The sequence below is a fragment of the Coregonus lavaretus genome (assembly GCF_964263955.1).
Source record: "Coregonus lavaretus genome assembly, chromosome: 7".
In the NCBI taxonomy this organism is placed as follows: Eukaryota; Metazoa; Chordata; class Actinopteri; order Salmoniformes; family Salmonidae; genus Coregonus; species Coregonus lavaretus.
In genome coordinates, this window is record NC_139994.1 from 9,935,178 (window position 1) to 9,999,035 (window position 63,858).

General features: G+C 43.2%; 1 protein-coding gene and 1 pseudogene across 2 annotated transcripts; one reads left to right on the plus strand and one right to left on the minus strand.

The window, feature by feature from the left end:
• The first annotated feature begins 12,121 nt into the window (after window positions 1–12,121).
• LOC311133012 (BET1 homolog) lies at window positions 12,122–13,890 on the plus strand. Its single transcript, XM_084166432.1, has 4 exons — window positions 12,122–12,271; window positions 12,658–12,764; window positions 12,886–12,942; window positions 13,192–13,890. Exons 1-4 carry the CDS (start codon window positions 12,253–12,255, stop codon window positions 13,345–13,347), a joined length of 339 nt encoding a protein of 112 aa, XP_084022558.1. The 5' UTR covers window positions 12,122–12,252; the 3' UTR covers window positions 13,348–13,890.
• A 15,560-nt stretch (window positions 13,891–29,450) lies between these two features.
• On the minus strand, window positions 29,451–55,031 carry LOC311131881 (putative acyl-CoA dehydrogenase 6; annotated as a pseudogene). Its single transcript has 4 exons — window positions 54,880–55,031; window positions 42,108–42,231; window positions 41,437–41,566; window positions 29,451–29,582 (listed from the first exon to the last, which is right to left on the minus strand). The product of its transcript is annotated as a putative acyl-CoA dehydrogenase 6 (transcript).
• Window positions 55,032–63,858: the final 8,827 nt, after the last annotated feature.

Below are 63,858 nucleotides of genomic sequence, written 5' to 3' on the forward strand. Positions count from 1 at the left end.
GTGCACTATAAAGGGAATAGAGTGCCATTTGGGACACAGACCAGGTCGTCCTGACCCCAGACAGACACTGTATATCTGCTTGAGTGTGATCCTCAACAACATGATTGCCACAGTGCAGAATCACTGAATCAGTCTGGCTAATAAATGTGTGAAAGTGTTCTGATACTGTGCCCAGAGTCACAGACATGATCAGCACAGATGTTAGATAGAAAACAGTGTATAATGTCCGCCGGAGTGGAAACGGCTACAGCCGTGGAAACGGAGGGGGGGGGGGGAGAAGGGGGGAGAGAGGGAGAGGGTGGGAGACAGAGAGGGAGAGAGAGAGAGAGAGAGAGAGAGAGAGAGAGAGAGAGAGAGAGGGGGGGGGGGGGGAGAGAGGGGAGAGAGAGATTGAGAGAGAGATAGAGAGAGGGGGAGAAAGAGAGAGGGGGTAGAGAGAGAGAGAGTGAGAGAGAGAGAGAGAGAGAGGGGGGGGAGAGAGAGGGGAGAGAGAGATTGAGAGAGAGATAGAGAGAGGGGGAGAAAGAGAGAGGGGGTAGAGAGAGAGAGAGAGTGAGAGAGAGGGGGGGGGGGAGAGGGGAGAGAGAGATTGAGAGAGAGATAGAGAGAGGGGGAGAAAGAGAGAGGGGGTAGAGAGAGAGAGAGTGAGAGAGAGAGAGAGAGAGAGAGAGAGAGAGAGAGAGAGAGAGAGAGAGAGAGAGAGAGAGAGAGAGAGAGAGGATGCCCTAATTGTGATTGTCAGTACCAGGCTTTGGATTATTTTCCTGTGTTTCAGATATCAAATTGAAACAGATGAGTTGTTCAGGGCAGGCATACAGCAAAGTAAAATAGAGGACAGCCTCTATAACAACCCTGCAATAATTAAATGATCTCAGCATGTCTACCCACTGACTTTTCATCTTGCCATACCAATAGATAGAGTCTGTGTTTGTTGGAATATTTAATATGAGTTTTCTTTCATTCAGTCATTGACGCAAGGCACTGTTTCCAAGGCAAAGTACATCTAATAGACCATCTATGATATTTCTCAGAATCTGTATTAGAAACAACACTGATACAACACCGCTACATGATGTGAATAATCCTCATCTAATGTTCTTCTGTTTAGAGTTTGTCCAGGACACCAAGAACATACAATATTTACTGAACGCTCAGCCTGTTGGCTGATTAATCTAAACAAATATCAAGCAAATTTCTGATGAGTATCATGAGTGGTCATAAACGCTCCTCGGCTTATACAGTAGGTAGTTCAGTTGTTGTTGCTGTACATGTATAAAGGTTCAGATCAAAGCAGGGACGGACTGGGACCAGAAATCATCCCGGGCATTTCTAACACACCAGCCCATTTCTTTCCCCGGAGCCCCCAAACCGGTCCATATTTTTCCTTGAGGCCCCCATTGTTAGCCAGATAATGATAATTCTGCATAAAACCCTCTAAGAAAGGCCCTCTGGCCCCAATATGGACCAGTCCACCTGCCTGAACTGCCCTATGGCCAGTCCGTTTTTGGACCCAGGTTCGAGATCTGAACAGGTCCCTCATGAAAAGAGATCACAATGGAATCCCCTCACCTGTACAAACAAAGGATGAATCAAAACAGATTCATGGATAGTCTCATGGGTTCTGTATGTCAGAAGAGTATACAGATATATCTGATCGAACGGCTGGGTGATGTCGTCAATCAGTGAAACACTACATACTGAATTATACGATCATAATCAGATAATGTAATTTATAATACCATAGATACTATGTCATACATCATAATCAAATGAACACCTAGATTGATCTGAATCATCTTTTAGGAGCCACTGCATCATTTCTCAGAGGGACTTAATGATCAATACTCTCAATTCCATAGCAAACAGTGCCATGGCCTCTGACCGACGAGCTTAAAGAAGGTTTGAGAAGTCTCAGGTCAACGCTTAATTTAATTGACTGCAACATTTCTATTGACACATCCTAAAAAATACATCAATGAATGTGGCGGAAACAGACACAGTTCTGTTGGGCCATTTTGAGATGGGAAGGTTTGCTTGCCATTTGAGTGAGACTCTAGGGGAGTGCAGCAGTCACACAGAGGAATCATGATATGTGTATGTCTGCTGAAGCCTTGCCCAAAACTTAGAGAACTTATTTCAGCTTGAGTAATGACTCCTCTAATTAGGACTGACTGGGTTCCCTGAAGATATTCATGACCACAGAAAGAGAGGCTTTTAGATTGAAGATGTAGGGAGGTTTTCGGGCAGTCTCTCAGTCAATTCAAACGATTTCCCAGACGGACAGACACTAACAGCAATTATCATCCAGTTTGCAGATCCAAATGAATCTGCTAACATCAAGCTAACACTGTTGAATGGTGCAACCTGTTCCATTTATCCCTTTTTAACACAACAAAACAAAAACAATGTTGAAATGAAATCCTAAGAATCTCCCCAGGTAGAGAACAAGAAGTATTGTAAGCACCCACTCAGAGACATAAATCTCCCCAGGTAATGAACAGCAAGTATTGCTAGCACCCACTCAGAGACATAAATCTCCCCAGGTAGAGAACAGGGAGTATTGCTAGCACCCACTCAGAGACATAAATCTCCCCAGGTAGAGAACAGGGAGTATTGCTAGCACCCACTCAGAGACATAAATCTCCCCAGGTAGAGAACAGGGAGTATTGCTAGCACCCACTCAGAGACATAAATCTCCCCAGGTAGAGAACAGGGAGTATTGCTAGCACCCACTCAGAGACATAAATCTCCCCAGGTAGAGAACAGGGAGTATTGCTAGCACCCACTCAGAGACATAAATCTCCCCCGACCAGCTGAATTCTATTTTTTTTAATGACTAATTTGCAGTCAAATGGATTTTTAGCATTGCTGAGGGGCTGGGGGAATTCTTAAAAAATGGTTCAGTAGAATACCTTCCTTTTCCCCCCTCTTCCTCTGGCATACTTTATTTTAATCTCTTCTCGCTGTTCTCTGACTCATTCATGAGAGATCCCTCCATTCCAAAGATAAATTAGCCTAATCAGGATGAACCAGATAATAAACTGTAACATCCTGAGCAGCTAGAGAAAACGGAGATGGCTAAAGTATTTCAATTTTTAACATATTGTAATATTCTTCTTTTTTGCATGTAGCCTACTAAATATATGCAAGCGTTTACAAAAATAGGCAAGCATCTACTGGTGGTAGGGAACCTATTGACACAGCTAAGGACATGAAACAAACACAAATCAACATAAGTCCCAGAAGATATATTTCAGACTTTTTAAAAAGCTTCTATAATCTCCCCCTTAGGGAATAGTTCTCCTATCGCTCTGATCCCTATAGCTAAAAGATGTATGACCACCAGTCAAATCAATTCACCCGAAGTGAGAGAAGAGACGCTGCGGAGATTAACAGTGTCCTCTATCCTGACAGCTTTTAGAGGCCAAGAGTTGAAAAGGGCTTTGTAAAATGCTTCTGATGGGGCTAATCTTATCAGATCCATAAAGATAATGAGAACACACACAGCTAAATCAATGGGCAGATTTCTTTTGTTGTTGAATTTATAGTGAAATAGATACGTTTTAATTGATAGGTCTGTCGTTTGAGTCATGTAGGTTCTCTAAACCTCGTTACCAGCACTTCTCATCTCCTCTGTCAGCTCCTGGCCCTAATTAGAACCATCAGGATGTCAAGGTGAGTTTGGGGTCTCACACTACTGTCTGTATCTCATTATAATAACTTCCCCCACAATCTCCCTGATCACTGCCTCATGTTGGCTACATCCACAACCTCCACATCTCCAACTGTGATTGGCATTCGTAGGCTTAGGCAACCACCACATCTGCAACAGTGTTTGGCATTCGTAGGCTTAGGCAACCTCCACATCTGCAACAGTCATCAACCTATTGAACATTATTTTCATCTTTTTTTGCATAATTGAGGGTTTCCATGAGATTCATTCCATGGTGCTGAAAAGAAAGCTCTGCTATTGGGGCAGCTTTATGTAGGCCCTAACAGTTTGTAGGCACCGCTTGTCACCGTTATAGTGCAATTAATGTATTGTTTAGTGTTGTGTTGTGTTGTGGCATTGCTGGCATGCAATCCAAAACATTTTGGGGAGTTTGCCACCAAGATTTACATACTAAAATTGCCACTGTACTCTTCACAAGAGAGCATAAGTCTAGTGGAAGCAACTTTTATATCACTAATACACTACCTCAATACTCTGAATAGAAGGCCTAATACGAGGAAAGATAACTATGTCTTCTTCATCAGTCCTAATGTATACTGAGTATACAAACATTGGGAACACCTGCTCTTTCCATTACATAGACTGACCAGGTGAAAGCTATGATCCCTTATTGATGTCACTTGTTAAATCTACTTCAATCAGTGTAGATGAAAGGGGAGGAGACAGGTTAAAGACAGATTTTTAAGCTTTTTACCTTTATTTAACTAGGCAAGTCAGTTAAGAACAAATTCTTATTTACAATGACAGCCTACACCGGCCAACGCTGGGCCAATTGTGCGCCACCCTATGGGACACCCAATCATGGCCGGTTGTGATACAGCCTGGAATCGAACCAGGGGGTCTGTAGTGACGCCTCAAGCACTGAGATGCAGTGCCTTAGACCGCTGCGCCACTCGGGAGCCCAAGAATTGAGGCTGTTCTGAGGGCAAAAGTGGGTGGTGCAACTCAAAATTAGGAAGGTGTTTCTAATGTTTTGTACACTCACTGTACATATGGCCTAGTGAGTGCCATCTCTCCCTTTAAGGTTACCTCCATGACATGCTCTCTCCAAATCTTGTCATCCCTTACTAATGAAAGGGGGAGCCCCATAGTTGGATAGCGGAACTCAAAATATTGCATGAATCAAGAGACAATTATAGGAGGAAATTAGATGTAAAACCACTCTGACTCTGAATCTGGTCAATTACTTCCTCATCAGTCATCAAGCCTTACACCACAATTACAGATGATATTGCTGCGTCATCACGCCTAACACCACAGTTGCATATCATATTGCTGCATCATCACACCTAACACCACTGTTACAGATCATATTGCTGGGTCATCACGCCTTACACCACAGTTACAGATCATATTGCTGCATCATCACACCTAACACCACTGTTACACATCATATTGCTGCGTCGTCACACCTAACACCACAGTTACAGATCATATTGCTGCATCATCACGCCTTACACCACAGTTACAGATCATATTGCTGCGTCATCACCCCTTACACCACAGTTACAGATCATATTGCTGGGTCATCACCCCTTACACCACAGTTACAGATCATATTGCTGGGTCATCACGCCTTACACCACAGTTACAGATCATATTGCTGGGTCATCACGCCTTACACCACAGTTACAGATCATATTGCTGCATCATCACCCCTTACACCACAGTTACAGATCATATTGCTGGGTCATCACCCCTTACACCACAGTTACAGATCATATTGCTGCATCATCACGCCTTACACCACAGTTACAGATCATATTGCTGCATCATCATCCCTTACACCACAGTTACAGATCATATTGCTGCGTCATCACCCCTTACACCACAGTTACAGATCATATTGCTGGGTCATCACCCCTTACACCACAGTTACAGATCATATTGCTGGGTCATCACGCCTTACACCACAGTTACAGATCATATTGCTGCGTCATCACCCCTTACACCACAGTTACAGATCATATTGCTGGGTCATCACCCCTTACACCACAGTTACAGATCATATTGCTGGGTCATCACCCCTTACACCACAGTTACAGATCATATTTCTGGGTCATCACCTCTTACACCACAGTTACAGATCATATTGCTGGGTCATCACCCCTTACACCACAGTTACAGATCATATTGCTGTGTCATCACCCCTTACACCACAGTTACAGATCATATTGCTGGGTCATCACCCCTCACACCACAGTTACAGATCATATTGCTGTGTCATCACCCCTTACACCACAGTTACAGATCATATTGCTGCATCATCACCCCTTACACCACAGTTACAGATCATATTGCTGGGTCATCATCCCTTACACCACAGTTACAGATCATATTGCTGCGTCATCACCCCTTACACCACAGTTACAGATCATATTGCTGCATCATCACCCCTTACACCACAGTTACAGATCATATTGCTGGGTCATCACCCCTTACACCACAGTTACAGATCATATTGCTGGGTCATCACCCCTTACACCACAGTTACAGATCATATTGCTGCATCATCACCCCTTACACCACAGTTACAGATCATATTGCTGGGTCATCACCCCTTACACCACAGTTACAGATCATATTGCTGCATCATCACCCCTTACACCACAGTTACAGATCATATTGCTTGGTCATCATCCCTTACACCACAGTTACAGATCATATTGGAAGAAAAATGGAAGAAAACTAAATTCCCTGCCGACCTGGCATCTTTTCACTCCCTCCTCTCTACATTTTCTTCATCTGTTTCTGCTGCTAAGGCCACCTTCTACCACTCTAAATTCCAAGCATCTGCCTCTAACCCTAGGAAGCTCTTTGCCACATTTTCCTCCCTCCTGAATCCTCCCCCCCCCCTCCCCCCCTCCTCTCTCTCTGTGGATGACTTCGTCAACCACTTTGAAAAGAAGGTTGACGACATCCGATCCTTGTTTGTTAAGCCTAATGACACTGCTGGTCCTGCTCACACTGCCCTACCCTATGCTTTGACTTCTTTCTCCCCTCTCTCTCCAGATAAGATCCTGCGACTTGTGACTGCAGGCCGCCCAACAACCTGCCCGCTTGACCCCATCCCCTCCTCCCTTCTCCAGACCATCTCCGGTGACCTTCTCCCCTACCTCACCTCGCTGATCAACTCATCCTTGACCGCTGGCCATGTCCCTTCCGTCTTCAAGAGAGCGAGAGTTACTCCCCTTCTCAAAAAACCAACACTCGACCCCACTGATGTCAACAACTACAGACCAGTATCCCTTCTTTCTTTTCTTTCCAAAACTATTGAGCGTGCCGTCTTTAGCCAACTCTCTTGCTATCTCTCTCAGAATGACCTTCTTGATCCAAACCAATCAGGTTTCAGGACTGGTCATTCAACTGAGACTGCTCTTCTCTGTGTCACAGAGACTCTCCGCACTGCTAAAGCTAACTCTCTCTCCTCTGCTCTTGTCCTTCTAGATCTGTCTGCTGCCTTTGATACTGTGAACCATCAGATCCTCCTCTCCACCCTCTCCGAAATGGGCATCTCCGGCGCGGCTCACTCCTGGATTGCGTCCTACCTGACCGGTCGCTCCTACCAAGTGGCGTGGCGGGAAGCTGTCTCCGCACCACGTGCTCTCACCACTGGTGTCCCCCAGGGATCGGTTTTGGGCCCTCTCCTTTTCTCCCTATACACCAAGTCACTTGGCTCTGTCATATCCTCACATGGCCTTTCCTATCATTGCTACGCTGACGATACACAACTAATCTTCTCCTTTCCCCCTTCTGATCACCAGGTGGCGAATCGCATCTCTGCATGTCTGGCAGACATATCAGTATGGATGACGGATCACCACCTCAAGCTGAACCCTGGCAAGACGGAGCTGCTCTTCCTCCCCGGGAAGGACTGCCCGTTCCATGATCTCGCCATCACGGTAGACAACTCCGCTGTGTCCTCCTCCCAGAGTGCGAAGAGCCTAGGCGTGACCCTGGACAACACCCTGTCGTTCTCCGCCAACATCAAGGCGGTGACCCGCTCCTGCAGGTTCATGCTCTACAACATTCGGAGAGTGCGACCCTGCCTTACACAGGAAGCGGCGCAGGTCCTGGTCCAGGCACTTGTCATCTCCCGTCTGGACTACTGCAACTCGCTGTTGGCTGGGCTCCCTGCCTGTGCCATTAAACCCCTACAACTCATCCAGAATGCCGCAGCCCGTCTGGTGTTCAACCTTCCCAAGTTCTCTCACGTCACCCCCCTCCTCCGCACACTCCACTGGCTTCCAATTGAAGCTCGCATCCGCTACAAGACCATGGTGCTTGCCTTTGGAGCAGTGAGGGGAACGGCACCCCTGTACCTTCAGGCTCTGATCAGTCCCTACACCCAAACGAGGACATTGCGTTCATCCACCTCTGGCCTGCTGGCTCCCCTTCCTCTGCGGAAGCACAGCTCCCCCTCAGCCCAGTCAAAACTGTTCGCTGCTCTGGCACCCCAATGGTGGAACAAGCTCCCTCACGACGCCAGGACAGCGGAGTCACTCACCACCTTCCGGAGACATTTGAAACCCCACCTCTTTAAGGAATACCTGGGATAGGCTAAAGTATTCCTTCTAACCCCCCCCCCAAATTGTAAAGTGGTTATCCCACTGGCTATAGGGTGAACGCACCAATTTGTGAGTCGCTCTGGCTAAGAGCGTCTGCTAAATGACGTTAATGTGCCCTTGAGCAAGGCACTTAACCCTAATTGCTCCTGTAAGTCGCTCTGGTTAAGAGCGTCTGCTAAATGACTAAAATGTAAATGTAATATTGCTGCGTCATCACCCCTTACACCACAGTTACAGATCATATTGCTGCGTCATCACCCCTTACACCACAGTTACAGATCATATTGCTGGGTCATCACCCCTTACACCACAGTTACAGATCATATTGCTGTGTCATCACCCCTTACACCACAGTTACAGATCATATTGCTGGGTCATCACCCCTTACACCACAGTTACAGATCATATTGCTGCATCATCACCCCTTACACCACAGTTACAGATCATATTGCTGCATCATCACCCCTTACACCACAGTTACAGATCATATTGCTGTGTCATCACCCCTTACACCACAGTTACAGATCATATTGCTGGGTCATCACCCCTTACACCACAGTTACAGATCATATTGCTGCATCATCACCCCTTACACCACAGTTACAGATCATATTGCTGGGTCATCACCCCTTACACCACAGTTACAGATCATATTGCTGGGTCATCACCCCTTACACCACAGTTACATATCATATTGCTGGGTCATCACCCCTTACACCACAGTTACAGATCATATTGCTGTGTCATCACCCCTTACACCACAGTTACAGATCATATTGCTGTGTCATCACCCCTTACACCACAGTTACAGATCATATTTCTGTGTCATCTAACACGAGAGGAATAACATAAAATACACAAGAATGGAGCTACAGTACACTGAGGGCGTACCAGGACCAGATCAACGTGCAGAGGTACGAGGTACTTGAGGTAGATACGGTGCTGTGAAAGAGTATTTGCCCCCTTTCTAATTTTCTCTACCTTTGCATATTTTTTATATACTGAATGTTAGCAGATCTTCAACCAAAACATAATATTAGATAAAGGAAACTGAGGGAACAAATAACACAACAATTACATACTTATTTCATTTGTATGCGTAGATGGCTTGACAGAAATGGTAGCAGAAGGTGATTGTTGAACTTTTGTTGCACACATATCCAGATGATGCTGCATACTATTTTGCGCTGACACTATCGGTATGATCAAGGCGTTACGACTCATTCACACCTACAGTGTTTAGCGCTAAATGGTACGCAGCATCATCTCGATATGTGTGCAACAAAAGTTCAACAATCACCTTCTGCTACCATTTCTGTCAAGTCGTCTATGCATACAGTTTGACGCATATGTTAGATAAATCCAACATATGCACCACACAGAACGCACTGCAACTGCCTCTGCAACGCAATGCTGCAAGGCAAACGCAGTGTTCCATCGGAAATGAATGTACTTCTGGTGTACCAAAATGCAATGATGATGTTGGTGTGATCGAGGCGAACAGTAACAGATCATATTGCTGCCCCAAAGAATTAGGAATTAGAAGAATACTAAAATTGATATTAACCTTCTTATGAATAAAGGTCAGCCATTTTGGTCAGGGAGTTGGTCAACCATGGTTTGCCAGTGCTGTGATAAAATATTGGATAAATAAATGAATTTGAAGAATTGTCACGGATTCAGCCGAGGCTGCTCCTCCTCCTTGCTCGGGCAGGCTTCGGCGTTCGTCGTCCCCGGAGTACTAGCTACTGCCGATCGATGTTTCGGTGTTTGTCTTGTTTAGTCTTTATTGTGTACACCTGTTTCCCATTATGTTGTAATGTATTCCCTATATTAACCCCTGTCTCTCATTGGTTATTGTGTGTGATTGTTCTTTGTCATTCCGGCAGTTGCTTTGGTGTACAGGTAATTGTGTTTTCCTCCCTGTTTGGAGGTTTGTTGTTTTTGTACTCTATTTACTGTGTTCAGTAAAAGTACATTGCCAGCCGCTCTGTGTCCTGCGTTTGACTTCGCTGACCGCATACACGTCGCGTGACAATAATTTATCTGCAATGTATGTTTGTTGGCTAACTAGCTAACCAGTTTTAGAGGAATGATTCCATTTTAAATGTTTTATTAACTGCCAATATGCTAACATTCCATTCAAACAATGCAGTCAATCCACAGATTATATTCACCATGCTTGCACAGATTATCAGTTCTTTTTGGGGTTTTGTAGACACCTAAAATAAAGCTGACTGTAGATTTTACATTTATTCTCTAATGTATCCATTTGCTTAGTCATGACATCCCTGTGACTATTAATTGAGGAGGGCAATTCATTTGCATTACTTATCATTGCTCTCTGACGCGTTGATTAAGTAAACATTTAATTTAAACCTCTGTGATGTAACTTTAACATTTGCCAAAGATTGTGAGCTTGAGTCGGTAAAAAATGGCGGAATAAAGGGAGAAGGTTTGTTAAAGAAGAATGGTAGGAAATGTAAGCAGAGTGAGCTGAAGACAGGAGGAGAAATGGAAGTGAATGAGGGTGAAGTATCTGAGGTGGTAGGTGTGGTGAAGTGCTCGGAGCCAGAGGCTTGCACAGAGGGTCAGGATAAAGATGAGTCTGTGACCGTAGGAGTGAAGTTTTTGTAAAAAGTGGACCCTTGCCTTTTGGCTGATCCATTTGTGGTTTCAGGATGGGTGAAAAAAGCGTTGGGTATAGTGGAATCGGTGTGGGTAACCAGAAGTGGTCTAGTGATAATTGTTTGTGTTTCTGTTGGTCAGAGGGAGTAGGCGCTCAGAGTTAAACAAATGGGGGAAAGAATGGTGAATTGTTTCGCTCTCAAGAAAAGGGCGCCATTGAAAGGAGTGATTACTGGGGTAGCAGTAAATGTAAAAGTTGACCAACTGAAGGGGAAGATTCCCAGTGTTTGTGATGCTCATCGTTTGGTGCGACGAAAACAGGGTGGCGAGAGTGGGGAAACAGAAGAGTCATTGTCTGTTCTTTTGAGTTTTGAAGTTGAGTCTGCCTGACAAAGTGAAGTTAGGATATATAAGTTATCCTGTACGAGCTTATGTGCCGAATACATTACGATGTTACAGGTGTCAAACTTATGGGCATGTGGCAGCAGTGTGTAGGAGGGAGGTTCCAAGCTGTGAGAAGTGTGCAGAAGGGCATGAGACAAAGGAATGTGTAGCATTGGGGAAAGTAGTTGTATGTGTTAATTGTAGGGGTGCCCATGGGGCTGGGGATCAGAAATGTCCCGTGCGAGAGAGGCAGGTTGAGGTTTCCAGGGTAAGAGTAGTGAAGAAGTTGTTATATGCTGAGGCAGTGAAGAATGTAGAGGAAGATGGGTCAAGGGGGAGGAGTGGTGAGAGTAGTAGGTATGTACCAGTACAGAGGGATAGGCCAACAAGTAATACGTGTTTTAGTAAGATTGGATTTATAGCAATGGTTATTAATTGAACTGCAGGGATGGAACGTAAGTCAAAGAAAATTGAGGTTGTGGTGGCAGCTGCAGAGAGGTATTTGGGTGTGCGAGACTGTCGGAATGTTAATTGGTGATGTCCCATCATTTCAGGTTGAGGGCATGAGGTAGGCATTAATATATTTAAATAGTGGAGCAGGGTGGTGTTAATTATTAATAATATTTTTGAATTTGTGAGTGTAGTGTTAGATGGTAGGGTATTTCTTTATTTTATTTTTCAAGCAAAATATAAGGGAGTTGTACTCCAGTGTAGTAGATGGCGGTAATGCAACAAATTGGATGCCAACCGCCGTTAAATCTCATCGAAGAAGAATAAGTAACATTGGCCTTATCGGCTTCCGTACGATGTCGTGGCGTTTCTTATCTTGCTGAATTAGTGTTAGCTTCCCAGCTACCAACAAAAATAGCTACTGCTGCTCGGATAAAAATCATTAGCTATCACCTTAAAGTTAGGATATTTTTTATAGAATAAATCAAAATGAGACGCGCAGGTTTGGGTAAGATTCTGTTTTATTCCATCGTTTTAAATGGAGAACGCTCATTCAGACTAGTTAGCAGGCTGGCTAGCTCACGTATGTATAAAGAACGGGCTAGCTAGCTACCACACTTACTGACCAACTTGTTTTGTTAATTGTCATCAGGATAGTTTTATAGCTAACTAGTGAACTGTCATTTACCTACCTACCTAGCTAGCTAACTAGCTACAGTTCTTGCGTAAGCGTGTGAACGTACTTACTTAGTTAACACAGTTACCGACACTGATGCTACCTGACTGGCCTTCATAGGTAGCTAGCTGTTTCTCGTTTATTTATTTAGCTAAAGTTAGATAGCTAATCGTTTTCTACCCAGTCAGCACAATGGTTTTGTACATCATGTCAAACAGGCGAAGGAGTACCTGGAAATTATGTGGCCAGCGGGTACAGCGCGTATGAAGAGGAAAATGAGCACTTACAAGAGGGTCTGAGAGCCAAAGTCAGCGCCTTGAAACATGTAAGTATGTCAATGTGTGTAGGGCTCCATGAAATTATATAATATGGGGTTCAGAGGTCTGGCTATTATCTCATATTGTTATCAAGTCCTCTGATTAACCTATTTCATGTTTGTCCTACAGCTGTCAATAGATATTGGAACCGAAGTGAAGTACCAGAACAAAATGTTGGATGATATGGTAAGGAAGTGACAGTCATGATTGTCTGTCTACTCTACATAAGTACACAACAGCTCAAGAAACATTCACACACATCTCACTTTATCTATACCCTCTTCTACCAGATTACACACATGTAAAATAAGATGAGTTGGCAGCTATAACATTTCACGATATCGCACAACAGATTGGCTATTTCACAGAGCAGTTCATATCAGGACGGCAAAACATGTCACTGGATTTATTGGTTTGTTATTTTCCTCCTAACAGGACTCAGACTTTGACTCAACGGGCGGTTTGCTGGGGGCCACCATAGGGAGAGTGAAGCGGCTTTCCAGGGGAAGCCAGACTAAGCTCCTGTGCTACATGCTGCTCTTCTGCCTCTTCGTCTTCACCCTCCTCTACTGGTTTATCAAACTGAGGTGATACGTTACAGGAGGCCCCGGCTTTTCCCTCCATGCCTCTCGTGTCTCCTTTCCCTGTCGGTGCCGTAAGTCCGCCTCTGGATCAGAAGACCATGACGATGATCATAATGACAAGGAGACTGTTAGAATGTGCTTAGTGGTTGAGAAGACGACTCCCCCCAAATCATCAATGACAATGTACAATAGGGGGTAATAATGTATGGCTGTCATTCATTTTAGACAGCCCTGATGGAATGAGTAGACACCGCCATAAGTTTACGATTGCAACGATTGTCCATTTAACGATGATGCATATTATAGGTACATTTGTAACGGAGTGATCTATTTCATAAAATATCTGGTAAGGCTAAGCAGTAACATACAGTGGGTATAGAAAGTCACCACCCCATTTCAAAATGTTCACCTTTTGTTGCCTTACAGCCTGAAATGAAAACACATAAAATCAGACTTTTCCCAGGTTTTATATACACACAGTAACCCACAATATCCAAGTGAATTAAAAAAAAAAAAAGAACTCTGAAAATTAATACAAATTAAAACAGTAAAATACCCTATTTGGATAAGTGAACACCCCCTGAGTTAATACTTGGTGGAACCACCTTTTGCTTGAATTACAGCCATGAGTCTCTTTGAATACGTCTCTACTAACTTTGCACACCTAGACTGTGCAATATTTGCCCATTGTTCCTTGCAGAATTGTTCAAGCTCAGTCAAATTGCATGGTGACCGCTCATGGACTGCACTCTTCAAGTCATTCCACAGATTCTCGATGGGATTTAGGTCGGGGCTCTGACTAGGCCACTCAAGGACATTCACCTTCTTGTCCTTCAGCCACTGTACGGTTGCTTATGCAGTGTGCTTTGGGTCATTGTCATGTTGAAACGTGAACCATCTTCCCATTTTCAACTTCCTGACAGAGGGCTGCAGGTTCTCCTCAAGCATCTGTCGGTATTTTGCACTGTCCATTTTCCTTTCTATCCTGACAAGTGCTCCAGTCCCTGCTGAAAAGAAACACCCACAGAACAGGATGCTGCCACCGCTGTGCTTTACAGTAGGCATGGTGTTCTTTGGGTGGAAAGATGTATTGGGTTTTCGACAGACATATCGTTTTGCGTTCAGGCCAAAAAGTTCCATTTTGGTTTCATCTGACCACAGCACCTTTTGCCACTTGGCCTCGGAATCTACAATGTGCTTTTTGGCAAAGCTCAAACGAGACTTGATGTGGCTTTTTTTGAGGAGTGGTTTTTTTCTTGCCACCCTCCCGTAGAGGCCAGATTTGTGGAGCGCTTGTGATATTGTGGTCACATGCACACATTGACCAGTCTTTGCCATAAAGGCCTGAAGCGGCTTCAAAGTCGCCATTGGCTTCTTGGTAGCCTCTCTGATCAGTCTCCTCCTTGCACGGTCATCCAGTTTGGAGGGACGGCCTGATCTATGCAGGGTCTGGGTGGTGCCATACGCCTTCCACTTCTTAATAATGGTCTTAACTGTGCTCCGAGGGATAGACAAAGCCTTTGAAATCTTTTTATATCCATCCCCTGACTTGTGCCTTTCCACAACTTTATCTCGTAGATCTTTTGAAAGTACCATTCCGCCCATAGTGGATTCTTTGCTTTGAATTGCACTACTAAGCAGTGGAGTCCTCTATGAACAACTGCTTTTATTCTGAACTAATCAAAGTCGCTACAATTGATCACAGATGGAAGCCAATTAGCTTGATTTGTGATCTGGAAGGTGGTTGGTTATACCTCAGCAAGTTTGCAATTGCAATTCTAAGGGGGGGGGGTTCAATTATCCAAACAGGGTATTTTTACTGTTTTACTTTTCATTAATTTTCTTATCTTTTTTCACTTGGATATTGTGGGTTACTGTGTGTAAGTAAATAAAGCCAGGAAAAAGTCTGATTTTATGTGTTTTCATTTCAGGCTGTAAGGCAACAAAAGGTGAACATTTTGAAAGGGGGTGGTGACTTTCTATACCCACTGGATGTGCAAATGTGACTAAGCTCTCTAGGCTGAGTCACTGAGGAGCTCTCCAGTGCATGACTCATAATGTTATTAGTATGCAAGTGTGATAGTTAGATATCATGCTCTTGAAGAGATGGCTTGATCCAATGGGAGACTGACATTTCATCAATACAGTATCCAACTATAGAGTTCCACTATAAACAAACATGTAAATGTTTTTGTTTTGAGGAATAAATTAGAAGGGTACACTCACTTCAAACCGTTTCCTATCCTGTCTACAGCGACCGTTCATCTCCACCATGGCACACTGTTCTCCCGTGAACATCTTTAATGTAAATGTATTTTATATGTAAATAAACAAGATGTATGTTTTGAATTTGACCCCTCCCCAGAGTAAGATTAATTTCCCCACATTCATTTTGTAGAAGTCAACATATTCAGGCTCAGTTGAGGTACACAGTCTTTAGTTTCTTTTATACAAATAACGGTTCATACTATTCATTGCATTCCTGAGACTATCTACAAAAATTTGACACAATTTGTACTGACAAAAGTTTATCTTAACATTGATTACAAATCCCATCCACTTCACATTGAAAAGAACACACAATAATTATAAATTCACACCTACTGTAGGACGGCTGTTTTCAATTGTTGTACGGCAATGAATGGAACCAAAGTTATACTGAAGAATCTTATGGATGGAAATCTTATGCATGTTTCCCCAGGATGGAAACATGGAGGCTCTACTTGAAAAAAATAAAAAAACATTTATTGCTGGCCCACTAGAGTAGTACATGCATTATCATACGGTAAATACAAAACAGTCCAATAGCCATGATGAGTGGTTAAATGGATTTACTTTGAGTTTATGAATTGCCCTTCAGGCGCACAATTGGCCCAGCATCGTCCAGGGTAGGGGAGGGGAATGGCCGGCAGGGATGTAGCTCAGTTGGTAGAGCATGGCGTTTGCAACGCCAGGGTTGTGGGTTCGATTCCCACGGGGGGCCAGTATGAAAAATAAAATAATGTATGCACTCACTAACTGTAAGTCGCTCTGGATAAGAGCATCTGCTAAATGACTAAAATGTAAATGTAAAAATGTGATGCGTTCTTTGATTTCCAAGGCTGCATTAAATTCCAGAAAATTGTTCCGTTCCTTCTGACCTCGTTCACTCCCCTTCACGGACTTGACAGGACTGGATAGGTGGAAGCAATACGGCGGAAACTAAGTAGAGGTATCGCTTCCACCTATCCAGTCATTATACATAAGGAAAGGGAACAATGAGGGGATTTGATGAATCTGTCCAAGGTAGGTGTGTTTTGCACCGGGTGAAAGTTGATTGCATTCGTTTTGGAACCGGGCTGCCTCCCGGTCAAAAGTTACGTAATTAGCACGTGGAGTAATGAGTAGGATTCTATGTTTATCACATGCAAAAGTGATTGCTTTTGATAAAAACACTATCTGCCTTCCCAATGACAACTAGTTTGAAAATTCTAACATATATTTAATGGAAAAGAGATGTATGTTTCTGGACAGTGTACCATGCTGCCTTGTTGACAACATGACAGAGCGGGTCAGATTACTTTTCAATTTGAGAAGAGCGCTCCTCCCTCACCACTTTTGCCCGTTTACATCACAGGCCATAGACTGGTACCCCACGGCTCAGCATAATCGAATCCGCCTAACGTTCTGGACTGACGTACAGCACAAGGGCAAGAGACACTGGAACTGTGACATCACTTCTTGGGTAGGGCCTTGGGTAGGGTGTCCATGTACTTTCAGATGATTGACAGCATTACGTCATCAGCGCCTCCTCCAACGGACAGTAACCTGGCGTCTCCGAGAATAAAAAAGAAAACAAAAGCGCTAATCAACAAATTAACACTGGGATCATTCAATGACAGTTAATACCTCGGCCACATTCTTAAAAAACATGGAAACCACGTATTATTTTCGTCCATGAAGTACGACAATGGAGACTCTTTTCTGATTAGATGCCTAAATGATTTAAATTTCATTTCCTGAGCAAAATTACCAATCTGACCCAGAATGTTCATGGAATTAACTAGTATCGAAAGTCAACATCACTGTTGTGTAACTGTATTGACTAAAATGGTTGCTCAACTTGTTTACCCCAAACATGAACTTCCTCCGTACACTATCTATCTGCATATTGCATATGAACAGTGTTTGTACATAGAAAGGTTTTGTGGAAGCGATGAAACAGAGATCTTTTCAACTGACTCAGACAGTGACAGTGACCCTTTTCCTTGACCCCCAGATGCCTATCATGGGTATGTCTCAAAAGGCACACTATTACCTAGTGCACTACTTTTTACCAGGGCCTATAGGGCTCTGGTCAAAAGTAGTGCACTATATAGGAATTAGGGTGCGTTCCACAGCTAAGGTGAGGCGACGCAACAACCAATGGTTGCGTGCCACGTAATCGACTGTCATCTACTGACAAATTGCAATAACATAGATGTGGTTAGCTGATACTTAAAATACCTATCTAGGCCTTAGCAATGTCTAAGCTCTGGAACGCGGTCCATATCTCATTGCCTTGATTTGCCACATCAGAGTACAGTAGTAACAACGTTAGTGAGAGGTAAACAGACCTGTACTGCATCATCTGACCAATGAAAGAACAGCATTCGGCAGTGGATCCCAAAAAAACGTTTGGAATTTGCTAACACTTAATTTGCATATCAGCTAATAAACTACTTATAGTTTATACATGTAGGACTTGTTTACACATCCATGAACAAATTATATAATATCAATAATATGAAGTTCATGAATGGTTAGCAAACTACACACTTAGTAATGGCTTATTACAGGTTGATAGGCCTATGGGTCCTGGTCAAAAGTAGTGCACTACATAGGGAATGGGGTGCCATTTGGGACGCAGCATTACCTTATCTTGAGCAGACCCACCTGTGGAGCGATGCAGCAGCTCGATCTCTGTCTCCAGCTCAGCCAGTCTGAAGTGAACTGACTGGTGGTAGAGAACAGGCATCTTGAAGATCTTCCTCTGTCTGGTGAACTGAATGGTCTCCTGGATGATGTTGTCCATCATGGTTAGAACTGAAGGGGAAATTAACAGCAATATAGAGGCATTTTTTTGTTTACAAGCAATCGTCACGTTCGTGGGGATTACGGTTGCATCACGGCCTGGTACGGGAATTGCTCCGTCCACGACTGCAAGGCCCTCCAGTGGGTGGTGAAGACGGCCCAGTATATCACTGGGACCATGCTCCCACCCATCTAGGATATTTTCTCGAAACAGTGCCTGAAGAAGGCCCGCAGCATCATCTATGCTGCAATAGTCTATGTGCCGGGGGGCTAGGGTCAGTCTGTTATATCTGGTGTTATTCTCCTGTCTTATCCGGTGTCCTGTGTGAATTTAAGTATGCTCCCTCTAATTCTCTCTCTCTCCCTCCCATCCCAGAGGACCTGAGCCCTAGGACCATGCCTCAGGACTACCTGGCCTGATGACTCCTTGCTGTCCCCAGTCCACCTGGTCGTGCTGCTGCTCCAGTTCCCACTCTTCTGTCCGCGGCTATGGAACCTTGACCTGTTCACCGGACGTGCTACCTTGTCCCAGACCTGCTGTTTTCAACTCTCTTTCTCTACCGCACCTGCTATTTCAACCTCTAAATGCCCAGCTATGAAAAGCCAAGTGACATTTACTCCTGATGTACTGACCAGTTGCAACATCTACAACCACTGTGATTATTATTTGACCCTGCTGGTCATCTATGAACGTTTGAACATCTTGGAGAAAAATCTGCCCTTAATGGCCATGTACTGTTATAATCTCCACCTGGCACAGCCAGAAGGGGACTGGCCACCCCTCAGAGCCTGGTTCCTCTCTAGGTTTCTTTCTAGGTTCCTGCCTTTCCTAGCCACCATGCTTCTACATCTGCATTGCTTGCTGTTTGGGGTTTTAGGCTGGGTTTCTGTATAGCACTTTGTGACATCTGATGATGTAAAAATATTATAAATCAAATTTGATTGATTGATTGATGAAGGACCCCACACACCCCAGCCACGAGCTGTTCTCTCTCTTACTGTGGGGCAGATGTTATCAGAGCATGAGGTCTGATACCAACAGGCTCATGTAACAGTGTTGCTTCCGTCCCTCTCCTCACCCCTACCTGGGCTCGAACCAGGGACCCTCTGCACAATCGACAACAGTCACCCTCGAAGCACCGTTACCCGTCGCTCCACAAAAGCCGGCGGCCCTTGCAGAGCAAGGGAAACAACTACTTCAAGGTCTCAGAGCAAGTGACGTCACCAATTGAAATGCTACTAGCGCGCACCGCTAACTAGCTAGCCATTTCACACCGGTTACACTCAGAGACAGTTTCTATCTACACTGAACAAAAATATAAACACAACAAGTGTTGGTCCCATGTTTCATGAGCTGAAATAAAAAATCCCGGAAATGTTCCATATGCACAAAAAGCTTATTTCTCTCACATTTTGTGCACAAATTTGCTTACATCCCTGTTTGTGAGCATTTCTCCTTTGCCAAAATAATCCATCCACCTGACAGATGTGGCATATCAAGAAGCTGATTAAACAGCATGATCATTACACAGGTGCACCTTGTGCTGGGGACAATAAAAGGCCACTCTAAAATGTGCAGTTTTGTCACACAACACAATGCCAAAGATGGCTCAAGTTTTGAAGGAGTGTGCAATTGGCATGCTGACTGCAGGAATGTCCACCAGAGCTGTTGCCAGATAATTGAATGTTCATTTATCTACCATAAACTGCCTCCAACTTCATTTTAGAGAATTTGGCAGTACATCCAACTGGCCTCACAACCACAGACCACGTGTAACCATGCCAGTCCAGGACCTCCACATCTAGCTTCTTCACCTGTGGGATCATCTGAGACCAGCCACCCGGACAGCTGATGAAACTGTGGGTTTGCACAACCAAAGAGTTTATGCACAAACTGTCAGAAACCGTCTCAGGGAAGCTAATCTGCGTGCTCGTCGTCCTTACCATGGTTTTGACCTGACTGCAGTTCGGCGTCGTAACCGTCTTCAGTGGGCAAATGCTCACCTTCGATGGCGACTGGCACGCTGAAGAAGTGTTGTCTTCGCGGATGAATCCCGGTTTCAACTGTACCAGGCAGATGGCAGACAGCGTGTATGGCGTCGTTTGGGCGAGCGGTTTGCTGATGTCAATGTTGTGAACAGAGTGCCCCATGGTGGCGGTGCGGCTATGTTATGGGCAGGCATAAGATACGGACAATGAATACAATTGCATTTTAGCTATGGCAATTTGAATGCACAGAGATACTGTGACAAGATCCTGAGGCCCATTGTCGTGCCATTCATCCACCGCCATAACCTCATGTTTCAGCATGATAATGCACGGCCCCATGTCGCAAGGATCTGTACACAATTCCAGGGAGCTGAAAATGTCCCAGTTCTTCCATGGGAACCTGGTTACCAATATTTACCGGGATTTACCGACCAAAATCACTGCGAGAAACCGGTAAATTATAATACATTATTTATATGAACAGCATCGCGTGAAATGGAACTGTTAAATTATACGCAATGTCTAAATCTGGTTTATCAATGGCCTCTGCATGATGAATCCTCAACGCTCAGGGTGGGGACAGACAGCCCATCTCAGTATAGAGCGCAGTTCACAATGGCTATCATCTCATCATGGTAACTTTTTTTCTTGTGACAGGTAGACCTACATTTGCTGCAGCATAGTCTATGCTACAGTAATATAAAGACAGAATGCGCGTCTAATGTACCCATCTCCATCTGGCTTTCGGGGGTCACCTTTTTTTATTTGTAAATATTTATTTTTTAATTGCAGCCTATCACTCGAAAATCGTTGCTTTAAATCAGTGCGCTCTCTCGCAGTCTTTCCCTCTCTCCATCAACTCCATTAAAATTGCATCCAAAATAGATAATCTTCTTCTAGATTGATATATAGCCCTATATATATATGTCCTAGACTACACCTTCCAGGTAATACATTCAATGCAGTATTAGCCTTATATTTAGCTAATTAATGATGGGTTATGCATAATAAGCTTCTAACTTTTTGCTGCTGTCTCTAGCGCAATACGCACGCACCTGTGCTCCGCTGGCCTCTCCTTAAAAAACGTTCCTTAGCTCTTGGACTAGAATAGCTTGATGGACATTATTTGTTTTTGTATTTGTTATACCACTAGACTATTCGAAGAGGGACCCAAGCTCTTTTTTGCTGAATGTTAGATACAGCAGCCAATAGAACTTAGTTTGAAAGAAGAGCGAACGCGCGATGGCGGTAGGCGATAGGAGTTATTTATTCAGACCCATAACTATTCAATCTTCGTGAAGAGAAGCGAAAGCCTTCTGCATCTAATTATAGTCCTATATTATTCAAGGATGTCATTAGAATGATGAAGATAAGGACAACCAAAACGTTTTAATTGAACTGTTGAAGGCGAGGAAGGAATGAAGCAACAATAGAGAAAGAGGAGGTAGGCTAATAACATTAGGGGGAATATTATGAAACGTACAGTATATATGCATCAGCCTACTAATTATACAAATAGGCCCTATTATATTTCAAAATTAAAATCAAATTCGCTAGCTTATACTTCATCTTAAGTTCCATGCTTTTTCATGGTCTGAATGATGTGCTTAATTCCAGTCCATATAATAAAGTATAATACAATACAGTTCAGTAATACACTTCACGCTCAAAAAGGTTAGCCTACTGGAGCTAGTTTTATTTATTTACCCAAGAGAGCATATAGCTAGCTCCATCCATGGGCCTTTGTGTTTTTCTGTCGTGTGTAATGTGCAGTAGCCTAAATCATTTAGCCTATCCTATTGGATAATGGCACAATCATTTGGGCTTTTTTTTGGCTTGGGCTCATTAAATGTCTTTAATGTAGGGCTCATATATTTTTTATAATTTATGGCTTCAAATCCAGATATATGCTTATTTATATGCTTTATAATGCTTTTGAATTACACTTCCGGTTTTGGCGGGATATACCGGGTTACCTTGGAGAAAAGTGATTTATTCTCGGGCTGGAACATTTGTAAAATACCGGGAAAATATTCAAGCCGATTGTATACTCACCAGACATGTCACACATTGAGCATGTTTGGGATGCTCTGGATTGACGTGTACGACAGCGTGTTCCAGTTCCCGCCAATATCCAGCTACTTCGCACAGCCAATGAAGAGGAGTGGGACAACATTCCACAGGCCACAATCAACAGCCTGATCAGCTATATACGAAAGAGATGTGTCACGCTGCATGATGCAAATGGTGGTCACACCAGATACTGACTGGTTTTATAATCCACGCCCCTACTATTTTTTTTAAAGGTATCTGTGACCAACACATGCATATCTGTATTCCAAGTCAAGTGAAATCAGTAGATTAGGGCCTAATTTATTTATTTCAATTGACTGATTTCCTTATATGAACTGTAACTCAGTAAAATCTTTGAAATTGTTGCATGTTGTTTATATTTTTGTTCAGTATACAAGCCATCAGACTGCTGAACATTTGAACTGGACTGACCACCTGCACTGATTCTCCGCACCTTAGCACACATGCACTCAATCACTCACTCACACACACACACACCCACACACACCCACACATCACAACTGCTGCTACCAGAATTGATAAATAATTGCTAAATACTGAACAATTTAAACACTCGCCCCCCAATCCCCCCTTCCAGTATTATACTTATGCTAAAATGTTTATTCTATTCTACTGACATTTACATTATGTTTGTAGTCTTCTCTTTTATTATTTCTTATTGTTGTTGCATTGTCGAGAAGGAACCTGCAAGTAAGCATTTTGTTGAATGGTGTATACCATGTGTATCCCGTATATAAGAGTAATACAATTTGAAACTTGATGTGTGCATCCCCGCACCAAAAAGCTCTGTAGCAGGATAGCTAACGCTAAAGTCAGGACCTTGACAAACTTAACAGTGAGTGAATGATGACCATGAAAACACGCAAGACTGAAGGCTATAGCTATGTTCAACAAGTATATTATTCTGGCTTTATCTAGCTCTATTTGTGATATTTGACATTTTTTTGTTTTTTAAAGAACTAATTAACCTGATTTTATAGACATGAGATGATGACTTGGAATGAAATAATAAAGTCATCAAATAAAACAAATGTAATATACGCAACAACTGAAATATTTTATTAAAGTAAAGTCGTGAATAAATTATGGGCAGTCACTACCATCATGGGACTTTTATTAATTGTTTTATTCTGTGTTGTTACAGCATTCAACCCACATAATGCATAGTCCATTTAATGTTTAAAGAAATTATCGAAATCGAAAACCGTGATAATTTTTCTATAATCAAAGCGAAACCGAACCGACTTCAAAAAGCACTAATTGCTCAGCATTAGCTTGCTAGGTAATCAATCCTCTGATGCAGTGGTTCTCAAACCTCTTCTCGCGGACCCCCAGCCGTTCCAAACCTCTTCTCGCGGACCCCCAGCCGTTCCAAACCTCTTCTCGCGGACCCCCAGCCGTTCCAAACCTCTTCTCGCGGACCCCCAGCCGTTCCAAACCTCTTCTCGCGGACCCCCAGCCGTTCCAAACCTCTTCTCGCGGACCCCCAGCCGTTCCAAACCTCTTCTCGCGGACCCCCAGCCGTTCCAAACCTCTTCTCGCGGACCCCCAGCCGTTCCATGTATTTGATCAATTCCGGAGTTAGCACACCTGACTCAACTTGTCAACTAATCATCAAGCCCTTGATTAGATTCATCAGGTGAGCTACAGTAGTTCAGGGCTAAATCAAAATTGTGAAAAGTCCGGGGGTCCCCGAGGACAGGTTTGGACTGTCTGGGGGTCCCCGAGGACAGGTTTGGACTGTCTGGGGGTCCCCGAGGACAGGTTTGGACTGTCTGGGGGTCCCCGAGGACAGGTTTGGACTGTCTGGGGGTCCCCGAGGACAGGTTTGGACTGTCTGGGGGTCCCCGAGGACAGGTTTGGACTGTCTGGGGGTCCCCGAGGACAGGTTTGGACTGTCTGGGGGTCCCCGAGGACAGGTTTGGACTGTCTGGGGGTCCCCGAGGACAGGTTTGGACTGTCTGGGGGTCCCCGAGGACAGGTTTGGACTGTCCGGGGGTCCCCGAGGACAGGTTTGAGAACCACTGCTCTGATGACATCTGTGATGATTACGTGTATGATTACATGTTTGTTAACTTGCATGAGCTGCATTTGAAGTTGCATGTGATTGTATCCACTCCTAGCTAAACAAAGAGCTTTCTGATTCCAAACTGAGCGCACAACTTTTCATGATGCGGCCGGGAAACGGGTCTATATAGATATGTTGTTTGTCATTTGTATTACAGAGGGTGGAGTGGGCAGAGGCTGTGATTGAGTTGCTGTGTGAGGAAGTTCATGTCCTATTTATGCCCCTCAATGTGTGTCACTAGTTTAACTTGGAAGTGGGTGGATGATACAAATCAATGAGCATATACAGATATAACTGTGTGTCTATATGTGTGTGTGTTTGTGTGTCTATATGGGTGTATGTTTGTGTGTCTATATGTGTGTGTGTTTGTGTGTCTGTGTGTGTGTGTGTCTATAGGTGTGTGTTTTGTGTGACATTCTCTTTTTTTGTCAATGAATAAAAGGATAACAAGCTAGTCAGACTGACCACATCCCACTCTCTCTGAGACACCCTCGGAGAGCAGGGTCACGGAAAGGATCTGCCATTCAACGCAACCCAGGAGCAACTAGGGTTAAGTGCCTTGTTCAAGGGCACAGCGGCATACTTTTCACCTTGTCGGCTCGGGGATTCGAACCTTTCGGTTACTGGCCCAACGCTCAAACAATTTTTTGGAATCTATAGTGCCTCACACCACTTGACTTTTTCAAAAAAAAATCCACATTACAGCCTGAATTTAAAATGGATTAAATTGCGTTTTTTTTTGTCACTGGTCTACACACAATACCCGATAATGTCAAAGTGGAATTATGTTTTTCAAAATGTTGACAAATTAATTTAAAATGAAAAGCTGAAATTTCTTGAGTCAATAAGTATTCAACTCCTTCAGGAGTAAACATTTGCTTAACAAGTAACACATAATCAGTTGCATGGACTCTTTCTGTGTGCAATAATAGTGTTTAACATGATTTTTTGAATGACTACCTCATCTCTGTACCCCACACATACAATTAACTGTAAGGTCCCTCAGTCGAGCAGTGAATTTCAAACACCGATTCAACCACAAAGACCAGGAAGATTTTCCAATGCCTCGCAAAGAAGGGCACCTATTGGCAGATGGGTAAAAATAAACATACATTGAATATCCCTTTGAGCATGGTGAAGTTATTAATTACTCTTTGGATGGTGTATCAATACACCCTGTCACTACAAACATACAGAATTCCTTCCTAATTCAGTTGCCAGAGAGGAAGGAAACCACTCAGGGATTTCACCATGAAGTCAATGGGGACTTTAAAACAGTTACATTTTAATGGCTGTGATAGGAGAAAACTGAGGATGGATCAACAACATTGTAGTTACTCCACAATACTAACCTAATTGACAGAGGGTAAAAGAAGGAAGCCTGTACAGAATACAAATATTCCAAAACATACATCCTGTTTGCAACAAGGCACTAAAGTAATACTGCAAAAAATGTGGCAAAGGATTTAACTTTTTGTCCTGAATACGAAGTCTTATGTTTGGGGCAAATCCAATACAACACATTATTGAATACCACTCTCCATATTTTCTAGCATAGTGGTGGCTGCATCCTGTTATGGGTATGCTTGTAATCGTTAAGGACTGGGGAGTTTATCAGGATTAAAAAAAAATGGAATGGAGCTAAGCACAGGCAAAATTCTAGAGGAAAACCCAATTCAGTCTGCTTTCCACCAGACACTGGGAGATTAATTTATCTTTTAGCAAGACAATAATCTAAAACACAAAGCCAAATCTACACTAGACTTGCTTACCAAGAAGACATTGAATGTTCCTGAGTGGCCGAGTTACAGTTTTGACCTAAATCTGCTTGAAAATCTATGGCAATACCTGAAAATGGTTGTCTAGCAATGATCAACAACCAATTTGACAAAGCTTGAAAAATTCTGAAAATAATAATTGGCCAATGTTGCACAATCCTGGTGAGGAATGCTCTTAGAGACTTACCCAGAAAGACTCACAGCTGTAATTGCTGCCTAAGGTAGCAATTGACTCAGGGGTGTGAATACTCATGTAAATGAGATATTTCTGTATTTCATTTTCAATAAATTTGCTACAAATTCTAAAAACATGTTTTCACTTTGTCATTATGAGGTACTGTGTGTAGATGGGTGAGGAAAACATGTATTTAATCAATTTTGAATTCAGGCTATAACACAACAAAATGTGGAATAAGAGAAGGGGTATGAATACTTTCTGAAGGCACTGTATTCACTGATCTAGGGCCGGTTTCCCAGACACAGATAATAAACCTAGTCCTGGACTAAAAGCATTCTAAATGGAGATTCTCCATTGAACATGGTTTTTAGTCGAGGACTAGACCTAATATATGTCTGAGAAAACGGCCCTTATAGTTTACTCTTAACTTGACATTTAAGTGCAATTAACTAGAAAATCATGCATTGATGTGAATTGAAGATTAGCACAAATTCACCCCCAGAATTTCAAATTTGGCCCTCATGAGCCCCATTTTGTTTTCTGAATTAGGCCCAAGAACGGGAGATGAAGCTATCGACTATTGGAGAGTTTGCTTAGACAAAGGATGTTTTCACACACAGTTCTGAGCTACAGTGGGGGAAAAAAGTATTTAGTCAGCCACCAATTGTGCAAGTTCTCCCACTTAAAAAGATGAGAGAGGCCTGTAATTTTCATCATAGGTACACGTCAACTATGACAGACAAATTGAGATGTTTTTTCTCCAGAAAATCACATTGTAGGATTTTCTATGAATTTATTTGCAAATTATGGTGGAAAATAAGTATTTGGTCACCTACAAACAAGCAAGATTTCTGGCTCTCACAGACCTGTAACTTCTTCTTTAAGAGGCTCCTCTGTCCTCCACTCGTTACCTGTAATAATGGCACCTGTTTGAACTTGTTATCAGTATAAAATACACCTGTCCACAACTTCAAACAGTCACACTCCAAACTCCACTATGGCCAAGACCAAAGAGCTGTCAAAGGACACCAGAAACAAAATTGTAGACCTGCACCAGGCTGGGAAGACTGAATCTGCAATAGGTAAGCAGCTTGGTTTGAAGAAATCAACTGTGGGAGCAATTATTAGGAAATGGAAGACATACAAGACCACTGATAATCTCCCTCGATCTGGGGCTCCACGCAAGATCTCACCCCGTGGGGTCAAAATGATCACAAGAACGGTGAGCAAAAATCCCAGAACCACACGGGGGGACCTAGTGAATGACCTGCAGAGAGCTGGGACCAAAGTAACAAAGCCTACCATCAGTAACACACTACGCCGCCAGGGACTCAAATCCTGCAGTGCCAGACGTGTCCCCCTGCTTAAGCCAGTACATGTCCAGGCCTGTCTGAAGTTTGCTAGAGTGCATTTGGATGATCCAGAAGAGGATTGGGAGAATGTCATATGGTCAGATGAAACCAAAATAGAACTTTTTGGTAAAAACTCAACTTGTCGTGTTTGGAGGACAAAGAATGCTGAGTTGCATCCAAAGAACACCATACCTACTGTGAAGCATGGGGGTGGAAACATCATGCTTTGGGGCTGTTTTTCTGCAAAGGGACCAGGACGACTGATCCGTGTAAAGGAAAGAATGAATGGGGCCATGTATTGTGAGATTTTGAGTGAAAATCTCCTTCCATCAGCAAGGGCATTGAAGATGAAACGTGGCTGGGTCTTTCAGCATGACAATGATCCCAAACACACCGCCGGGGCAACGAAGGAGTGGCTTCGTAAGAATCATTTCAAGGTCCTGGAGTGGCCTAGCCAATCTCCAGATCTCAACCCCATAGAAAATCTTTGGAGGGAGTTTAAAGTCCGTGTTGCCCAGCGACAGCCCCAAAACATCACTGCTCTAGAGGAGATCTGCATGGAGGAATGGGCCAAAATACCAGCAACAGTGTGTGAAAACCTTGTGAAGACTTACAGAAAACGTTTGACCTGTGTCATTGCCAACAAAGGGTATATAACAAAGTATTGAGAAACTTTTGTTATTGACCAAATACTTATTTTCCACCATCATTTGCAAATAAATTCATTAAAAATCCTACAATGTGATTTTCTGGATTTTTTTTCCTCATTTTGTCTGTCATAGTTGACGTGTACCTATGATGAAAATTACAGGCCTCTCTCATCTTTTTAAGTGGGAGAACTTGCACAATTGGTGGCTGACTAAATACTTTTTTCCCCCACTGTATAGTTCGAATCAGAGTTTGATTATTTGTTACATTGTATTTTGTTCATTTGGTCCGGTTGGTTTCACATTGCAAAATGTCAAACAAACTAAAATGCCTTAACAAAATCACGTAGTACCAGTCATTTGTCTATTGGAGAAAATGCTCACGTTAAATCCATCTATGATTATCAAGAAGCATAACTTGCGTGTCCCAAATTTCATATTACTTTCTTCCAACAACATGCGGGAGGAAACAGCGCAATAGCCGCTCTAACTGCGACATGAGTAGGCTATATTCAGCAGCCTATATAGCCGGTATAGCCCCCCGTCTCCCTAGCATCGGGAGTCTGTATTGGTTGGATTCCCTGACCAGCGAATACACAGACTCCCGATGTTGTGTCCCAAAGCGACTGTCTCCCCTAATCTGTGTCGGATGCGCTCATAAATGCACTGCTACTCACAGAATGTTTAAGTGATTTCAAGTTATGGTACTGTGTGCATTTCATCAAATGCTCACAGTCAAACAACAAATAATACAGGTTATTTTCCTGTGTTTGGTCCGGACTGTGTTCTCACCTGCAGTACGGTACGGATGGAATCGGACCGAGACCACCCTTTTTGAGCGAACCACGCTGCGTTGTTTAGTGTGCTCCCGAGTGTGGATAGAGTTTTCACACCAGTCCAAATGAACCGAACTAAGGGGGAAAGCCCCCAGAGTATATGTCAGTGTGTCTCACTAGGAGAGTTCATAGGCAGACAGATCACTGGTGTTGGCCAGGAGACACATCCAGTCAGCCTGGGTGCCGTTGGTGGTCCACATCTTACCACCGTTTACCACATACTCATCCCCTTTATGCACCGCGTTCATCTGGAGGAGAGAGAGAACGAGAGACAGAGAGGGCGAGAGAGAGAGTAAGAGCGAGAGAGACAGAGAAACAGTGCGAGAGAGAGAGCGAGAGTGAGAGCGAGAGAGAGACAGAGAGCGAGGGCAAGGGGGAGAGAGAGAGAGAGAGAGAGAGAGAGAGAGAGAGAGAGCAACAGAGAGAGAGAGCAACAGAGAGTGAGAGAGTGTAGTGTCTAAACAGTTTATGACTTTGCTGACATTTGCAAAAGGTGTGTTAGAGGAAGTTGACTCAGCTTACGGAAGCATCTGGAAAGCATTACTATAGGGGCCCCCTAAAACAGAGGAAGTATGTTATGTGGTGTCCTGGGATTGGTTTATGGGGAAACCACCCATATCATGTTACAGGATATAAATACCATGGTTGAAACAAAGGACGGGGAGGAACAACATATTAGAGATTGGGTCAGTTGTTCTCCAGATGTCTGCAGGAGTCTGTAAATTGACGCTGAAATCTTTGATGTAATACAACTATTATAATCAAGGACAGTGTCAGCGGATTTCTTGTCATCACAGCATCTCAGCATCGTTATCTCGACACTACATTAATGGCGACGAGGAATTTGGGCCGTGTTGCGTCTTTTCTCAGCGTTCCATTCATGGGCGCCGAGCTGACTCCCGCTCAAGAGGCATGCAAATACGGTGAGCTTTCTCACATACTTTGGGTGCTGGTCAGTTCGTGTGCTTGTGTGTGTGTGCGTTGAAAGACTGCACCGTCAAAGGACTTATGTGTACGCTTTGCTGTTATTTGCTGTGTGATGAGAATCCGTTCTAAATTTCTAAATTTGTTTGCGTTGAAAGCAACGCAAACAGGGGGGAGTGTATATAGGAATTGATAACACTTGGCACAGGGATATTTGGCTTGAATAGAATGAAGGAATAAGGCCAGGAACTAAGGAAAATGTATACTAATTAGGACGTCGTTGATCTATGAAAGCCCTCAAACGAGGCGATCATTAGGATGGGCCGAAAATCCTGAAAACTCACTAGGTTGATTTTTAAGGTCAGTTCTGGGGACTGGAATTTGTGGTAGATACATTCGGTTGCAAGTTACCCCTCGACTTATAGTTGACGAGGTATATGTTCGATGTAACCTCTCATTGTATATCTGCAAACTCGAGGTAGCATGAATTTAGGAACAATGAAAAATAAGGAAAGACGGTAGCATGCTTTAGAGGACCGTAGGAACGGATACATTCCTCTTAAATTGTGTGTGTGTGTGAGAAAAGAGAGCCTGTGCGTGTGTGAAAAAAAAGGGGAGGTCTCTGCTGTGTGTCGACTAAGGCTATGACAACAGGGGTTTTAGTTTTTTGTAAGGAAATATGTTAGTTAAGGTTAAAATCTTATGAGTCTCTATAAAAAGAGAACATTTAATAATTGTTAACTATATATGAGCCACTGGGAGGACGATTATTTGTAATGGATAAGAAAATAACTATAAATCTGTAGATTAGGATAAGTAAAGATAAGTAACTTCGAAGTAGGATTTGTTGTCTATGTTTTGTGTTGGTTTGTGAGTTCTGTTAAGTGTTACTGTTAGTCTGTGTTGGGGAAATAATGGAGGAACAGCTGGTCTGTCTACTCTGTTGTTTAGCTTGGAGAGAGCTGCTTGGGAGTGTCACGGTTTCGGCCGAGGCTGCTCCTCCTCCTGGTTCGGGCAGGCTTCGGCGGTCGTCGTCCCCGGAGTACTAGCTGCCACCGATCTATGTTTCATGTTCGTTTGGTTTTGTCTTGATGTTGTACACCTGTGTCTAGTTAGTCCTCGTTAGTGTCCTATTTAGTTCTCGTTGTGTGTGTCTGTGTTTGTGTGTGATTGCGCTTCTGTTTCGTGTTGGAGCTACTATTTCCCTCCAGTGTTTTGGAGAGGTTATTTTGCACATGTTTGTGCGCCGTTTGTTTTGTCGCCTGTGTGCGCCGTGTATTCGCCTTCGGGCTTATTGTGCTTTTGTCTTTTATGAATATTGCACTAAAGCCTTTGGACTGAGCCTCTGCGTCCTGCGCCTGATTCATACACCACACCCACCTTCAGCACCCCTTGACAGAGAGCTCTTCTCACTCTGAAATCGCACTGGTGAATGAACTACGCATGTGTGGGATTTTATGAGTTTAGAGTTACGTAGAGCAAATATGCCACTCCCCTGCCTGCACTGAGCTGCTGTGACATGCAGACAGAGAAGGAGGGGGAGACTTACACACAAATAAAGTATTCTGTTTGTTAAATCGGTTGTTGCGTAACGATGAAACTATTTGATTGAGATCTATTGAATTTATAAATGAGAGATATGGTGACGGATTAAAAATAAAAATAATTAAATAAATAAATAAAATAAAATGTTATTGAGCTATTTATGATATTCCTGAGTTAAGCTGTTTGCTTATTTCTTAGCGCGAGTGTGAACATAGGTATTTCTAAAAGGGTATTGCATGGTTGAAATAACCCAGTGAGTGCATAAAATACTACATTCTTGTCTGTTCCTTTGTTCTTCTGTGATATGAGAGACGAGAAGGAGGAGACAGAGAGAGAGAGAAGGTGCTGACGAGTACGTCACGCGACAGTGTGTGCTGCAACGGATCCAGTCCAATCAAGGCCAGTACTGTTATGTTCACAAAACTTACCTTCCCATAGAGGATATTGTGTGTGCCTAGCATATTTCATGTTGTGACAATTTGACAGGGACTTGGCAACAGACTGATCAATTGATGTAATTAAGAATTGCACATTGGAGTTTTTTGTGAATGAGTTGGTTCGATTAGATTTGAGTTGGAAATCCAGCACTGACATTATTCTGTAAAATTAAGGTAATTGGGTGCTTATTAAGTAATTGGTTTGTGAGTGCTGTAGTGTTGCTGAATTACAGGTCTTTCTTTTTTGGATTGCTCTGAAGTTGACTACTTTCCTTTACTTTTCCTGATCGGATGTGGTAAGATTGCCACTAATCAATAATTTGGTAAAATAAAATAAAATTTAATAAAATTTAATAAATTAATTGATTAATTGATTAATTGATTAATTGATTAATTGTTTAATTAATTTGGACAAGAAAAAAAAGGAGGGAAACATAAGCTACATAGTCTAAAGTATTTTTGGTTTACAAATTAATTGGTTTAAAATAATAATAATAATAAAATAATTCACAATAAAGGAATATAAAAGAGTTGTTACAATGGGGAAAAAGGACATCAAAACTATGAAAGTAATTACTCCTGTTGATGTAGTAGAAAATAGTAATCCTCTAGTTAATGGTATTGCAAGGTTATCTGGAAAATGGAATAAACGTTGGCCTGACATTGAACAACCATGGCCAGTGGAAGGGACTCTTAACCCAGACGTCATCAACATAATGAAAGTGCTTGTATAATAGAGAGAGCAAAAGCAGAAACGACCATAAAGATGAATCCAAAATTCCAAAAGTAAGAAGAAAACGAGATGTCTGGAAACTAAGGGTGGAGTGAGGTTCAGGAGGATGGAACTTGGAAGATGATGATGATGATGATCAGAGTGATTCAGAAGAGATCATGGGTGGATATGACCCTGTGATCAGTTGGAGGTTGGCAAGAGAGGAAAGAAGGGGTGATGGAAGTTGGAAGAAGAAGTTGTCATGAACCCTGCATCCTGAGTCGGTTCCTGCCTGTGTTGCCATTTTTCTGCTCGGAATCTCCAGTTTCCTGAGGGTTCGTGAACGCTCCCGGCCTGGTTGCCGGGCGACGTTGCTAGGCGGGAGATCTCCCGATTAACCGCACCTGCATCTCATCAGCGGTCTGCACACCTGGTCCTGATCATCACCCTTCTTAAGCCCTGACCTGACATCCATTCCCTGCCGGATCGTTAGCCATGAACAGTATGTTTGTCAGTGTATCAGCCTTGGAGTTTCTAGCATTAGTTTTGTTGTTTTGCACCTTGTTGGCTTGCCGTGTACTTACCTCCGTTTTGTTTCTATCTGCAGTCAATCTCCCGGAACCTTCACCCAACCCCTGCCTGGTTGTCGGGTGCTGCCGAGCCATTCTTGGATCTACCACTGCACCTCCACCAACTCATCTCCGCCGTCCGCTCTGTCCCCTGGATTATTCTACATCGTTTTTTGAATCTGTTAAATAAATACTCACCTTCGTTTCAACTCACCTTGTCCTGGTCTGCTTCTGGGTTCTGGCTTAGTAAACCGTGACAGAAGTAAGAGATTCGATCTCTGATGAAAGTGAAGATGGAGAAAGCGATGAAGATTTGGAGATTAAAGGTGTTTCATATTCAAGAGGATTTTATTCTACAATGACTAGCACAGAAGAAATAGAAAGAGATATAGATCATATAGCCCATCAAGTGGATCTGTACAGGAAAAAGGAACACAACCAGAAAGAACAGGACCAATAAACTCTCAGAAAACTCAATGAAATACAACTGGTGGAGAATAAGAAGGAGAAGAAACAAGCTTTGGTTATGCAGAATCAGTGTGCACCAAATCAACAATCACTGCCACAACTTCAACTGGACCAGTTCCAACCGCAATTGTACCAGCCACCAATAGTGGTACAAGTTGTTTCATATCCATAGACAGTTTCTGGACAGACACAGAATTGGAGAGGAAGAGGACAAGAAGGCTTAGGAAGAGGAAGAGGAGGAAGATTTAAGCCATACTTCCAACAATCTTCAGAAGTGTGTTATAATTGTGGACAGGTTGGTGACTTTGCTGTGAGTGTAATGGGCCAGGAGGAAACACCAGAGGGAATTTCAGAGGAAGATACAGGGGCCAGTCAAGATCATCTGGAGGACAGGTGAACCCTTATAGGGGCCTGGAGCAAGGATTCTAGGGGTGCCGAGAAGATCCGAAAGGGGGGTGTCAGCTGGTAGCATCAGGACCGGGAAAAAGATCCAACAATTGAGGTGAAAATAAACAACCGACCATTGGAAGTGATGGCGGATAGCGGAGCTGCTTTTATCTGTGTTGGGCCTGAAGACGTTACACATCTCACTATGACCAATCAACTAATTAGGACAGGGATTTGAGGGAGTGAAACAGCTGATTCCTCTTGCGGAACCAATTGAGCACTGCTATGAAAATCAGAAAATTACAATACCCATACTGGTATCAGAACATACACCTATTGCATTGTTGGGAAGAGATGCATTGTGTAAGTTGAAATGTACAATAAAATGTACACCAGACGGCTGTCTGGTAGAAGTGCCAAAGGAAAAGGTTTACCAATTGTTGATGATGACAGAGATGGATTCTTCTACAGTATTCTGGATTGGAAATCTCAGTGAAGATTTTTTGAAGCAGGCTAAGATATGGGAGAAATTCATTGGGAAAAATATGCCAGATGCGAGGCTTCCGGAATATCAATTTCATTGTAAGCTCAAGTATTTCAAGAATGCTGCCCAATCGAACTCAGAGGACTGGTTGAGTAATCAACCAAAGAAAGTTCAACTCAGCTCATGTTGAATAATTTTAGGACCACAAGGAGCAGCTATGAAGATAAACACAGACGATTATCTGGATAAAGAATTTGAGATTGAGAAGAGTGTGCCACATGTGACCTTGTTGGTTTCTGAAGGCTATGAGCAGAAGCAAATAGGAGAAATGATGACAGAAGCAGAGACAGTTGTTTTCGTACTGATGAAAGAGAATTTGGGGATTTGGAGGAGTGAAGATCAGCGATTTCTCAAAATATAATAATATGCCATTTAGCAGACGCTTTTATCCAAAGCGACTTACAGTCATGCGTGCATACATTTTTGTGTATGGGTGGTCCCGGGGATCGAACCCACTATCTTGGCGTTACAAGCGCCGTGCTCTACCAGCTGAGCTACAGAGGACCATGATTTGGCTCAAGGACAAGGAGAGCCATAAACTGTACGGATGACACATGAATCTATTTGCAGTGTGAAGATGGATTCAGACCCTATGAAAGAGGAGATGTTGCAACAAGTTCAAGAATGTTTGTGGTCTCAACACAGTACCGATATTGGACTTGTGAAATCAGCCCAATTAAGGTGAAAGTTGAACTTCGACCAGGAGCCAGACCTCCTTGGAAGAATCAGTATCCATTAAAAGATGAAGCAATCCAAGGGATTGAACCATAAATTGAAGGACTTTCAAAAGCAGGTGTTTTGAAGACAATAAAAAATCCTCAGAGTAACAATCCTTTGTTGTCTTTGGAGAAACCATGAGGGGTTGATAGTAGGGCCTCTAGACCTATTAGGTCTGATGATTCAGGAAGCACATGGGTTAGCTAATGTTGCAATGGGGGAGGTTAGGAGAAAGATCACAAAGGAGTATGGTTTTTGGGCACCATATTTGCTTGAACAGGTTGACTATGTCATAGGCAGGTGCACAATCTGTCTGAAAAATAATGTTCGCAGGGGTGTGACTGTTATTCTTGGTTACATTCCTACACCAAGAGGTGCATAGGATGTCCAACTAAGCTAAAATATGCTCAATCGATTGCCAAGTTCTTGTGTAAAGAAGTCATAAGCAGGTGGGGACTTCCCGATCGGAATATCCTCAGATAGTGGGAAGGAATTTGTGGATAAATCAGTGAAATGGTTTTTGAAAAAATTGGGGAAAAAGTCAGACTAAAAAGTTATGAAAACTAGAGTTGAAGTAACTCTAGGAAAGTCAGCTCAGCTTCAATGTAAGTGCACGAGAGAGAGAGAACAGTGGTGAAGGGAAATTTAGAGTTCAGTGGGAAGATAGATATGGTAGGAGTTTAGATCTGTTAGGAGCAGTTGCATTGAGAAAGTATGCGTTGCTGAATGATAAGAGAAGAATGAAGATTGAGGGTGATTGCAGTCTCTATGTGTACAATTCCCAGCAGGAGGATCAAGGTGATTATAAATGTATTTTTTATAATCCACAGTTTGAAAGTGAGGGATTAGAGTTGGGACTGAGAGTTAATGTAGTGAGACTAGTGGTGATAGATGGAAATACAAGTAAAGAGCTCAAAGCTGTAGGGAAAATAGATGAATCAACAACAATGACATCAACACTTCAGCCTAATGCAACAACAGTGAGAAGCAATTCAACTCTTTCAACATTGACAGTTATTAAAGCTATAAATGTATCACATTTGATTACAATGGAGCCTCAGAAAATCGCTCCAACACCAATTTTAGAAGAAAAGACTGTCATTAGGGTTAGGATGGGTGGTACAGCTCATCTTCCTTGTAGATGTGAGAGAAGGAGTGGGGGTGGTGACATTCCTCCCACGTGGAGAGATAATTATGGAGAAGAAGGGTTGTTATCAGGACCAGAAGTAGAAGCTGTTTCATCTATTAAGGAGTAGTATATTACAGTAGCCACTCCAACAGTAAATAATACACAGAGGACATCTGTCGCTTTGCTACTGGAAATAATTAAGAGTGTTAATACATCAACTAAAGCAACTATTTTAACAGTAACTTTGAAAGAGATTAATGTTACGATGGCAATAATAAATTTGGGAAATGTGACACAGACACCAACAACAACTTTTCTGAAACTTAAGGATGTAGTAAGAGTGACTCAGAAGTTTATGATACGGATGGAGAGTGCTGTGAAGGGTAGTAAGGATAGTGTTGAAATAGGAGAGCAGATGGTAGTAGAGAATGATGTAGATTCATCTGAAATAGTGAAGAATACTATCCTGGAGGTAAAGGATGAGTTCTTTAATTTTGATGGAAGACAAGAAGATATATCTGATCAATACCGCTCATTAGGGAAGAGAGAAACTAAATGGAAGGTATATGGATTTGATTCTTCTGTTTTGCAAATTAAAGATGGATGGGCAGGTAGGAATCTTTGGTTCCAGCAGTTCACTCATTCTGTAAGATCAGTGAGGAATCTTGAGGGTCCATGTCTGTTGAGAATTCCAGCACCAGGCACATGGGGTTCAATCTTAGAGAAGGTGGCTCAACCTCTATCAAGTACGTGTCAATCTTATGCTTTATCATGGCTGTTGTATCAGCAACAATCATTAACAGATATAATAATGTCGTTGTAGAAGCATTTGTTTAGGCCTAGGTTTAAGTGTTCTTGGTTAAATGAATTACCCTATGTGAATTTGTTAGACGGGAAGGAAAATCAGTTAACAGCGATTCCTGAAGCATGGGAGGTGAAACCCGTGAGGGCTAAAAGCTGTTTTTGTTAAAATAATGATGGACAGGGTATGTTTATGGGAATATCAAATTGTGATGATTATATGATGACTTTGGGTAAGCATGAACGTAAGGTTAGTAATGAGAAATATAATGTAACTTTTTATGTTCCAGTTAGTAAGAAGAGCAAGACTTTGATGGTGAAAGATCAGCTTTTGCATGGCAATGTGACTATTGGGAATTTTAGAGATATTTGGTGGGTTTGTGGTGATAAAGAGCATATATATTCTTACCCTATGGATGGACAGGATGTTGTTACATGTCGACGTTGAAGCTTCCATATGAGGTTTTTACCATTCAAAGAGGGGAAGCACCGGATACAGATAAATCTGATTCTAGGTCTGGAAATAGGGTGAAAAGGGAAATGGAGAAATGTCATAGTCTGGAAGCCTACCATTGTAGGATAAGTCTAGGAGAGAAGTGGGGACTTGGACTTTTTCCATGGTATGGTGTAACATTTTTGGCAGATCACATAGATAATATTACCTATACTTTGCAGGGTTTTGCAAATGAAACGATAAGAGGGTTTAACCTTCTGTCAAATACTCAAAGAAGTGTACAGACTGACGCTTTTGAAACATGACATGGCTCTTGACTATATTTTAGCAAAACAAGGTGGCTTATGTTTGGCTATGAACTTGAAGGGGGATGATTGTTATACTTTGATTCCCGATAGTTCCGATAATATCACTAGTGTTATAGATGCATTGAAGAATATAAGGGATGCGTTTGGTAGATCTGAAGGAGCTGGATGGTCAGCGAAGGTTTGGTTGCAAGATCAGTTAGGCCCAGTGGGAGCAGTGATAGTTCAGATTTTAGTGGCAGCTCTTATAGCGCTGTGTGTGATGTTTTGCTTTTGTACTTTGTTATTGACTTTTTGCGAAGGCTATGATATTGAGATGGGTTGGAGTTGTGATGCCTGGAGACAACACTCAGATGCTGTTGTTAACTGTTACTGATCTAGATGGAGATGAACAAGTGGGACTGGATGGAGTATTGATGGATAGATATCCATTTTGAATATCCGATCATTTTTCACATGTTGTTACATATTATTGTGATATTTAGTATTTTGTTATGAATCAAAGGGGGGAAATGGAATGTGATTCATTTTATATATCATTTTTATATTATTGTTGATATTGATGTTTAATTTGCATGTGGTGTTTTGCAAAATATACTGTTTGGTCTTTTCTTTTCTTCCAGAAGCATATGGGGGAATGTGTAGAGGGGATTCAAATACTCAAACATGGACAATATGAATGGACTGGAGGAAGTGGAACAAGGAAGGTGTAGAAATGTTCAGATTCCATCATCGACGTTGCATTGAAAGTCGACACTGCTGAGGAGATGCAGTGTAGTGGACTACATTCCAGTGTCTGCAATGATATATAGACATATTTGCATGTGTAATACATCATTTGTGTCATATTCTTTCTGTATTAATTTTTGAAGAATGATATTTTCTGTTGTTGGGTACATGTGGGGATCTCAGATGTTTTTGTTTATTTCGTGGATGCTTAGGGATATTGGGTCTAGGCAGGGACAGAGAGAATCCACAGGAGGGTCCGATGGGTCGACCAGCCTGAATGTGGACATTTTTTGATTGATTTTCTGAGGCTTTCATGTGTATTCAATTGCATCATAGTTTAAAATGCATTGATAAAGATTTATGAATTGATCTGGAGTACTTAGGTGGTTGCCTGGGGCAGAGGGGCCGTGAGAGAATGTTACTGTCTTGATTGATTGATGGATATTTGGAAAGAAAGCTGCCAGACAGGTTTTTCGCTCTCACACTCCATAAAGATTTGTTCATATTTCATAAAAATGTATTTACACTCCGTAGAAAAATGTGTTTACTCTCCATACATTTTGGTTTATTGCTAAAGTTACTCAATAAGAAAAATTGTTATTTGTCATAATCCTATTCTTTTTGTTTTCGAGACTGAATTAGTCTCGAAGGGGGGAAATATGTAGAGTCTAAACAGTTTATGACTTTGCTGACGTTTGCAAATGGTGTGTTAGAGGAAGTTGACTCAGCTTACGGAAGCATCTGGAAAGCATTACTATAGGGGCCCCCTAAAACAGAGGAAGTCTGTTATGTGAAGTCCTGGGATTGGTTTATGGGGAAACCACCCATATCATGTTACAGGATATAAATACCATGGTTGAAACAAAGGACGGGGAGGAACAACATATTAGAGATTGGGGAAGTTGTTCTCCAGATGTCTGCAGGAGTCTGTAAATTGACGCTGAAATCTTTGATGTAATAAAACTATTATAATCAAGGACAGTGTCAGCGGATTTCTTGTCATCACAGCATCTCAGCATCGTTATCTCGACACTACAAGAGCAACAGAGAGAGAGATAGAGAGAGCAACAGAGAGAGAGAGAGAGCAACACAGAGAGAGAGAGAGAGAGAGAGAGAGAGTGACACTGCTTTCGGACTGTACTCTTAATATATGTAATTCTAATTCCAGTTTGTCAGTTCCAGTTTTATCCTGATCCATGCTGCCACAGCTTAAATATTAGAAACAGATCTTCTTGGATCCATGACGCTGTATGATATCTTAACCCAATATGACGCCAAGTTCTGTAGAACAACCTTTTCCAAACAACTGTGACCCACCCCTATCATAACCCGCAACCCAAAAGGAATCAACCATGACACACTGTTTCGGGAACACTGCGGTAGAAGTGTTGAAATACAATTTCAATGAGGACAGATCTATAGTACAGAATAACAATTGATCGGAGACTGAGTAAAGCCTGGCGTGATATCACTCATTACTCTCAACAGAACATAAATTATTCTTTATTCTCCAAATCAGTCTAGGTAAACAGATAGGCAGGCCTTGAATTTTCTCCCTGCTTTGAATTAGATGAAAGAAGGGATAAGATAACATGATATATTAAATATATATATATATATACACTGCCAGTCAAAAGTTTTAGAACACCTACTCATTCAAGGGTTTTTCTTTATTTGTACTATTTTCTACATTGTAGAAATAACACATATGGAATCAACAGTACAATGACCCAACACACCTGCAGGCTGTGTAAGGGCTATTTTACCAAGAAGGAGAGTGATGGAGTGCTGCATCAGATGCCCTGGCCTCCACAATCCCCCAACCTCAACCAAATTAAGATGGTTTGGGATGAGTCGGACCACAGAGTGAAGGAAAAGCAGCCAACAAGTGCTCAGGATATGTGGGAACTCCTTCAAGACTGTTGGAAAAGCATTCCAGGTGAAGCTGGTTGAGAGAATGCCAAGAGCGTGCAAAGCTGTCATCAAGGCAAAGGGTGGCTATTTGAAGAATCTCAAATATAAAATATATTTTGATTTGTTTAACACTTTTCTGGTTACTACATGATTCCATATGTGATATTTCATAGTTGTGATGTAGAAATGTAGAAAATATGTAGAAAATAGTAAAAATAAAGAAAAACCCTTGAATGAGTAGCTGTTCTAGAACTTTTGACCGGTAGTGTGTATATATATATATACTGTATATATCTATTTGTTATTTTCATGCTATCATTTGACATTGAGAGTGTTTTAATCATGCCGGTGCTTTAAAGTCACCTGCAGTAGAAACAGATTCAGAGCTTCCTTTTCCGGCCTGAGTGGTTGAGTGCTTACTGAGAATCTGCTTTAGAGGGAGCGGAAGTCAGGCCATAATAAAATACTAGTGTGATGCTAAATAAAGTACTAGCAACATCGGAACCAGCTCCCACTTCACTCACTCCCAGACAGTTCATTTTGTCTCCCATTATGGAGGGCAGCAGAAACTCCTTCTTCAGCTCTGCAGAGCCAAACCTACAGTCCCACAACACACAGAGACAATGGTGTTGAAGAGCTGTTCGAGTAACTGTTCTGGTAGACTTCCAGTCATTGCTCTAACACACTAGCTCGGAAACTACCTTCAACTTCTTTCAAACTGCAGGTGGAGACATACAAATGGAATTCAATAGTTTATCTTAGTAGAAAACGGGCTTAATTGCCAAAAATCTCACACTATCCCTTTAAGCTTATTTTGCTATGTACAATGAATAGCCTACATACAGCTGATTGACTCATCATTAACAACATGATATATGTATCTATTAGAATACTTCTAGAAGTCACTGAGCCTTAGTTTTGGATCGTTGGTGTTGCATGTTGAAACTCAGATGAGTTGGTTGTCTGTAATTGTCTCTTCACAAATGCTTGACTTTATAAATGTTTGTGTGTGTGTGTGTGTGTGTGTGTGTGTAATAAATAGAGGCTAATTACCATAGAGATTCAAATAAACATTCTTGATTGGCTCATAATGAAAACAGCATAGCTATGGGCCAGATGGATGCAGTATATACCTTACCTGGCCAGGGAAGGTGTTGCCATGTCAGTCTGGACTCCCATGAGGATGCGTCCACAGCGGATGTAGCCCAGCTCCTCTGACACGGCAATACTGTAGCTGAAGTCCAGGCCCAGACCCCCATACACATAAACACAAACACTGTTATAGGAATAGTTCACCCAGGACACATAACATACAAATACCCTCTGAAAGGGATCGTTCACCCAGGACACATAACATACAAACACAGCTTCTATCTCAAGGCCATCAGACTGTTAAATAGCCATCACTAGCACATTAGAGGCTGCTGCTGCCTATTGAAATCACTGGCCACTTTAAGAAATGGAACACTAGTCACTTTAATAATGTTTACATATCTTGCATTACTCATCTCATATGTATATACTGTATTCTATTCTATAATATTATACTGTATCTTAGTCCATGCCACTCTGTCATTGCTTGTCCATATATGTATATATTCTTAAATTATTAAACCACCTAACTGTCAGTTATCTCACAGAGGGAACTCCACACCTCCCCCTTTCTTTTCTCTTTGTTTATCTATTACCTAACCCAGCTTGAAATGAGTGGGCAGTTTCCACATAAGACAGAGAGCGCTGAAGGCCAACTAGCAATCTTTTAAATGTTCAGTAAAGGTCATCCATGTTAATGCACCCCTTTTATGTTTCAATACAGACTTTCTCTGCAGTTCTGATGCCCATATATTTGTCAAGCTATCTGAACAAAATGCTTTAATGTAAAAAAAAAGAGAAAATAAATCTCACTGGAATATCAAATTGGACAATTTACATTAATCAACTAGCTCTAATCTGCCGAATGGAACCAGACAGTAATTCAATGGGAAAATTACAACAGTCTGACACCTCTGTCGGATTTCATAAACATCACAAACCTCGACAAAACATCAGACGCAGGATAAAAAGACACAGACACTAATGATGACCAGGATGAATAACTACAAGAACATTTTGACACCAGAGTGTTCTATCCTCTCCTCTCCAGACAGAATAGTCAGATTCACATGCCAAATGGCTTTCAGAATGTTGCAGCCAGGGAAAAAACTGTTTGTAGATAAATGTGTGACAGGCCTGGAACCCCGTGGAGGATAATATAGACAGTTGGAAATGCAGAAGGTTCGACTGAGTTTTAGCAAAATAGCTGGGCGTGATAGTGGAGCGAGGGAAAGCAAACAATGTCAGCCGTAGATATCCCTTGCATGTGTGTTGTTACAGGACAAAACAATGTCAGCCGTAGATATCCCTTGCATGTGTGTTGTTACAGGATGGGATTCCACTATAGCACAACAACTTTAAAGGCTTAATGAAGCCTTCATACGGTGCCTTGCAAAAGTATTCATCCACCTTGGTGTTTTTCCTATTTTGTTGCATTACAACCTGTCATTTAAATAGATTTTCATGTAATGGACATACACAAAATAGTCCAAATTGGTGAAGTGAAATGAAAAAAAGAACTTGTTTCAAAAAATTCTAATAGATAACGGAAAAGTGGTGCGTGCATATGTATTCACCCACTTTGGTATGAAACCCCTAAATAAGATCTGGTGCAACCAATTACCTTCAGAAGTCACGTAATTAGTTAAATAAAGTCCAACTTTGTGCAATCTAAGTGTCACAAGATCTGTCACATGATCTCAGTATATACAGTGGGGGAAAAAAGTATTTAGTCAGCCACCAATTGTGCAAGTTCTCCCACTTAAAAAGATGAGAGAGGCCTATAATTTTCATCATAGGTACACGTCAACTATGACAGACAAAATGAGAAAAAGAAATTCCAGAAAATCACATTGTAGGATTTTTTATTAATTTATTTGCAAATTATGGTGAAAAAAAAAGTATTTGGTCAATAACAAAAGTTTCTCAATACTTTGTTATATACCCTTTGTTGGCAATGACACAGGTCAAACGTTTTCTGTAAGTCTTCACAAGGTTTTCACACACTGTTGCTGGTATTTTGGCCCATTCCTCCATGCAGATCTCCTCTAGAGCAGTGATGTTTTGGGGCTGTCGCTGGGCAACACAGACTTTCAACTCCCTCCAAAGATTTTATATGGGGTTGAGATCTGGAGATTGGCTAGGCCACTCCAGGACCTTGAAATGCTTCTTACGAAGCCACTCCTTCGTTGCCCGGCCGGTGTGTTTGGGATCATTGTCATGCTGAAAGACCCAGCCACGTTTCATCTTCAATGCCCTTGCTGATGGAAGGAGGTTTTCACTCAAAATCTCACGATACATGGCCCCATTCATTCATTCCTTTACACGGATCAGTCGTCCTGGTCCCTTTGCAGAAAAACAGCCCCAAAGCATGATGTTTCCACCCCCATGCTTCACAGTAGGTATGGTGTTCTTTGGATGCAACTCAGCATTCTTTGTCCTCCAAACACGACGAGTTGAGTTTTTACCAAAAAGTTATATTTTGGTTTCATCTGACCATATGACATTCTCCCAATCCTCTTCTGGATCATCCAAATGCACTCTAGCAAACTTCAGACAGGCCTGGACATGTACTGGCTTAAGCAGGGGGACACGTCTGGCACTGCAGGATTTGAGTCCCTGGCGGCGTAGTGTGTTACTGATGGTAGGCTTTGTTACTTTGGTCCCAGCTCTCTGCAGGTCATTCACTAGGTCCCCCCGTGTGGTTCTGGGATTTTTGCTCACCGTTCTTGTGATCATTTTGACCCCACGGGGTGAGATCTTGCGTGGAGCCCCAGATCGAGGGAGATTATCAGTGGTCTTGTATGTCTTCCATTTCCTAATAATTGCTCCCACAGTTGATTTCTTCAAACCAAGCTGCTTACCTATTGCAGATTCAGTCTTCCCAGCCTGGTGCAGGTCTACAATTTTGTTTCTGGTGTCCTTTGACAGCTCTTTGGTCTTGGCCATAGTGGAGTTTGGAGTGTGACTGTTTGAGGTTGTGGACAGGTGTCTTTTATACTGATAACAAGTTCAAACAGGTGCCATTAATACAGGTAACGAGTGGAGGACAGAGGAGCCTCTTAAAGAAGAAGTTACAGGTCTGTGAGAGCCAGAAATGTTGCTTGTTTGTAGGTGACCAAATACTTATTTTCCACCATAATATGCAAATAAATTCATTAAAAATCCTACAATGTGATTTTCAGGAATTTTTTTTCTCAATTTGTCTGTCATAGTTGACGTGTACCTATGATGAAAATTACAGGCCTCTCATCTTTTTAAGTGGGAGAACTTGCACAATTGGTGGCTGACTAAATACTTTTTTCCCCCACTGTATACACATGTTCTGAAAGGCCCCAGAGTCTGCAACACCACTAAGCAAGGGGCACCACCAAGCAAGCGGCACCATGAAGACCAAGGAGCTCTCCAAACAGGTCAGGGACAAAGTTGTGGAGAAGTACAGATCAGGGCTGGGTTGTAAAAAAAAATATCTGAAACTTTGAACATTATTCAATCTATTATTAAAAAATTGAAAGAATATGGCACCACAACAAACCTGCCAAGAGACGGCCGCCCACCAAAACATATGGCCCAGGCAAGGAGGGCATTAATCAGAGAGGCAACAAAGAGAACAAAGATAACCCTGAAGGAGCTGCAAAGCTCCACAGCGGAGATTGGAGTATCTGTCCATAGGACCACTTTAAGCCGCACACTCCACAGAGCTGGGCTTTACGGAAGAGTGGCCAGAAAAAAAGCCATTGCTTAAAGAAAAAAATAAGCAAACATGTTTGGTGTTTGCCAAAAGGCATGTGGGAGACTCCCCAAACATATGGAAGAAGGTACTCTGGTCAGATGAGACTAAAATTGAGCTTTTTGGCCATGAAGGAAAACGCTATGTCTGGCGCAAACCCAACACCTCTCATCACCCGGGGAACACCATCCACCATTGACACAATGCCCGCTTAACCCGGAAGCCAGCCGCACCAATGTGTCGGAGGAAACACTGTACACCTGGCGACCGTGTCATTGTGCACTTTGCCTGGCCACAGGAGTCGCTAGTGCGTGATGGGACAAGAATATCCCTGCCGGCCAAACCCTCCCCTAACCTGGATGACGCTGGGCCAATTGAGCTCCGCCCAATTGGTCTCCCGGTCGCGGCCGGCTGTGACAGAGCCTGGACTCGAACCAGGATCTCTGGTGGCACAGCTAGCACTGTGATGCAGATAGACAATCTTTATATTGGGGACAGACCTAATCTCTATTGTACAGCCATTCAGGGTAACACAGAAGATACTACTAACTATTTGGAAATGATCACATTAGATTAGATTAGGCAATACATACCCAAAATATTTCTGGAGGCACATTTCGGGAGACCAACATTTGGTATTACGAGGAAAACTACAGAGATAAAACTGACAAATCACTTACGCTACAGTGTTTTGAAATTCTTACAGGAAAGGGGGATACCTAGTTAGTTGTACAACTGAATGCATTCAACTGAAATGTGTCTTCTGCATTTAACCCAATCCTTGTGAATTAGTGTGAATCCACAATGACATGCCAAACCACAGAAATTTGTTTTTGCTGGAAAGACAGCCAGAGGACATGACAGAGGGCAACACTCCACTGTGCTGTGTTCGACTGGCCATGCATAGTAATGTAAGAAGGGAAATAGATGTTCTGGGATATGCCCACAAGGCTTGTGATTGACAGGTCCTTTTGGATGTGGGCATGTAAGCTAGTGCGAGAGAGAGAGAGATTTCCTGTAATGTTTGTTCTGATGAAGTCTAGATAAAGTTCCAAAAAGTGTATCCTCGACTCCCGTTGTCTTCTTGAATATATAGCTACAATAATAACACAAGTAGGCCTAACAGTGGTATCGTATATCCCTATCAGTGCCAAATGTAGGCTACTAGCAACATGTGTCTCATCTCAGCGGTGTCTCTTACAGTGTAGGCTAAACTATAAAGGGGTTATCTAATATACCATCTGGTAATGTGGTGCGTCTAGGACAGCCTTCCTAGTCCCCATTCTCTCTAATCCAGCTGTTCTCCATCCCAGCAGTGCAGGCCTAAGCCTGTTGTCGTGTGTTGCTGCCGTGCTATGTTGTTGTCTTAGGTCTCTCTTTATGTAGTGTTGTGTTGTCTCTCTTGTTGTGATGTGTGTTTGGTCCTATATTTATATATATATTTTTTAATCACAGCCCCCGTCCCTGCAGGAGGCCTTTTGCCTTTTGGTTGGCCGTCATTGTAAAGAAGAATTTGTTCTTAACTGACTTGCGTAGTTAAATAAAAGTTAAATAAAAATGATAAATAATAATCATGCTGAAGGGCTTTGCAGTCAACACTCTTCTCTTACCTAGCTAGATTTATGAGCCAATTTCCCCACAGGGCCCAAGACCAACGACACCCACTGCATTATTCTCTATTGTTAAAGAAGTAGTTGACTTCAAAATCAATATTTGTTAGATGTTTTGACATCTAGGGCGACTAATGTCGAGATGAGTTGCGTTTCTATTAATTTGGGGTTGATATACTGTATTTGGATCGAGATTGGTGTGTAGTGCGACTTGAACCAATCTCGCCCACTTTTGAGGTCTGAAAACATCTTGACAAAACTACATTGTCACGATCGTCGGGAACAGAGGACCAAGGCGCAGCGTTGCAGGCAAACATACTCTTTATTTAGCGATATTATGACAAAATAAACAAAACGATAACGTGACAGTTCATGGTCTAACACAAACCAACTAGAAACAAGATCCCACAACAACTGTGGGAAAACAGCCTGTATAAATATGGTTCCCAATCAGAGACAACCAGCACCAGCTGACACTCGTTGCCTCTGATTGGGAACCAATCTGGCCAACATAGAAATGCAACTACTAGATAAACAAATGAAACGCACACCCTGGCTCAACATACAAGTGTCCCCAGAGCCAGGGCGTGACATACATTTTGGAATGAATCATCACTTTAAATTCTCAGCCGTCTTATTCATATCATATACACTGAACAAAATTATAAACGCAACATGTAAAGTGTTGGTCCCGCGTTTCATGAGCTGAAATCCAAAATCCCAGACATTTTCCATTCACACAAAAAGCTTTTGTGCACAGATTTGTTTACATCCCTGTTAGTTAGCATTCCTCATTTGCCAAGATAATCCACCCACCTGACAGGTGTGGCATATCAAGAAGCTGATTAAACAGCTGAGGAGAATTTCTGTCTGTAATAAAGCCAATTTGTGTGGAAAAACTCATTCTGATTGGCTGGGCCTGGCTGCCAAGTGGGTTGGCCTATACCCTCCAAGGTCCGCACCCCTGCCCAGTCATGTGAAATCCATAGATTAGGGCCTAATGTATTTATTTGAATTTACTGATTTACTTATATGAACTGTAACTCAGTAAAATCGTTGAAATTGTTGCGTTTATATTTTTGTTTAGTGTAGATACAAATTTGAATGAAAGTCTCATATTTTTTTCTTAGTGACACTGCAGGCAGTAGAGGACGGCATTTAGAATGGCGATGCGACTGACAGCTGTTGTGGGATGTGACTACACACATTCACAGTTGGAAAATACAGCGCATTCGGAAAGTATTCAGACCCCTTGACCTTTTCCACATTTTGTTACGTTACAACCTTATTCTAAAATTGATTATTTTTTTCTCAGCAATCTACACACAATACCCCGTAATGACAAATCGAAAACTGTTTTTTAGAAATGTTTGCAAATTTATTAAATAGAAATACAGAAATACCTTATTTACATAAGTATTCAGACCCTTTGCCATGAGACTCGAAATTGAGCTCCGGTGCATTCTGTTTCCATTGATCATCCTTGAGATGTTTCTACAACTTGATTGGAGTCCCCTTGTGGTAAATTTCAATTGACTTGGATTGACTTGGAAAGGCACACACCTGTCTATATAGGTTCCCACAGTTGACAGTGCATGTCAGAGCAAAAACCAACCCATGAGATCAAAGGAATTGTCTGTAGAGCTTGGAGACAGGATTGTGTCGAGGCACAGATCTGGGGAAGGGTTCCAAAAAATGTCTGCAGCATTGAAGGTCCCAAAGAACACAGTGGCCTCCATCATTCTTAAATGGAAGAAGTTTGAAATCACCAAGACTCTTCCTAGAGCAGGCCACCCGGCCAAACTGAGCAATCGGGGTAGAAGGGTCTTGGTCAGGGAGGTGACCACGAACCCAATGGTCACTCTGACAGAGCTTCAGAGTTCCTCTGTTGAGATGGGAGAACCTTCCATAAGGACAACCATGGCCTCCCGAGTGGCGCAGTGGTCTAAGGCACTGCATTGCAGTGCTAGCTGTGCCACTAGAGATCCTGGTTCAAATCCAGGCTCTGTCGTAGCCGGCCGCGACCGGGAGACCCATGGGGTGGCGCACAATTGGCCCAGGGTAGGGGAGGGAATGGCCGGCAGGGATGTAGCTCAGTTGGTAGAGCATGGTGTTTGCAACGCCAGGGTTGTGGGTTCGATTCTGGATAAGAGCGTCTGCTAAATGATGTAAATGTAATGTAAATGCAGCACTCCACCAATCAGGCATTAATGGTAGAGTGACCAGATGGAAGCCACTCCTAAGTAAAAGGTACATGACAGCCCGCTTGGAGTTTGCCAAAAGGCACCTAAAGGACTCTCAGACCATGAGAAACAAGATTCTCTGGTCTGATGAAACCATAATTTAACTCTTTGGCCTGAATGCCAAGCATCACGTCTGGAGGAAACCTGGCACCATCCCTACTGTGAAGCATGGTGGTGGTAGCATCATGCTGTGGGGATGTTTTTCAGCGGCAGGGACTGGGAGACTAGTCAGAATCGAGGGAACGATGAACGGAGCAAAGTACAGAGAGATCCTTGATGAAAACCTGCTCCAGAGCACTCAGGACCTCAGACTGGGGCGAAGGTTCACCTTCCAACAGGACAACGACCCTAAGTACACAGCCAAGACAACGCAGGAATGGCTTCGGGACAAGCCTCTGAATGTCCTTGAGTGACCCAGCCAGAGCCCGGACTTGAACCCGATCGAACATCTCTGGAGAGACCTGAAAATAGCTGTGCAGCAACGCTCCCCATCCAACCTGACAGAGCTTGAGAGGATCTGCAGAGAAGAATGGGAGAAACTCCCCAAATACAGTTGTGCCAAGCTTGTAGCGTCATACCCAAGAAGACTCGAGGCTGCAATCGGTGCCAAAGGTGCTTCAACAAAGTACTGAGTACAGAGTCTGAATACTTATGTAAATGTGATATTTTGGGGTATTGTGTGTAGATTGATGAGGGAAAAAAACAAGTTAATACATTTTAGAATAAGGCTGTAACGTAACAAAATGTGGAAAAAGTCAAGGGGTCTGAATACTTTCCGAATGCACTGTATATACACTCACCACTATATGGCAGCTACTCGCTTCCACATATTCATTGGAGTGGGCCAAAGCCAGAATTACATACTAAGCACTCCTTAAAGCTGTAAGGAGTGTATTTGTAAACAACAGCTGGTGCACAAAATCAAATACTAATAAAGTCTTGAGGTTTTGCTCACCTGAGGAAGAGTATCTTATTGCACTCAATGAGCTGTATAAGGCCATAACTGAACAGGAAAACGCTCATCCAGAGGCAGCGCTCCTAGTGGCCGGGGACTTTAATGCAGGGAAACTGAAATCCGTTCTACCTCATTTCTACCAGCATGTTAAATGTGCAACCAAAGGAAAAAAAAACTTTACTCCACACACAGAGACGCATACAAAGCTCTCCCTCGCCCTCCATTTGGCAAATCTGACCATAACTCTATCCTCCTGATTCCTGCTTATAAGCAAAAACTAAAGCAGCAAGCACCAGTGACTCGGTTAATAAAAAAGTGGTCAGATGATGCAGATGCTAAGCTACAGGACTGTTTTGCTAGCACAGACTGGAACATGTTCCGGGATTCTTCGGAGAGCATTGAGGAGTACACCACATCAGTCACTGGCTTCATCCATCTCAGCCTCCAGTATTTATGCTGCAGTAGTTTATGTGTCGGGGGGCTGGGGTTAGTTGGTTATACCTGGAGTACTTCTCCTGTCTTATCCAGTGTCCTGTGTGAATTTAAGTATGCTCTCTCTAATTCTCTCGTTCTCTCTTTCTCTCTGAGAACCTGAGCCCTAGGACCATACGTCAGGACTACCGGGCATGATGACACCTTGCTGTCCCCAGTCCGCCTGGCCCTGCTGCTATTCCAGTTTCAACTGTTCTGCCTGCGGCTACGAAACCCCTACCTGTCCCAGACCTGCTGTTTTCAACTCTTTAATGATCGGCTATGAAAAGCCAACTGAGAGACCTGAGCCCTAGGACCATACGTCGGGACTACCGGCCGTGGTGACTCCTTGCTGTCCCCAGTCCGCCTGGCCTTGCTGCTATTCCAGTTTCAACTGTTCTGCCTGCGGTTATGGAACCCCTACCTGTCCCAGACCTGCTGTTTTCAACTCTTAATGATCGGCTATGAAAAGCCAACTGAGATGTATTCCTGATTATTATTTGACCATGCTTGTCACTTATGAACATTTTTGAACATCTTGGCATGGTTCTGTTATAATCTCCACCCGGCACAGCCAGAAGAGGACTGGCCACCCCTCATAGCCTGGTTCCTCTCTAGGTTTCTTCCTAGGTTTTCGCCTTTCTAGGGAGTTTTTCCTAGCCACCGTGCTTCTACACCTGCATTACTAGCTGTTTGGGGTTTTAGGCTGGGTTTCTGTACAGCACTTCGAGATATTAGCTGATGTAAGAAGGGCTATATAAAATAAAATTGATTGATTGATTGAGCATCGATGACGTCGTCCCCACAGTGACCGTACGTAATACCCCAACCAGAAGCCATGGATTACAGGCAACATCCGCACTGAGCTAAAGGGTAGAGCTGCCGCTTTCAAGGAGCGGGACTCTAACCCAGACGCTTATAAGAAATCCCGCTATGCCCTCCGACGAACCATCAAACAGGCAAAGAGTCAATACAGGACTAAGATTGAATCGTACTACACTGGCTCTGACGCTCGTCGGATGTGGCAGGGCTTGAAATCTATTACAGACTACAAAGGGAAGCACAGCCGCGAGCTGCCCAGTGACACAAGCCTACCAGACGAGCTAAACCACATCTATGCTCGCTTCGAGGCAAGCAACACAGAAGCATGCATGAGAACACCAGCTGTTCCGGATGACTATGTGATCACGCTCTCCGTAGCCGATGTGAGTATGACTTTTAAGCAGGTCAACATTCACAAGGCCGCAGGACTAGATGGATTACCAGGACGTGCACTCCAAGCATGTGCTGACCAACTGGCAAGTCTCTTCACCGACATTTTCAACATGTCCCTGACTGAGTCTGTAATACCAACATGTTTCAAGCAGACCACCATAGTCCCCGTGCCCAAGGACACTAAGATAACCTGCCTAAATGACTACCGACCCGTAGCACTGACGTCTGTAGCCATGAAGTGCTTTGAAAGGCTGGTCATGGCTCATATCAAGACCATTATCCCAGAAACACTATACCCACTCCAATTTGCATACCGCCCCAACAGATCCACAGATGATGCAATCTCTATTGCACTCCACACTGCCCTTTTCCACCTGGACAAGAGGAACACCTACGTGAGAATGCTATTCATTGACTACAGCTCAGCGTTCAACACCATAGTGCCCTCAAAGCTCATCACTAAGCTAAGGATCCTGGGACTAAACACCTCCCTCTGCAACTGGATCCTGGACTTCCTGACGGGCCGCCCACAGGTGGTAAGGGTAGGTAACAACACAACTGCCACGCTGATCCTCAACACGGGGGCCCCTCAGGGGTGCGTGCTCAGTCCCCTCCTGTACTCCCTGTTCACCCATGACTGTATGGCCAGGCACGACTCCAACACCATCATTAAGTTTTCCGACGACATAACAGTGGTAGGCCTAATCACCGACAACGATGAGACAGCCTATAGGGAGGAGGTCAGAGACCTGGCCGTGTGGTGCCAGGATAACAACCTCTCCCTCAACGTGACCAAGACAAAGGAGATGATTGTGGACTACAGGAAAAAAAAGAGGACTGAGCACGCCCCCATTCTCATCGACGGGGCTGTAGTGGAACAGGTTGAGAGCTTTAAGTTCCTTGGTGTCCACATCACCAACGAACTATCATGGTCCAAACACACCAAGACAGTTGTAAAAAGGGCACGACAAAGCCTATTCCCCCTCAGGAGACTGAAAAGATTTGGCATGGGTCCTCAGATCCTCAAAAAGTTATACAGCTGCACCATCGAGAGCATCCTGACTGGTTGCATCACTGCCTGGTATGGCAACTGCTTGGCCTCCGACCGCAAGGCACTACAGAGGGTAGTGCGTACGGCCCAGTACATCACCGGGGCCAAGCTTCCTGCCATCCAGGACCTCTATACCAGGCGGTGTTAGAGGAAGGACCACAAAATTGTCAAAGACTCTAGCCACCCTAGTCATAGACTGTTCTCTCTGCTACCGCATGGCAAGCGGTACCGGAGCGCCAAGTCTAGGTCCAAAAAGCTTCTCAACAGCTTCTACCCTCAAGCCATAAGACTCCTGAACAGCTAATCATGGTTACCCGGACTATTTGCACTGCCACCCCACCCCCACCCCATATTTTTACGCTGCTGCTAATCTGTTAATTATTTATGCATAGACACTTTAACTCTACCCACATGTACATATTACCCAACTACCTCAACTAGCCGGTGCCCCCGCACATTGACTCTGCACCGGTACCCCCCTGTATATAGCCTCCCTAATGTTATTTTATTTTACTTTTGCTATTTTTTTCTCAACACTTTTTTGTTGTTGTTGTTTTTATTAAGAAATAGATGCATTGTTGGTTAAGGGCTGTAAGTAAGCATTTCACGGTAATGTTTATACCTGTTGTATTCGGTGCATGTGGCAAATCAAATTTGATTTGATATGTACGTTTTTGGGTGACCTGACCAAATTCACATTGAAATGTGAGTTATAGATCTGTCATTCTCATTGAAAGCAAGTCTAAGAAGCGGTATATATTTTCTATGTGCGCTATTTCTATGCTTCCCGTTCTTAAGTTTCCTTTTAGCTCTTTTACTTTTGGTTTTGTACACCTGCGTCAAACAGCTGAAAATATTTTGGGTTATGGAAAATATATTTCACAGTGGTTTAGATGGTACAATGACACTATACTTGCTTGTTTTGTCACATAAACTGAAATTAGGCGAACTATTAGAATTTTAGCTACCAGGAAATGTTAGAGCGATTTCTTTATAGTGCACCTTTAACTTTTCTTATGAAAATGATGAGTAATCTTAGGACTGTATCATCTTGAGTCTGGTATGCAACGAAATTACTAAACTTCATTTTCTCACGCTAGACCTTGAGAGGTTCTTTTGTTGACTTTTGATGAGGAGCAGTGCATAGTTTGACACATCCGGCACTCAGGGGTCTATGAGGAACCCATTATCGCTTGCTGCTGCTTTATCTATCGAGACCCTTTCACCGGGAATGAGGCTTCACCATACAGAAGCACAATAGACTTCCGTTGCTCCTCATCTCACTCCGATTCAGGTGATTGTTAATGAAAACACTAGATTAATTAAAACATCTTCGTCGTCTGATATGAGCCATCCTTCTCTTCAAAGGGAAGTGCATTTAACTGACAACGTTTTTAAGTGGGTGAAATAGGTTAAGCATAATTTTCCACAAATTAATCAGAATCAGGCAAAGAAATATCTCAGAACTCAGAAAAAGTTGAATGAGTAATTACAGGAGAAGGGGAAATAATTTGGAGGAAAAGGGGAAGTGTGTAATTCGTACCAACTGGCTTGTTGACACCCAGAAACCCGGCTTTTCCAAGGAGTTTGAAATATTCCCTCTGCTTCCCATTGGTCAACATAGGAGTTGATCTCCTGATCGATGATCGTTGACACAGACAAGGAAAGAGGGAAAGGTGACATACACATGGACATGGTACATGTCTGTCTGGTCAAGAGACCATGCGTAGCCTGGACTGAAGTTGTGTGTATGTGTGAGAATGGATGTGTGTGTGGATATTTATGTCAATGGTGTGTGTGTGTGTTGATATTTACAGTTTCTTCAGAAAGTATTCACTCCCCTTGACTTAAAAAAAAGAAAAATGTGTTACAAAGTGGTATTAAAATGGATTTAATTGTCATCTTTTGTCAACAATCTACACAAAATACTCTGTAATGTCAAAGTGGAAGAAAAATCCTAACATTTGTAAAACATTTGTGAAAAATAAAAGACTAATATATCTTGATTAGATACATTTTCAACCCCCTGAGTCAATACATGTTAGAATCACCTTTGGCAGTGATTACATCTGTGAGTCTTTCTGGGTAAGTCTCTAAGAGCGTTCCACACCTGGATTGTGCAATATTTGCCCATTAGTCTTTTCAAAATTCTTCAAGCTCTGTCATTGGTTGTTGATCATTGCTAGGTAACCATTTTCAGGTCTTGCCATAGAATTTCAAGCAGATGTAAGTCAAAACTAACTTGGCCACGCAGGAACATTCACTGTCTTCTTGGTAAGCAACTGTAGATTCAACCTTATGTTTTAGGTTATTGTCCTGTTGAAAGGTGAATTCATCTCCCAATGTCTGGTGGAAAGCTGTCACGACTTCCTCTGAAGCTGCCTCCTCTCCTTGTTCGGGCAGGCTTCGGCGTTCGTCGTCACCGGCCTTCTAGCCACTGCCGCTCCATATCTCATCATTCCATTTGTTTTGTCTTGTCTATTACACACACCTGGTTCATATCGCCTCATTAGTACATGTATAAGTGTTCCCTCTGCCCCCCTTGTCCTTGTGGGTGATTGTTTAATGTGAGGAGAGAGTAGCTCGGTTGAACTCTGTGTATTCTGTATTGCCGGGGTATATTTTCCCTGTGTGCCTGTTTCGTTCCAGTGCGCCTGTTTTGTGCACTGGACTGTTTGACGCTATCCAGCGTAACTCTGTACTACGGAATAAACTCTTTATTCTGTGATATACCATCCTGCGCCTGACTCCTTCAAATCACCTCTCACAAAAGCAGACTGAACCAGGTTTCCTCTAGGATTTTGCCTGTGCTTAGCTCCATTCCGTTAATTTTTTATCCTGAAAAACTCCCCAGTCATTAACGATTACAAGCATACCCATAACAGGATGCTGCCACCACTATGCTTGAAAATATGGAGAGTGGTACTCAGTAATGTGATGTATTAGATTTGCCCCAAACATAACACTTTGTATTCAGGAAAAAATGGGAATTAATTTGTCAAATTTTTTGCAGTATTACTTTAGTGCCTTGTTGCAAACAAGATCCATGTTTTGGAATATTTTTATTCTGTACAGGCTTCCTTCTGTTCACTCTGTCAATTAGGTTAGTATTGTGGAGTAACTACAATGTTGTTGATCCATCCTCAGTTTTCTCCTATCACAGCCATTAAACTCTGTAACAGTTGTGTGTGCTACTTCCCACATATTTATTACACTCAGGTGAATAAAACAAAATATGAATAAGCTACTTCTCCACTGACCGGAATTGAAGAACCCTGGCCTACATGTTAAGATGCTAACCCCATTGTTAATGATAAACAGCATGATGAGATGGATGGTGTTCTTTTTTGAAGGTGCATAAAGAACAGTACAAAAACAAGAGACTCAAGAGCCTAAAAGTATAACTATTATAAGCTTTGTGTTTAACCTATCTGCATTTCATTTACAATGCGTGATTGGTTTCAACAAGCCACCTGAAACTCAGGTTCAAAATTGACGTCCTCATACAAATAGGTGTGCATTTGGGGGGACATTTTCAAAACAATAAATACTGCCTTCGCAAAATAGCTAGATTTTACGCAATTACCTGTGCTTCCTCCCAATTCCATTACAGTAGTTAGTGTAGACAAGACAGTGTTTTAATGCACTGCCACTTTAAATGTCCAAAAGAGTCAACAGACCCTTGACAAACCTGTCTATAAATCTGCTTTCAAGCGTTGCTGTGTGGAGCACAATAACTATTCAATGGCTGGTAGAGAAAAATTAAAAGCAATTAAAACCACCATAATTATGAAGTTAATGGGGGAAAATGACTAATTTACTCTAATGTAACTTCCTTCAGTGCATAAGCCACTGTCAGGGGCCATGAATCACTGTTCATAATGGATTTTGTAATACAATCTTAAAATGCAGTCTTATTCAATATGATTAAGTTCATAACCAAAGTAAAGCACAGGGTCTGGCTTTCTATGGAGGTTGGAAGGCATTTCAAGACAAATTAAAAACCTGTCAAGTGGTAAATGCAACCCAAAAAGTTATTTCCAGATTCTGAAAGATTGTGGAAGGGATAGTTGGGCCCTATAAAATCTGGGGTTTTTTGTTGCCAGATTCCATTTAGGTTTTTCCCAAATTCATTTTTCTCCATTTAGTTTTTCCAGGTTATGTTTTTTTAATAGAAAAACAACTAAATTGGACGTTCTAAGTCCACAATAATGCTTAAATCACATCAGGAGACCACTTTTAGGTCTGAGAAAAATGTGATAAATGTAGATTTTTGGGTGTAGTTCAAATCAAAATCAAATCGTATTTGTCACATGCGCCGAATACAACAGGTGTAGACCTTACAGTGAAATGCTTACTTACAAGCCCTTAACCAACAATGCAGTTTTAAGAAAAATAAGTGTTAAGAAATTATTAACTAAATTAACTGAATGTCACGTTCGTTCATGAACGGGTCAGACCAAGGCGCAGCGTGATATGCATACATGTTTATTTGAACCGAATACACAACGACAAAACAACAACCGAAACGTGAAGTCCAAGGTACACAAACAACATACCTCACACGGAACAAGATCCCACAACCCACTAGTGCCAATAGGCTGCCTAAGTATGGTCCCCAATCAGAGACAACGAGCGACAGCTGGCTCTGATTGGGAACCACACAGGCCAACATAGATCTAGACATACTAGATCTCAACATAGAAAATACAACATAGAAAAACACAAGGAAAATACACACCCTGACTCAACATATAAGCGTCCTCTGAGTCAGGGCGTGACAGTACCCCCCCCCCAAAGGTGCGGACTCTGACCGCACAACATAAACATAGCCGGGTAGGGGCCGGGTGGGCATTCCGCCTCGGAGGCGGATCCGGTTCAGGGCGTGATGACCTCTCACTCTTCGCCTCCCTGTTGCGCCACTGGTCTGGTCTAGACCTCGGCGCGTTGCTTCCCCTCTCCTTCCTCCCACTATATTCCAAGCCCTGTCTGGACCCTGGTGTGGGAGACCCCGAACCTGGAGAGGGGCTGACGTCTGGGTCTGGACTGGAGCCGCTGACCGGAGCTGGACTGGGCACCGGTGGAGCGGACTACTCAGGCTCCGGACTGGAGCCCGGTGGAGCGGACTGCTCTGGCTCCGGAGTGGAGCAGCTGACCGGAGCTGGGTCAGGCACCGGTGGAGGGACTGCTCTGGCTCCGGAGTGGAGCCGCTGACCGGAGCTGGACTGAACCCCAGTGAAGCGGATTGCTCTGGCTCCGGAGTGGAGCAGCTGACCGGAGCTGAACTGGGCACCGGTGGAGCGGACTGCTCTGGCTCCGGAGAAGAGCAGCTGACCGGACCAGTCACCGGTGGAACAGGCACGGGCCGTGCCGGACTGGACACACGCACCACTGGCTTGGTGCGAGGAGCAGGAACAGGCCGGACCGGGCTGGCGACACGCACCACTGGCTTGGTGCGAGGGACAGGAACAGGCCGGACCGGGCTGGCGACGCGCACCACTGGCTTGGTGCGAGGGACAGGAACAGGCCGGACCGGGCTGGCGACTTATGATAGCCAGTGGGACAACCACTTTTTTTATGGGGGGGTGGGGGAGGGAGGGGTAGAAGGATTACTTTTATACTATTCCAGGTATTCCTTAAAGAGGTAGGGTTTCAAGTGTCTCCGGAAGGTGGTCAGTGACTCCGCTGTCCTGGCGTCGTGGGGGAGCTTGTTCCACCATTGGGGTGCCAGAGCAGCGAATAGCTTTGACTGGGCTAAGCGGGAACTGTGCTTCCGTAGAGGTAGGGGGGATAGCAGGCCAGAGGTGGATGAACGTAGTGCCCTCGTTTGGGTGTAGGGTCTGATCAGAGCCTGAAGGTAAGGCGGTGCCGTTCCCCTCACAGCTCCGTAGGCAAGTACCATGGTCTTGTAATAGATGCAAGCCTCAACTGGAAGCCAGTGGAGTGTGCGGAGGAGCGGGGTGACATGAGAGAACTTGGGAAGGTTGAACAGCAGACGGGCTGCAGCGTTCTGGATCAATTGTAGGGGTTGAATGGCACAGGCAGGGAGCCCAGCCAACAGCGAGTTGCAGTAATCCAGACGGGAGATGACAAGTGCCTGGATTAGGACCTGTGCCGCTTTCTGTGTGAGGTAGGGTCGTACTCTGCGAATGTTGTAGAGCATGAAACTGCAGGATCGGGTCACAGCTTTGATGTTAGCGGAGAACGACAGGGTGTTGTCCAGGGTCACGCCAAGGTTCTTTGCACTCTGGGAGGAGGACACAATGGAGTTGTCAACCGTGATGGCGAGATCATGGAGCGGGCAGTCCTTCCCCGGGAGGAAAAGCAGCTCCGTCTTGCCGAGGTTCAGCTTGAGGTGGTGATCCGACATCCACACTGATATGTCTACCAGACATGCAGAGATGCGATTCTCCACCTGGTTATCAGAAGGGGGAAAGGAGAAAATTAATTGTGTGTCGTCTGCGTAGCAATGATAGGAGAGACCATGTGAGGATATGACAGAGCCAAGTTACTTGGTGTATAGAGAGAATAGGAGAGGGCCTAGAACTGAGCCCTGGGGGATACCAGTGGTGAGAGCACGTGGTGCGGAGATGCCCAACTCAGAGAGGGTGGAGAGGAGGATCTGATGGTTCACAGTATCAAAGGCAGCAGATAGGTCTAGAAGGATAAGAGCAGAGGAGGGAGAGTTAGCTTTAGCAGTGCGGAGAGCCTCCGTGACACAGAGAAGAGCAGTCTCAGTTGAATGACCAGTCTTGAAACCTGACTGGTTTGGATCAAGAAGGTCATTCTGAGAGAGATAGCAGGAGAGTTGGCTAGAGACGGCACACTCAAGAGTTTTGGAGAGAAAAGAAAGAAGGGATACTGGTCTGTAATTGTTGACATCGGAGGGATTGAGTGTAGGTTTTTTGAGGAGGGGTGCAACTCTCACTCTCTTGAAGACGGAAGGGAGATGGCCAGCGGTCAAGGATGAGTTGATGAGCGAGGTGAGGTAAGGAAGAAGGTCTCCGGAAATGGTCTGGAAAAGAGAGGAGGGGATAGGGTCAAGCGGGCAGGTTGTTGGGCGGCCGGCCGTCACAAGTCGCAAGATTTCATCTGGAGAGAGAGGGGAGAAAGAAGTCAAAGCATAGGGTAGGGCAGTGTGAGCAGGACCAGCGGTGTCATTTGACTTAATAAATGAGGATTGGATATCGTCAAACTTCTTTTCAAAATGGTTGACGAAGTCATCCACAGAGAGGGAGGAGGGAGGGGGAGGAGGAGGAGGATTCAGCAGGGAGGAGAAGGTGGCAAAGAGCTTCCTAGGGTTAGAGGCAGAGGCTTGAAATTTAGAGTGGAAGAAAGTGGCTTTAGCAGCAGAAACAGAGGAAGAAATGTAGAGAGGAGGGAGTGAAAATATGCCAGGTCCGCAGGGAGTCTAGTTTTCCTCCATTTCCGCTCGGCTGCCCGGAGCCCTCTTCTGTGAGCTCGCAATGAGTCGTCAAGCCACGGAGCAGGAGGGGAGGACCGAGCCGGCCGGGAGGATAGGGGACATAGAGAGTCAAAAGATGCAGAAAGGGAGGAGAGGAGGGTTGAGGAGGCAGAATCAGGAGATCGGAGGGAGAAGGATTTAGCAGAGGGAAGAGATGATAGGATGGAAGAGGAGAGAGTAGCGGGACAGAGAGAGCGAAGTTTGCGACGGCACATTACCATTGCTCTCTTTCAACGAACCAACCCCTCCTCCAACGGTATGAAACACACAGAGAGAGCCAAGCTAATGTTAACTAGTCACCCATGTCTTGAATTCCTTTTGAACGACTCTGGTTACCAGTATGTAAAAATTAAATTAAAATAAATGTAGGTTATAACTTACCCTTAGTAGGTACTGTTAACTAGTTACGTGTAAAGCTATTTACTGAATCGATTTAGCCAGTTTGAGTCTGTCCCAACAGAGAGAAAGCGTCTCCAAACATTACAGCTAGGTTGTTCCAGCTATTGTTTAGTTAGCTATCCAGGTAGCAACAAGCTAGCTACATTTCGAGTACAGTAGCTACTAACTACCTAACGTTAACGCTTCAGATAATGAGGTTAGAAAAACAGCTGAATGGTAGGTAGCTAGCTGGCATAATTACAGGTACTCTTAAGCGTATACCAGGCGGTGATGCAACCAGTCAGGATGCTCTCAATGGTGCAGCTGTATAACTTTTTGAGGATCTGAGGACCCATGCCAAATCTTTTAAGTCTCCTGAGGGGGAATAGGTGTTGTCGTGGCCTCTTCACAACTGTCTTGGTGTGTTTGGACCATGATAGTTTGTTGGTGATGTGGACACCAAGGAACTTGAAGCTCTCAACCTGCTCCACTACAGCTCCGTCGATGAGAATTGGTAGTTACCCTTTAATTGACGCACACACCTACTGTAGCAAGAGGCTGTTGTTTTGCTGTGATTTTGTAGCGCACATGTGATGTCAGAGTTTGCAAAACAAATACCCACTGGATTGATTAAAATAATCATGATATCATTCTGCCAGGTAAGCAGAGCCTCGTGAAATTATGCAATTACATCCTAAAGTTTGTAGCTAACATTTAAAGGTGCACTATGCAGAAATAGCACCGCCATTTCCTGGTTGCTAAAATTATAATTGTTTGCCTAATTTCAGTTTATGTGACAAAACAAGCAAGTATAGTTTAGAGAATCATTGTACCATCTAAACCAAAATATTGTATTTTCAGCTGTTTGAAGCTGGTGTACAAAACCAAAAGTAAAAGACGCAAAAACGAAACTTGAGAATGGGAAGCATAGAAATACCGCACATGGAACAGATCTACTGTTTCTTAGACTTGCTTTCAATGAGAATGACAGATCTATAACTCACATTTATATGTGAATTTAGTCAGGTCGTCCAAAAAGTGACATATTGCAGCTTTAATTGAGAAGGTTTTTGGAAAAGCCTTTCCATCTACCAGAAGACTGTTTTCATTAGCTAGCATCATCGCTAACAGCTACACAAAGTGGTAGATGCATGCACCGCGCACACACACACAGACAGGGACATTCTCATTGCCTCTTCAGAAAGTTGCAATAAATAGGAATCACTGATGCATTCTGTTCATATACTGTATGATAAACTTGGGCAAATTAATGCATTTTAAATACATTTAGTTGATTCCCTAGTATGCTCAATACATTTTTGAATATTGTTGAATTCCGTTTTAATGTCTGGATTCCATGATTCTGTCCACATTCTGCGCACAGCGTATTTTATAAGACTCTAGGATAGGAACGTATTATTTTCCAACATACACAATACCGGCTCTTCTAGCAGCCAAGAAAAACAAACGTGTATAACCTTTGAGAACAGGACAGGTAGGCCTATAACCTACGAGAACAGGACAGGTAGGTCTATAACCTATGAGAACAGGACAGGTAGGTCTATAACCTATGAGAACAGGACAAACAGATTTACACATTTTCTTTCTGGACTTCAGAACAATAACACTATACACACTCCACTCACTCCAGAGGACTGCATGAGTTATAAACCTGTCAGATATAAAACACAATATAGGCTAATCAAAATCACAAACTGCAGCTATGAGCAGAGTACGGGCCCCCCTATTCCTCTGCAATAAATGCTTCATTTCCCAAAATCCTCAGGAAGGGAAAAGGGAGGATCTGCTAGGTCTTGGAAAGGGAAATGTTTATCTTTACTGGGACCCTAAATCATATACAGTGCATTCAGAAAGTATTCAGATCCCTTGACCTTTTCCACATTTTGTTACGTTACAGCCTTATTTTAAAATTAATTAAATTGTTTTTTTTTCACACAATAACCCATAATGACAAAGCAAAAACAGGTTTAAAAAAAACGGAAATATCACATTTACATAAGTATTCAGACCCTTTACTCAGTACTTTGTTGAAGCACCTTTGGCAGCGATTACAGCCTTGAGTGTTATTGGGTATGATGCTACAAGCTTGGCACACCTGTATTTGGGGAGTTTCTCCCATTCTTCTCTGCAGATCCTCGCAAGCTCTGTCAGGTTGGATGGGGAGCGTCGCTGCACAGCTATTTTCAGGTCTTTCCAGAGATGTTAGATCGGGTTCAAGTCCGGGCTCTGGCTGGGTCACTCAAGGACATTCAGAGACTTGTCCTGAAGCCATTCCTGCGTTGTCTTGGCTGTGTGCTTAGAGTCGTTGTCCTGTTGGAAGGTGAACCTTCACCCCAGTCTCAGGTCCTGAGCACTCTGGAGCAGGTTTTCATCAAGGTTCTCTCTGTACTTTGTTCCGTTCATCTTTGCCTCGATCCTGACTAGGCTCCCCTCGACTCAATCCTGTCTCGGAGCTCTCCGGACAATTCCTTCGACCTCATGGGTTGGTTTTTGCTCTGACGTGCACTGTCGACTGTGGAACCTTATATAGACAGGTGTATGCCTTTCCAAATTATGTCCAATCAATTGAATTTACCACAGGTGGACTCCAATCAAGTTGTGGAAACATCTCAAGGATGATCAATGGAAACAGGATGCACCTGAGCTCAATTTCGAGTC

Bases quoted from the DNA above. Each gene is read 5' to 3' on its own strand.
- LOC311133012 (XM_084166432.1), top strand. The intron at 12,765-12,885 runs GTAAGTATGTCA...TTTGTCCTACAG, and splicing joins AAGTCAGCGCCTTGAAACAT to CTGTCAATAGATATTGGAAC. The intron at 12,943-13,191 runs GTAAGGAAGTGA...TCCTCCTAACAG, and splicing joins ACAAAATGTTGGATGATATG to GACTCAGACTTTGACTCAAC.